Here is a 72,089-nt window from a genome sequence, read left to right as displayed (position 1 = left end):
GAACTTAAGTATTTAAAGAAGCGTAGATATAACAGGATTTCCTGGTTTGAATGAGGGGTGGGGAATTTGATGGTTAGAACTAAAAAAGGGTAAATGCCAGAAACTTATAAAAATTCTGGGACATTGAACCACTTCACAAAATAATGTTATGCTAAGCAGTATGTAAATGAGTCAGAATTTAGCAATCAAAAGGGAAAATGTCCTGAATATATTATGTTTGGGGTCCTACTAAATCCAAAATATTTTTAAATATTTTGGAAAAAATACTTTTGGGATGTGTTTGCTAAATCCAATACATGGCCATAAGGTTCTTATTGCTGAAGTTTATCAGAAAGAGGAAAAAGTGAACTGTTTTTCAGATTGTGGGTGGCCAGCAACAAAAGAACAAAACAGAAACACTAGCATGGGCTAGAAATAACCTCAGTGATCCAAGGAATTGAATGTGTTGTTTGAATCCTACAAAACAAAACAACAGCTCGGCCAGCATGGCCCAGTGGTTGAGTGTCGACCTATGAACCAGGAGGTCAAGGTTCATGACTAGGTTGTAGATTCGATCCCCTGTGTGGGGCATGCTGATTAGTGGTTCTCTCTCATCACTGATGTTTCTATCTCTTTCTCTGTCTCCCTTCCTCTCCGATAAAAAACAAAACAAAACACATAACCATATGTTCACAAAAACACATGTCCCTTTATAACCACAAATGAGCTCTTTAAAGAGAAGTGGCTCACTTGTGTTCCCAGCACCCAGAACCTGCATGGGAAGAATGAAAAAATACCGTATTTTTCCATATATAAGATGCTATTCCACCCCCCACCCCCCCCGAAAACCCTTAGATTGAAAATCCAGCGGCATTTTATACATGGAGTTAGCCAAGGAGGGAGCTCCCCAGCCACCCCAGTGTATAACTGCCATACCTTGTCAAACAGGTATGAAGCCATAGCCAGTGTGGCCTCGGATTCAAAGACTTAGAGAAAGGGCTGATGTGCAAATTAATATACAAGACAAGAAATATAAATTTGGAAATTATGGAGGAAGCCTGTTGTGATCTTGGTACAAGGAGCCAAGTTCCACTGCATCTCCATTCCCATCTGCTTTTATTTACTGGAATACACAATTGCCTTTCAGGAATGCAAACAGACATATCAAAGGTGATTGCTTAATAAACAGTAAGATGATCAGGTTGGGGGAGTTTGCTTTAGGCCTTTGAGTCATCAGCAGCAGGTAACAAAATGCAGATATTCACCATGTTAATATCAAAGAGCCCCATTCAGCCTTCTGACTGGACTTCTTGCATTTATATTAACTACTGTTGATCTTGGTTCCCAGGAAACAGGCTTCCTCCAATCATGAGCCTTATTGTTACTGATGGCAGCTGATGCAGTAATTGTAGTTAGAGGTGTAAAGTACACAGATGCAGCAAGGATTGGAGCTTTCTGAGCCCATAAAGATGTCATAAAATAAAAGATAAATACCATTAAGTAATTGTCTTACCCTGCAAAATTCAAACTGAATGTAATCAGCGATGCAAAAGAGCGTGAAAATAAAACTGCAGAGAGACAATTGGAACCTCCTCCCACTGAGTGTCTGATCAGACAGTGGAGAGAACAGGAAGAACAACTCCTTAAGATGCCAAAAAAGAAGACCTTAAGAGGGAAACCATCAAAATGGGCAAACTTGGAGCAGAGACTGAAGACTTGGATTATGGAGCAGCACCAGAGTGGCTTATGTGTTTCAACCAAACTTATTCAATATCAGGCAAGAATGTTTGCAAGCAAAATGAACATTGTTGATTTGACAGGAAAGGCAATATGGTGCTTCAATTTCATGAGGAGAGAAGGGTTGGTCATGAAAACACGAACAAAATTAGCTCAGAAAATGCCACTAGTTTATGAGGATGATCTCACATATGTAGACAGTGACTCAGAAGATAGAAGTGATACAATAGAAGTTGAAGAAATTGATCTGTCTGGAACTAATAGTGAAGAAGAGAGCAGTGATGCAATAGAGGCTAAATTAAATTATATGATGCCTAATATTATAGTACTGGTACATAAAAATTGATATGCAGTAATTACTAAATAAAACTGTGTTTGTTTTATATTTAGAATATTGATTTCCTAATTTGGGGTTGGAAAATCGGGGATTATCTCATATAAGGAGATGTCTTGTACATGGAAACGTATGATACTGAGTAAATTAGTGAGCATATGAATGAACTAGTGAATGAAGACTGAAAATGGCATTACTCAAAATAATTTAATATAAAGCATGCATTCCATGTCTCAAGTATGCATTATAATGTTTAAGTACTAATATCCCTGGGTATGTGCAGGGTTTTTCTTACATAAAAAAACAAACAAACAAATAATCATCAGAAATTAGGCTTAGATCATGTGCAGTAAAAAAGGCCGCAGCATGCTCAGTGATTAGAACGTCAGCCCACAAACAGAATGGTTGTGGGTTTGACTCCTGGTCAAGGGCATGTACCTGGGTTGCAGGTTTGATCCCCATTGCCTGGCTTGCAAGAGGCAACCAATCAATGTGTTTCTCTCACATTGATATTTCTCTCTCTCACACTCTTCCCTGCCCTTCCCCCATTCCTACTTTCCACTCTCTCTCTAAAAAAAAAAAAAAAAAATCAATGGAAAAAATATCCATGGGTAAGGATTTAACAATAAAAAAATAAAAAAGGCCTCAGACCATGCTCCAAAGAACCTAACTCTATATCTCCATGCTGGATTCCTGGATCCCTTCCTTTGTTATTTAAAGCCAAATTAAATTATCAGCACCTTGATTTCTTTATCAGCATCTTGATTTCTTTATCAGCATTTAATTTCTTTATCAGCACCTTGATTTTTTTTATCAGCATCTTGATTTCCTTATCTATACCACAGAGTTATATGAGATCAACATGCAATGTATAAATTCTTGTATTTTTTATTATCATCATTACTATCACATGAAATAAACTTTAAAGTCCTGATTATGTGATGCTTCTACTCCAACATTTAACCTTTGCACCTGCCAGTCAGCCTCCTTAATCATCTATAAAATTGCCACGTTCCTGAGTAAAGATCCAGAAAGTCCAGTAATATGTACTTTCAGTAAATTCTTTCTTCCACAAGTTTAAAACGTCTCCATGATTTAGAGCTCACTTCCAGTGTTCTGACTCCCACAGCAGTATTAGACTGGGCACATGACTCAGTGTTATAAAATACTCATTGCTCATTATAATTTGTATCAATATTTTATCTGCCATTAAATTATAAGTTTTTCATAGATACAGAGAACATTTTGATGATTGCCAGATGAGAAGGGGGTTAGGGAATGGCTAAAAAGGGGGAAAAGAATTAGGGGATACAAATTTCCAGTTATAAAAACAGTCACAGGCACAGAACATACAGCACAGGGAATGTATAGTAATAAAAGTGTAATATGCTATTTAGACTGGACAGCCAAACGACTTTCAGACATCACTCTGGATATCCTTTTGGATGAAGCTGTGGCATCAGGGGCTGAGGCAGAGGCAGTTAGGGGTAATCAGGCAGGCAGGCAAGCAGTTAGGGGTGATCAGGCAGGCGGGCAGAGGGGTTAGGGGTGATCAAGAAGGTAGGCAAGAGGTTGGGGGTGATGAAGCAGGCAGGCAAGTGGTTGGGGGTGATGAGGCAGGCAGGCAAGTGGTTGGGGGTGATGAGGCAGGCATGCCAGTGGTTAGGAGCAAGTGGTCCCGGATTGCAATAGGGATGTCCGACTGCCAGTTTAGGTTCGATCCTGTCGGGTTAAACTGGCAATCGGACATCCCCCAAGGGGTCCCGGATTGTGAGAGGGTGCAGGCTGGGCTGAATTTTGTGCACCGGCCTCTAGTATAGTCAATAATATTGTAATAACTATGTATGTTGTCAGGTGGGTGTGGCTTATTGGGGTGGTCACTTCATAAGGTATAAATGTCTCATCACTATGTTGTACACTTGAAAGTAATATAATATTTTATGTCCATTGTAATTGAAAAAATACAAAAATTAAATCTAAAAACAAAAAACTATAAGTTTCCCATGGCAGAGTCTTTGCCTCTTACATTTGTCTGCTCATGTTTCTTGCACAATACTCAAGCACACAGCAGGTACCTGATGAATTAACAGGCATGCAGTTGAACCAAGAATTACCAAAATAATATGAAAGGGCTATCAATGGATGACAGATTTCACAAAACTTTGGAAAATTTTTCTAGTGGGAGAATGATAACTGATGCAGCATCTTAGAGGAGAACTTAGCATAGGGTGCCTGTAGGGAGGGTTCAGAATAAAGGGAACAACGTATCCTGTAGAATCCAGACAGAAAGCTGATGTTGGGAGGCCTGATGAGACAGGCTGAAAACTTGGAATTAATTGAAAGTCTGCGTATGGTCATCCCAACCCCATGTCCACACTACCACTTCAGAGGGAATAGGCAAACAGACATAGTCAGAAATCTACTAGTAATTCTTAGACAGGAGAACGAAGGCTTTTTCTCTGGAGAATAGAAAGAACCACAGGGAAAAGATAGCTGCGGTTCTGACACTTTGTGAACCATCCGGGTTTCTGCCTGATCACTAGCAGGCAAAGCTGGCAGTTGAAAATGAAATCCAGCACAGAGGACACAGCCAAGCTTTTTAATGGGCAATTGGTAAAAATCATGGTCGTGTGTGTGTGTGTGTGTGTGTGTAATCATAATGTGAAGGACAAAATACACAATGGGGGGGAAAACAGGAGAAAAAAAGAGAAGTGAGAAGGTTGGAGAATAATAATAATAATATTGTATATCTTCTCATTTGTACAACAATCAGATTTATTTTCATTAATCATGCCACTATGAAAATTAAACAATTTAAGAAGATAAAGAGTTTTTAAGTGCCTAAATAACAAAATCAGCAAAATAATTATAATTATAGTTTTGGTAATTATTGTTCTTATGGCAATGTTTGTTTGTATGAATCCAAAAAAATTCTGATTTCTTCATAACAGGACATAATTCAGTTTCCAGTTGTAGTTTTATTAATCAAACCTTTATTGAAATATCATGTCTGAAAGATAGACATGCCAGGACTCTGGATTTCACCAGAAAGCTCTAAGGATTAAAGATTGACTTTGAAGTCAATAAGTCCCTTGGCTTGGTATCTTGCTTGGTCACATGGTTCATGGCAATTTTTCCAGATAAGGAACGAAGGTTGCTTTCCTGAGAGATGGCATAAAAGAAAGCTCAAGGCACCTGTAGGACCTCACCTTAAGGAAAGCATCCCAATTCTGTAGGTATTGCAGGAAAAACCTGATAGCAACTATGTGGCTTGGCTTCTTTGCCCTGGGGGTAAACTTTCTCATGAAATTCCAGCAAAGCACATTTTTAAAAATAGCTTGTATAATAAACTGTTATGCTTGTTGTGTTCATGCAAACAATCAGACCAAATTATAACTAGATTTAATGCAGTAAGTAAATTAGTCTTTAATAGAAATAAGGGTAATTTTAGGGGGAAAAATAGTTTTAAAGGGTAATTACTAGAAACTGTTCTAACTTTTACCCAATAATACTAAATTTTATAAAACAGTTTGTCTCTACAGAAACTGCACTGGGGTGGGAAAGAGTAAAAACAGGACAATATTTCCCCATTTTAATAGACTTTTTGGGTCTATTTTACTTCTTAACATGTGTGCATATCTCTTAACAAATAGTTAAATTTAAATAAACATATCCAAAGCATGAGATGACAGAGACATGTTGCAGTTATAATCAACTTCAACTTGGTGATCAAGTTCCAAGTAAATGGAGGCCACAATATCGAGTACTGAGAAAGAGTCCATTCCTTAGTCAGTTTTGTATATAACTTTAATTGGACCATGCTATGGTCTGAATATGTGTGTTCTCCCACCCCCTTGACCCCCTGCCAAATTTTCATGGTGAAGTCCTGCCAAGGATGATGGTATGAGGAGGTGGGGTCCTTGGGAAGTGCTTACGTCCTGGAGTGAAGCCCTCATGGATGGGATTAGTGTCTTACAGAAGAGGCCCCAGAGGGACCCCTAGCTCTTTCTTCCATCACGTGAGAACACAGTGAGAATATGCCACCTGAGAGCCAGGAAGAGGGCCTGCTGTCACCAGAACTTGACTATGCTGGCACCTTGACCTTGGACTTTCCACCTCCAGAACTAGAAGAAAATTTATGATGTTTATAAGCCATTCAGTCTGTGTTGTTTTCTTATAGCATCCAAAATGGACTAATACAGAGCAATTTGCTATGGAAGAAGGAAAAGGTACAGAATGTTCTTAATGTTAACTTTGTTAACTTTTTAACCTCAATCTTTTGCCTATAACAGCAATTCAGCACAGAGTGAAAGAAAATTGGTAACTAAAAAATTAGACCATCGTAGAGACACATTGCCTACTTGTTTTTCTGAGTGCTACTAGTGAAGTTTCCTTGAATATGGGGGTCCAGACTTATTCTCCTGGAGGACAGTGACTGTGGCTTATTAATTTCTTCACTCTTGAACTTGGTGACTTCTATGAACTCAGTAAATAAATATAATTAATTGCAATAAATGTGAAGAAATCTCCTTGCAATATTTTATTCTAAAATATAAGGAAAGCAGTATCAAGAGTAGGAGAAACATATCTATCTTATCTTAGTATGTGCCTATTTCCCCTTCATTTAATCTTACTTCCTTAAGCTCTAAACATTCTTAACTTACCAATTGCATATCTATTATAAATTTTAAATGCTTATCCTTCAGAAGCAAGCAGAAACATATTATTGGATTTTGTTTTCAGTTTTAGAAACTTATTTTTCTCTATGGCAACAAATGACAAATTTTTACCCTAAAAACAAAACAAAGAAAAAACACACCTCCGTGTGTTTTCTATTAACTGTGTATGTCCACAATGCAAAATTTAATTTAATGAGGCAAATTTTTAAAATGTCCTTGTGAAACATTGCCTAACATATTGGTCCTTCTTTTTGATGGAGAACTCATTAAAGAGTCTACTTAAAAACCTCTAGAACACTTTCTTATTTATTTTACATATGGTTTAAATTCATTATTAAAAAATTAGAGAAAGCTGAAACTGGTTTGGCTCAGTGGATAGAGCATAGGCCTGCAGACTGAAGGGTCTTAGGTTTGATTCTGGTCAAGGACGTGTACCTTGGTTTCGGGATGTGCAAGAGGCAGCTGATAGATGTTTCTCTCTCATCAATGTTTCTGGCTTTCTATCCCTCTCCCTCTTCCTCTCTGTAAAAAATCAATAAAATATATATATTTTTTAATTAGAAAAAAATAATTTTAAAATAAATACTTTTATTGATTCTTCAGAGAGAGAGAAAGGGAGAGGTTTAGAGAGAGAGAGAAGAATCTCTGAGAGAGGAACATCACCTAAATGCTGCCTCCTACATGCCCTCTGCTGTAGATTCAGCCTGCAACCAGGCATGTGTCCTGGCTGGGAATCCAATCAGTGACCTCTTGGTTCCTGGGTCGACACTGAGCCACACACCAGCCAATTTTTTTTAAAGTTTCACATACTGTTACTATCCTAGACAATACTTTTAGCAATCTTTTTGTTACTAAATATTTCTCTCTGTGTAATAAATATGTGAAAAATGTATATGTACTAGTATGAATAAAATATGCTGTTTACAAAAATGGAATCATGTCCTTCTGTAACCTATTTCCATGTGTCAAGTGTCATTAACACAATTATTTTCATATCAATAAATACAGATCTCCCTCATCATTCCCAGGAGCTAGACAGATTCTATTATGTGTATATACATTATGATTCAACCAATATCTTGATGTTGAAAACATATGTTGTCCCTGATTTGTAACTAATGCAAACATATTAAAATAAGCCCACAGTGGATACACTTTGAAGTACATGTATTTTTATTTCCTTCAGGCACATTGGCTGCAACTGAAATTATTGGTTCAAAGTACCTATGCATTTTGAAGAATTGCCCTTGAGGAAACTGGTCCTATTTTAAATCCCTGCAGTAATTATAATAATGTCAATTGTCTGTTCATGCTTATTGTTAATTTATTATTAGGGTATAAAAAGCTTTTTTAAAAAAAATCGAACTTTTTAATTACAAATAATATTTCAGTTTCTTCCAATCCTGTATTTTAAACTTGGTTTTGGCAAGTTATTATGAACATTCGTATGCAGAAGACTCACTAATGTCTGACATTCACAAGGCTTGCCAATGACAAACTGTTTCTTAGTCTCATGACAAAAGTTTCTTAGTCTTGTAGTAATAGTACAAAACTATGCTGAAATGTTATCATTTGTTTGCCATAGAAACAGAGGCAGGGAGAAAGAGCTACTAAAAATTATGATTTTGAACTAAATTTGTTTCCTTATGATAATGCTCTTTTAAAGGGCTTATACTTTTACAATAGAAATACACCATCTCATTTGCCTTAAAAATCCCCTTCCCCATATTATTCAAACAACTGTATTTTCCCCAAAACATATCCATTTTTCCCCCACTTGTTTTAAACTACTCTCAAATAACAGGGACTAACCTTTGCTAGTATGTTGAAACATCTAGTGGTTTGTATTGGCCACTCTCTAGAAGAAACTTTTATTATTATTATTATTATTATTATTATTGTTATTATTGATTTCAGAGAGAAAGGTAGAAGGAGAGAGAGAAACATCAGTGATGAGAGAGAATCATTGATTGCTGCCTTCTGCAGGACCCCTAACGGGGTTCGAACTCGAAGCCCAGGCACATACCTTGACCTGAATCAAACCATGACCTCCTGGTTCATAGGTGGACACCCAACCACTGAACCATGCCAGCCTGGCTGTAGATAACTTTTTTATCTTCTCTCTTCTCACCCTTCCCTCCCTCTTTCAATACCTTCCTTTCTGTCATTGTATTTCTTCACTAGTTTATCTAAATGACTTTGGTTCACCTATGATCACAAGACTAGCACATTGACTTAAAAATACATCATTTTTGTGGGTTGAATGGTACAACCCCCTACTCCCAATTAAATGTGTCCATGCCTAATCAAATCCTTGGAACCTAGAAATGTGACCTCATTGGGAAAAATCTTTGCAGATGTAATTAAGTTAAGGATCTTGAGATGAGAAAATCATGAGGGATTATCTGGGCTTAAAACCACTGAGAAGTGTCCTTACAGAAGACACACAGAGGAGAGACATACAGACAGAAGAGCATCAGGCAAGGGGACTGTGGAGACAGAGACTGGAGTAAGAGTAACACAACCAAGAAACATCAAGGAATGCTAAGAGCCACCAGACGCTGGAAAAGGCAAAGAACAAAATCTCCTCGAGGGCCTCTGGAGGGAATGTGGTCCTTGAGTTAAGGCTTCTGGCCTCTGAAGCTGTTGTTTCAAGTGACCCAGTTTGTGCTAATTTGTTATGGCAACCACAGAAAACTAATACAAGCACTGACACTTAAAAAAAAATTAAATCTCACCAATTTAAAATGCAATGTGGGAAAATAATTTTATGATTTAGCAGATTCTCCCTGGGCAATGTGTAACAATCAATGTAGAGCAAAAAACAGACATTCTGTAGTCCAACTACTTGAGGCCACGTTCCAACTCCATCTCTTAGCCAGTGTCTCAGGACAACTTTGTTAATTTTTCTCAGACTTAGTTTCTTCATCTACAAAAAGGGTGTAATAACAAAATCTACCTCATAGGAATTGTTATAAAGATTAAATGAGTTAATATATTTAGATTGATTAAATCTTCCTAATAAACTGGCACATGAAAGTGATTAGGCAAATCTTACCTGTTATGAGCATTTTAGTACTTATGAATAATTCCATATAACCTGCATGGTTATGCTAGGGCTGCGGTAGCAAAGTACCACAAGTAGATGGTATAAACCAGGGGTCTTCAAACCACGGCCCGCGGGCCACATGCGGCCCGCAGAGGAGTCTGATCCGGCCCGCCAGGTTTTTTGGGCAGTGAGCGCAGCCGAAGTGTTACAGTAGGAATTAGTAGTTCATATAGTCCGGCCCTCCAGCTCTCTGAGGGACCGTGATCTGGCCCCCACTTTAAAAAGTTTGAGGACCCCTGGAACAATGGAAATTTATGCTCCCAAAGTTTTGAGCCTAAAAATCTAAGATTAAAGATGTCACCAGGGTTGGTTCTCTCTGAGAGTTATGAGGGAATGATCTGTTCTGAGCCTCTCTCCTTGCTTGTACTGTAGATTACTGTTTTTTCCCTGTGTCTCTTCGCGTGTGTCTATTTCTATCTTCAAATTTCCCCTTTTTGTAAGAACCCCAGTCATATTGGATTAGGATCCACCCTAAAGACCTTATTTTAACTTGATTTCCTCTATAAAGACCCTACCTCCAAGTAAGTTCACCTCTGAGGTACTGGAAGTTAGCAAAACACTTTTTTGGGGGTACACAAGCCTAGTCCAGTATGTTTCCCTCTTTTAATTCCATTGCTTTACATCTCCAGCAAAGCTTGCTATTTAAAAATGAGAAAGCTTGAACTAGAAAAAAAAAAAAAAAAAAGGGCATATGTTTTTGTGGGAGGGAGGTGAGCTAATTGTAATAAGGAATGAATAAAACTTAGATCACAGAGTTAAAATAGAGTTAAGCAGATTCGTTATTAATCTTGTTCATTTATATTTGTCTTTTTTTTAATTAAAAAAGGAAGGCTCTTATCATCATTTATTCTTTTAGCATTCCTATAAAAACTATTTTGATTTAATTTTATTTAATGTTATCCACAAGAAGCAAATAGTTTTAGAAATATGTTTTAAGTAAAATCTACTTTTCCTTTACTGAAACCCATAAACAATATGAAGCAAAACAGATATAGGTTCATTTCCATTTAATGTGCAAAAGACTATACTTCAGACTGATACAATGGACATTTCCAATTTGTACGCATGAGCCATGTAAAGAACCATTTCTGGGAAAGACAGATAAGGTAAATTGCTCTTTTGTCAAACCCATTCTGAAAAGTATTCATGTTTATTTCAAGAGAAGTGGGAAAAATTCTGTTATATTATTCAACAAGCAGTTAGCAAAAACAATTCTAAATTATGTAAATAAGACATTCTAATATGTGTTTAACATGTCATTTTTCTCCTTTAACCTCACTCAACACCTTGAGTATATACTAATATAGTGTATAGCTGTTGAAAAAAATAAAGAAATATTCTGATCTCTGTATAGCATTTCCCTCAATTAACAAATGCTTCTATAGTATTTCCAATTGAAACAGCTAAAATTTCACACCTTATGACTGACTCGTAATATTTATCCTTTTGACAAATATTTATGGTTGAATTATGTTTGAGCTCCTACTATTTGCAAAACCCAATGTAATTAAAGAGAGTTTACATTTTCCTCCTTAACAAGTGAATAAAATGGTCACTTCTTGAATGTTTGTTAAAATATCTAGTCTCAATGGGTTTTTTAGTAAATTAACATCTATAATAATAAAAGTGTAATATGCTAATTAGACTGGACGAAGCCAGGGCTGCAAGGAAAGCCCAGTCCCGGGTGCCAGAGGAAAGTCGGTGCTGGCAGCTGGGGAAGGAAGGCCTACTCTTGCATGAATTTTGTACATCAGGCCTCTCTACTAGTACAATCATTGTTATTCTTGGTGAAGGAAAAAAATCAACAGCTGACTCTTTTCTTATAGAAGAGGCCTAACTGGTTAGCAATTTGGACTTTATTTTGGGAAAACAGTTTGGGAAAACTCTTGTAGAAATGATAAAAAAAAAAAAAACTATCTCCAAACATTTAGATAATTCTAATTTTATACATACTCTGTTTCTTTCAGCTCCAGTAAAATTATCCAGAAACAAGCAAGCAAATAAACAAATAAACAATACATTTACTTCTATCTGTTCATTGTCTCTTACAAGGTAAAATGTGTAATCAATGGAAATAACAGAACCTCTACCTGAAAATGTTTCAGAGCACCGATATATGGTCAAGAGGAAATAATATTACAATTTTCACATAGTTACAGAATTTCCAGGGAAATTCTCAATTTTGGGACTATGATCAAGTAAGTGTGGGGTGTATTGGTGCTTTTTAAAAAATATGAAGCAATATGCAATTACTTGTAAAACCTCAAGAGAATCCCTCAGTAAGGAGGAACTATTGTTATTTGATTCTAATCATCAAACAAGATTATGGTTTTTGCTTTGGTGTTGAACAAAAATATATCTATCTCTTTCTATAAGAGTATATTTTCACCCAGAAGCCAGCAACTGAGGAGACTATTGCCTCACAAAATGATAGGGATGTTTCCAGAATAAAGTATATGAGTGACCCACAGGAGACAAAGAGACTCGGTTGGCATATCAACTGCTTGGTGAGGAGACTGGGGACATTCCCATACCATTAGGTACAGATTTCATGGATGGCATAATGCCACAGGATCTCACCCTCTCTGGCTCTCAAATTAATACACAAAAAGGGAGATGACTTCAGAGATTACTGAGCACATGACCAATCTGTAGACAAGTTAATCTTTCCAGTAAATGTGTGTGAACATTTTGTATACATAAGTAGGTGTATATAAATTACTAGAGGCCCAGTGCATGAAATTCATGCATGGGGGTGTCTCCTCAGCCCAGCCTGCACCCTCTCCAATCCAGGACTACTGACTCCTAACTGCTCACCAGCCTGCCTGCCTGCCTGCCTGCCTGCCTGATCACTCCTAACTGGCCCCCCCTACTGATCTAGTCACCTCCAACTGCTTCTCCCCCCAACCCCCGCCACCAGCCTAATCATCCCCAACTGCCCCCTCCTCCCTCACTGGCCTGGTCACCCCTTACTGCCTCCCCTGCCTGCCTGGTCACTCCACACAGCCTGCTGCTCAGTTGTTTGGTCACCCCTCACTGACACCCCTGCCAGCCTAGTGGCCCCACACAGACTGTTTGGTCATCTGGGGAAGGAAGGGAGGGAGGTGACCATCTGTTTGGTTGCAATGGTCACTTAGTCTTTTACATATATAGATTATATACTTATTTTTAAAGCTTGTTTGATCTCTATTGATGATTTTTCTACATGTACAAATATATATGTATTTAAATAAGTAAGATACATACTTTCAAAATATGTTTATACGGTCCCTGGTCAATTGTGCAATTATGCAATTGCATTTTTGCTTCTGATATCTAAGAAAACTTCCAAGGGGTATTAGAAGAAATGGAGGATTTCAGATACCTGTGATGCCTTCACAAACATACAGAAGAGTCAGCTGTGCCTTCAAGAACCAGAGATGAGGCCAAGCCTGCCTTGCTCTGGCACTTCCACCAGGGCCCCCTTGGTTTGACAGGGCTCTGCTAGCAAGCCTCAACTATGCCTGAGGCAGTTTCTGAGATTCTAGTTGGCTGAGTTTAGGCAAAACAGGCAGACAGTCCTCAGATTATTCTGACTCATCTTGGCCTAACAAAGACTTGTTTGAAGTATGTAAGGTTGAGAAATCTCTTCTTTATGTCTTCCTAGGGAAGATTTTTATCTGTATGAGATTGTTCAGGTGTGGTCTTGCCTTAACGTAAAAGGGAAATCTCTCACAACCACCAGTCTTGAGGTTCAGAACACTATCAAGTCAATCTCCTCTTTGAATGATTCTACTTATTTCATTCATACCTTTTGAACTGTGTGAGATAAATTTACCACCCAGTTTCTACAATCTCTTCAAAGACTGTCTCTTTTCTTCACCACTATCCATATTTCCGAATCCAACCTTAAGCTTCTGAACATAAATATAGTTTACATAAACCTGCACTCCCTTCTCATCTGTCCATCACCCCTGTAGGATAAGCCACTGAGTATCCATCACTTTCAAATCATCACTCTAAGCTGGTTTCTTCTGGCTTTAGTGCCTTCTATCAAATTGCTGTGAGTTACCTAAATGAATTTCCTGGTCTGCTACTTACTTAGGAGAGATTATCTTTTTTTTTTTTTTTTTTAATATATTTTTTGATTTTGTACAGAGAGAAAGGGAGAGAGATAGAGAGTTAGAAACATCGATGAGAGAGAGTCATCGATCAGCTGCCTCTTGCACACCCCAACTGGGGATATGCCCGCAACCAAGGTACATGCCCTTGACCGGAATCGAACCTGGGACCTTTCAGTCCCCAAGCCGACGCTCTATCCATTGAGCCAAACCGGTTTCAGCAGGAAAGATTATCTTAAATTCCTAGTCCCTTAGTGTTTTTCATTTTTAATTCAAGAATGGGATGGAGACAGATCATCCTAAGGACTGAATAAGAATATATATATAATTAGAGGCCTGATGTACAAATTTGTGCCCAGGTGGGGTCCCTTGGTCTGGCTGGTGATCGGGGCCATGGGAAGTTGGCTTGGGGAAGGGGCCACAGGAGGTTGGCTGTGGGGGTGCATTGACCACCAGGGGGAAGCTCCTACATTGAGTGTCTGCCCCCTAGTGGTTAGTACACATCATAGCAACCAGTCAACTGGTCCTTTGGTCATCTGGCTGATTAGGCTTTTATATATATAGGTTCTATTATAAAACTATAACTCATAATAGAAAGCTGATATATATTTTACTTAATAAATATAATAGTATTAATAGATATTAATATGCTGAGATATTATGTTTGTGTGTGTGTGTGTGTGTGTGTGTGTGTGTGTGTAGTGGCTGGGAAGAGCCAGCTTCTCATGTGGTTTGAACATTGTATTTTCTCTTCACACTGTTTCCTCTAATTGGAATTTCCTCCCTTCTTAAACCTTTTGATTACCTTCTAATGAGCCTGGGTCCATCAAACCTCTCTTGTTCCAACTTTTAAGACCTGTGTGGCCTTGGACAAGTTGACTTATTGAGAGTCTTCTGGGCAGGATATTAGAGTTTAGAGTGAGAAACTGATTTGTACAAGGTAACGCCATAAATGGCAAGCCAGAATAGAACTCACATCTCTGTCTTAAAGTCCAGCCACAATCCTGCCCTATCCTGTTTCTCTAGGGCTACTTCAAGGAATTCAAAGATTATTGTTAAACTCAACACAGTTTTACTCTGTTTATTAGATTATTATAGAGGGCTGGTGCACAAAATTTGTGCACAGGTAAGGTCTCTAGACCTGGCTGGCAATCAGGCCTATCAGGGCTGTCTTGCCCAGTCCCAATTGGGGCTCGGCCAGCTGGGGCCTGCCGGATGGGGCAAGGGATCGAGGGAGGTTTTCCAGCTGTCAGTGGGAGATTGGCTCTGTGAGCACACTGACCACCAGGGACTGTGGGAGATTGGCTCTGGGGACACACTGTCCACTCCTGTGTTGAGTGTATGCCCCATGGTGGTCAGTGCACATCATAGAGACTATTCGGTTGTAACGGTTGCTTACCCTTCTATATATACAGATGTGTCCATAGTTTCCTCTTGGAATTTTTATGGGGATACCTCATTTTCTTCCACTGATGAAAGCCTCAGATACCAGGCTCCATTAATAAGAAGTATTTTTTTTATATTTGATTAATCTATGTGAAACATTAAAATCTTATTTTAGTTCTATTTATAGTTAAAATTTTTTTAATCTATTTAAAATATGTTTCAGTTTGTAAAATTAATCTTTAGATGAGTTGTTGTATTTTGCACTATTTTCTTATGATCAATATTTTTTACTTGATACCTCCATAAATATGAATACCTGTTCCACTACATTCTTAACAATAGTACCGTATTTTCCGGTGTATAAGACGACCCCCTAATTTTACAGTTAAAACATAGGTTTAGGGCTATATTTGCTGTATAAGACTACCCCCCACTTCTGAGGCAACACCAGTTCTTTTTTTAATAGACCGCCTCTCTGGCCAATCTGAGCAGGCTTTTTACTAGAACACAGTGTACATGTTCTGTACCCGAAGCCACACTGTGTTCTAGTAAAAAGCCTGCTCAGATTGGCCAGAGTCAGAGAAGCAGTCTATTAAAAAAAGAACTGGTGTTGCCTCAGAAGTGGGGGGTAGTCCTATACAGCGAATATAGGCCTAAACCTATGTTTTAACTGTAAAATTGGGGGTCGTCTTATATGCCGGAAAATACGGTAAATGCTATCATTTTGCCTATAATTTAATGTCCATATTCCCTACCTTTATTCTGCATAAAGGACCAATGCTTACTTTTTTGATTAATTATCTAATTTTCTAACTAGACAAAATATTTCATTTGTTTATTACTTTAATTCAAAAACCTTACTCTTTTTTAAAATTTTTTCTTATGTTCAATTTGTCCTGTTTTTTTCCCCTCTCCTTTAAATACTTATCACATTTAGATTGGCTCTTTGTTCATTCTCCCCAAATCTAAATGTCTCAACATTGTGTTTAGCACAGTGTATGGTTAACAGACATGCACTGGAGTCTGACAGATTTGAGTTTTAGTTCTGCTCTGTCACCTACAGGCTGTTCACCTTGGTATATAAGGTGACCTTCCCAGGTCTCAGTTTCTTCCCCTGGGACATGTGATTGATGATTTAAGTAAGCGTTCCATGAACAAAAGCCACAACTGCTCTCTTTCTTTGCTTTCTGTAAGAGTGCGTCAGGTTAGTCCTGTACCTCATTGGTTCTGTTTTCTGCATGTGAATTTGGCTCTTTGCATGCTCCTTTGGTATTTTAATTCTATGATTAAATAAGTGGACTCCTTCACTCATTTCTTATTCTCTCAACCTGCATCCCAACCTGTATTTTTTTTTTCCCAATTAATCTTTTGCTTTCAAAAAGATCATGTTTCCTTGCTATTTCATGGGAGACACAAAGCAGAAATTTCTATAGGTTCTTCTCTTTCCTGTCATAGATCTGAATCAAAAGTGTGCTTTTCATTAGCTCTGTTACGGCACTGCAGCTCTCTTACCTGGCAGAATATTTCCTTGTGCCCTTGTGTCCTTTTTTCTTTCCCCTGGATGAAACGTAGTTAGGTCTCATTATTTTTCTGCTTGCTTTTTAGTAATGGAATAGTGCTACAGTCTCTTTAAATAAAAAGCACAGTCTTAATTTAGAAATTAGGAGTGTCCTGCCAAGAAATTAATCATAACTGGGTTTCTAGGATGCTTTGGGCTAGAAACTTGCAGTAGAAATGGAGTGAAATGGATGGCTTCCTCTCTGCTGCTCTGCACTAAATCCCCACCCTTCCTGGATTACTAACCATTTTAAATCACTTTTGGGTAAAAGAGAGAAAGAAAGAAGTGCTAAAGGATAAAGAATGCGTTTGAACAGATATTCCCATGAGCAGCCTTCAGGCTCCCTGGACTGGCAGATATCTGAAGCTCCTCTTGTGGTGAGGGTGTTGGAGGGTCCTGTGGTGATTTCCATCACTCAGAGCCCCTCTCCTGTGGTTTGGTTCATCCCAGGGCTCACCTGGAAGTTCTCACTGCTGACGCTCTCTCCTCTGCACAGGACCTGTGATGGTTGAGCTCTCTCTCCTGCCTGGCCCACATTTGCTCCACAGCAAAGTCTACACTTTTCCTTGGATTGACAAACTGGCCACAGGATGCTTTAGTTTCCTCACACCAGTCTTCTGTAAACTCCTACGATAAGCTCTAGAAAAAATCTTGTAGCAGATCCCTTTACTATGCTTAAGGGGAAGAAAGCAGGATACCTTAATCCATCCATAGTTTATGTGTTATGGCAAGGAATATATAATTTTGTAATAACAGCTTCTTCTCCAAACAAATACCATCAAAAGCCACTTCCTGACCTGGTTTTAGATCTTTGGCTTGGTTGAAGGGTCCAAGGGTCACAGAACTGGTGAGCAACCATTTCCTTTGTTGCATTAATCATGTATTTTATTTTCACAGTTTGACACTTTTTTACATTTTGGGACACTTTACAGACATGGGGAGAGACTACCTGTTCCAGGGCTAATTCCTAAAGATGGTAAACAACTTACTTGAAAGAATATCTTCCTTACGCAAATTAATCAATCTACAGCCTACATCCCAATCATCTCCTTATCAAACCCTCACTCATCAAGCCAATATTTCTCCTGTTCAAATTCACCCAGGGCCAGGTATCAGATGACTAAAGATCATCCCTATAGTCCAGAACACACTGACATTATACACACTAGCCATTCCTAAGCTACTTACCCTTCCTTTCCTTTCCTACAGAAACCCCAGAGAAGAGTCTGGCCTAGGCTTTCTCCTTGCTCCTACTTCTTCCTCCTGAAACAAGCCTGATGCTTCAATTGTGGCCCTTCATGGCATGCTGTGCCCCCATCTCTTAAGAAATGTAGGTAATTAATGTTACTTTCTGCAGTATTGGCCAATCTTTGTTGGTCCTCAGTCAAAACGTTATAAATTAAATCCCAGGTAAATTTTAATAAGACTATAGTGCTGCATATGGAGATCTGTTTTATATTCACTTTGATGTCTGATGTATATCAATTTCACTTTATAAATTCACTAGAGGCCTGGTGCATGAAACTCGTGCACAGGGGAGGGGAGTGTTCCTCAGCCTGGCCTGCACCCTCTTGCAATCGGGACCCTCAGGTAGGGTCCCTAGGCCTGGCCGGCAATCAGGGCCTATAGGGGCTTTCCTTCCCCTGGCTGCCAGCAGTTGGCCCCATCACTGCCACTGCTTGCCATCTATGTGGTGCTGCCCTCCTTCTCCCGCCACTGGTCACCTCCCTCTGTTAGCAACAGGCATGGGGTATGATCCCTTGGCTGGCCTGGGCTTCCTTGTTTGGGGTGATCATGGAGGCCCCCTCCCCCATCAATAGTCCTGCTGGCTGGTGACCTGTGCCTCCCTCTGCAGGATGATCGTGGGGCCATGGTGCGCGCCCCCCTACTCCCCTCCAACCAGTCTCATTGCACCCACCTTGGCTGGCCTGGCGCCAGTATGTATCATAGCGTGGTTGTCTGGAAGGTTGTCCGGACAGATGGTTGTTCTGCTGTTTGGTTGTTCAGTCGATTTCCCTATCATGCTTTTATTATTATAAATAATTAAGGCCCAGCTGGTGTGGCTCAGTGGCTGAGCATCTCCTTATGAATCAGGAGGCCATGGTTTGATTCCCAATCAGGGCACATGCCTGGATTGCAGGCTCAACCCCCAGTGTGGGGTGTGCAGGAGCCAGCCAATCAATGATTCTTCCTCATCATTAATGTTTCTCTCTCTCTCTTTCCCTCTCCCTTCCTCTCTGAAACCAATGAAAACATATTTATAATTAAGTTTTTGACAGAATACAGTCTAAAGTTCCACATCTGCCCTCAAACTGTCCCTGAAATGTGTTTATTTATTTAGAAGCTTATTCATGTTATGGTTGATAGTATGTCTGCCAGATAGTACACTGGGTGATGGCACATGAAAATCCCTGCCACACAGTAGCGTAATGTTGGCTCATACCAGATATAGCTGATCACATGGAATCAATGCCCTGGAGTATATTATCACTTAGATCTAAGGGCAGGAACTTTCAGCACTATATTTTTCAGTTAATGAGTAAAAGAACACAGTGTTCAATTGATGTCTAATGTCAAAGAAAGCCAAAGTCATAGTTATAGTTTCACAGCTCTGAGGCCTTTGGATGGAGGCATTTATTGAAGGGATAATGGATGAGAGCCAGCATGACAGTCCGAAATGAGGCAGCCATTTCAGAGGGGCCCTGGTAACAAGGGGTAGCCTAGTGACTTTTAAAGAACGCGGAGACAGTGATGGCTAATAACAAAAAGATTTGGAGGAGATGGTAAGGAACAGAGCCAGAAGAAAGTTCTGAGTGGAAAAGCAGATGGACACAGAGCTTCTTATCTGGCTCTTGGAAAGCTGGGCATGTTCCGGGCATGTTAAAAGGGCAGCTAGTGGAATAAGCATTAGCCCAAGAGGTCAGGCATCTACAAAGCAGGCAGCACTTCCAGATGCTACCTCTGCCTTGGCTCTCGCAGTCTTCAGAGTCGAGGACACTCTGTTTTCTTCTTTTGGAAAAGTCCAAGCATATTAATCTGGAATCCTGCAATTGGAACAGATGATGAAGAAATATTCCAAATGTCATACTATAATCTAAAGAAGACGTAGGTCAAAAAGATCCAAAAGAGCCATGAGTCCAGTCCTTAGTACGCATGTACCTGTCAGGGGTCAGAGTCAAATATTTCTCCAAGTAATTGATATTCCAGGTTTTATTGACTTGTTCCACAAAAGTAGCAGAGACGTCTGAATCCAACAGGTTAAGTGAAGCAGTTCTGATTCTAGGAGATGACCATATTTTAACTTCTGGTGTCAGGTCGAACTGCAGACACAGCCCCTGAGTTTGCTTGGATAGTTTCCCATGTGAAGAAGAAACAAACAAACAAAACAGTAGCAGAGGCTCCTGGGATCATCATTATCTTGTTCTGGAGGCAGAAGCCTGCTATCTTTAATTCTAAATAGTGGAGCAAGACATCTCCTTCGGTGCAGAGGGGGACCTCAGGCTCCTCACCTCCTGTTGGTACATTGGGAAGGGACAAAAGTAGGTGCACCATCTCCACAGACCAGAAACTCTGCCTTTCCTGAGAGTTGAACAGATTGGTGATGTTGTCCCATCTCCTTCCTCATAAAAGTGAAATCTAAGGGTTGATATCAGTCCAGATAGCAAGTTTCCTGAATGGTTGGTGCAGATGGAAGGAACGGAGCCCTTTGCCAGAAGGAGTGATGTGTGGAGCCAAGGAAAACTTTTACATTAGAAGCAGAATTTAAGGGAAAACCAGGTCAGAACAAAGGCTTATAATCTGATTCTGTGATCAAATAGATCTGTGTAAGAGGAGAGGAAGCATGCCTAAAAGCCAAATATTTCACAGAACATGAGCAGGTTGAAGCAGATAGACCCAAAAGAATTCCCTGTCCAAGAATAAACAATGAAGGTGGCTCTTTATGTAAAACTCAAAGCCAAGGTCACGGGTTATAATGTGGCCGAAGGGAAGCAGATCCTTCCTTCCTATGACTAAGGCCAAGAGATGAAACTACCCCTTTTCTAATTTTCACCCTACCTTAGGCTGACTTTCCCCAATTTTTCCCTGTTAAGGCTGTATTTGGGATTTTTGATTGTTGTTGTTGATTTTTTTTTTTTAAACCTAGATTTCCATGTATGAAAGTTATTCATGGAAAATGAGACACACCATCTACATAAGCCTAGAGATCACCTTGGATCCTATAATCCACTGAAGACAGACTGCAGACAACCCTTGGAGCAAAAAGAATCCAGTGAAGAAATAGTTCAGGACTGACTGTCACTATTTATAACATCCCAATTCTCATCGCACTGGAGCCGGAGGAGGAATGTACTACCCCTACACTACTGTATGAAAGTTACGTCTCTCCGGTCAAAAGATGGCTGCGTAGCATTCACATTCAGAACAGATTTTGTATCCCAGACACAGACCTGGAGTGGTTTCTAATTTAAAATTAGATGTTGAAGAAAATAAATCTGGATACTATAAAAATTATACCTGTATCAGGCTAAAAAGGATTTTTTTTTAAACAATTGTCAGGCCAACACATCATATTGCCAAACCCATAAACCGCTTCAAGAAACAGATGGAATTTATATCACAGACTCTCAAACCTCATGGAGAGGGATCTTTGAGTCCAATTAACCCCTTGGCAACAGGGTTTAATCTGGAGGGATATGCTCAAAGCATCTGAAACTATTTTGTCTAGACTTACCCACTGCAGAATTTTCTATGGCACATTCCCTGGGCAAGTGACGTGAGTCTGAGGCAGTGGGCAGGGACCAGTGGTATCTTCTCAGAATGCACATTCTTTTCACATATTCTCAAGGCTATTTCCACAACACGTTTATGAGACAGGTATTTCACCTCTGTTGGATCTGCCATTCCGTCTTGCTAGGATTTCTCATGCAAGGGCCAAGCCTCAAATTAAAAGAAAACACAAAAACATGTCAGTATGTGCTGAGCTACTACTGATGTTATCCAAAGATGGCAAAAGCTGGAGAACTAGAGTGTTCCATAGAAAATGTCATCGGTGCAATTTTTGTAGATATATTCAACCAATTTAAAAAGAAGCTGAGAGTTAATAAAAACAATCTACTGTCTTTATAACCTTATTAGTATTTTGAATATTATTGCCTTGAGTGGTTAAGCGAGATCAGTTACACAGCTGGTCATTTACTCAAGCTGGTTCTTGTGGTTGTAGGTTGCATGCTGCAGGACTGTGGGAGCAGCCAGAATCTCCTTCCCTCAGCCCTCAGGTGTCAATCATCTGTGCCTGAACATGCTTGGCTGGGTCCTGTGTGCAGGCAGAGAAGGGGACTGGACAGGCACTTCTAAAAGGTTCACTTAGCCTGCAGTCCCTAACCCAATATCCACCTGCTTGTCTGCAAGCAATAGTGCTTCATATACCAAATGGCACTGAGAAGGGAAGGGAAGGGAAGGGAAGGGAAGGGAAGGGAAGGGAAGGGAAGGGAAGGGAAGGGAAGGGAAGGGAAGGGAAGGGAAGGGAAGGGAAGGGAAGAAAGTAGGTGAGCAAAGTAACAAAGTAAAAATGGAAGAAAAGAAAAGGCAAGTAGCAAATTAAAAATGGGAAGGAAATGAAAGCAGTTGACTTAGCAGTTTGTTGACCTTAGACTAGAAATAAATCAAATGACAAACTTCAACTTGATAGAAAAATATCTGGAAGAACATACATGGAAATTTTATTTTTGCTAGTAATCTTTTTTTTTTCAATGTTTCCACCGCCATTATTAAAGTATCTTCAACAGTTCCCAACAGCCCTTGTCAGTGTGGCTCAGTTAAGAGTGTCCCATGTACCAAGAGGTCACAGATCTGATTCCCTGTCAAAGCACACGCCCAGGTTGTGGGCTCAACCCCCAGTAGGGAGTATGCAGTAGGCAGCCAGCCAATTGATGCTTCTCTTTCATAGATGCTTCTCTCTCTCCTTCTCCTTTCCTCTCTCTCTCTCAAAAAAACAATAAAAATATATTTTAAAAAATAGTTCCCAACAATATTTTATGTTCATTTCTTTGACAATCCTCTCATATGTCCTCCTTTGCCTAAGGAAACATTTCTTCTAGGGCAAAGGTCCTCAACCTTTTTAATGCTATGATCCTTTAATACAGTTCCTCATGTTGTAGTGACCCCCAACCTTAAAATTATTTTTGCTGTTACTTCATAACTGTAATTTTGCTACTATCACGACCCAGTTTGAGAACCACTAGCAGGGTCACCTAAGGACATCAGAAAACACAGATATTTACATTATGATTCATAACAGTAGCAAAATTGTATTTATGAAGTAGCAAAGAAAATAATTTTATGGTTGGGGGTCACCACAACATGAGGAACCATATTAAAAGGGCGTGGCATTAGAAAGGTTGAGAACCACTGCTCTAGGGACTGCCAGTCATGCTTGGACATATGTTATTGCTGGTTTTAAAAGTAACCATTGGCATTTTAAGGCACTGTACACTTTCCTACGTACATTTCACAGGTATATCTTTTAGTTATCATGGTAATCCTGCTCCCCAGGTTATCAATATCATGACCCCTATTTTACAGTTGAGAAAACTGGGACTTAACGAGGATTAACCAAAGGTCATTCACTCAGACTGCCCTGCCCTGATTGGGGTGGCACCCTGCTCTTTTCCTTATGCACTGTTTATGCTTGGTCAGCAAAGCAGAGGTTTCTAAATAGAGGGTACAGGAAGAAGAAGGGCGTCTCAGGAGCTTTACTGAAGTAGAATATCTTTACTACAAAGAAGTTTACCAATGTAGATAGTGTAACACAGCAATTTGCCGCTCCGTTGACTAATGAATTTGATGTAACAGAACAGTTGTTACAAGATTACGTAAATAAAATTAAGGCAAATAATTAAACATGGTCTCTGATTGCAATCTTGTCTTAAAAAATCATTGAAAGCCGCCTGGGAGAAATTTCATGTGTTTGAATAGTGACAAATACGTATTGGTGACACAGCACAGCAATTCAGAGACCTTGGGATCAGACTTCCTGCATTTCAATCCTGCCCAGGTACCTACTAGTCAAGTGATCTCAGCAAGTGAAGTTACTTGTGTCTCAGTTTCCTCATCTCTATAATGGGGACAGTGATAGTCTCTATCTCATAAAAATCATTCTGAGAATTAAAATAATGTAAGTAAATCCTTTCAAACAATGCCTCTTACATAATAACACCATACAAGTGTTAGCTAGTAATGATTCTTTCTAGGTATTATGTATGATTTCAGTTTTCCTCTCTATATGTTTTAAAATTTCCAAACTTTTTTTTGTGTAAATTCAATAATGTGATTTTTAAAATTATGAAAATAATAAAAGTAAATAACAATAGATAAGTTTCCACAGCTACCCTTAACTGAAAGTTCTCTCCCTATTAAGATTCAGAGCTCCTTTATAACATTCTTCATTTTGTAGCTCCTTGGAAAATGCGTCTAACTGATAGATAGGTGCCTTGTTTGCTGAAGGAAAGTGGTGTGAATTATAGCTATCCCAAAGTCTATGAAACCGAAGCAGATGTTTGAGAAAATATTCAAGGTTTCCAAGATTCCATAAAGGAACAAGGTTCATCTTGAAATCATCCATAAAAGAAACAAACACCAATTTCCAGGTAATTTTGTGCAAATTAGATAAGAGGCAAATTAATCAACTTGTCCTGACACTGAGTCTTTCATTTCCACAGCCCTTAGAAACTTGCTTTGGGCTATCCGTCTCACCATATACACCAAAGCAAATGCAGAAGCATTTACCCCAAAAGTTAACAAGACTAGATTCACAAGAAACATGGCACATACCAGACAACTGGGAACAAATACAGAAAGCATCCAACCAGATGCTTCTCAAAATATGTGGCAAATGTTTTAAAGAGTCCTGTAAGAATTTCAAGAACCATTCTTCTAGATGAAGAAAAGCACAGAAGGAACACAGACAAAGAACAGATGGTGTGCAAAAGCTGTCTAAAGTTTTGAAAGAAGAGATACTATAATTTGATAAAGTAGTGACAGTTTATATACATTTTAGGCAGCACCCAGCCCTAAGTGCTGTATTTCTGTAGACTGCCCCCTACACCTCAGAGGCTCCATTACTTAAATATGGTCAATTTTCTGACTATGGTGGGCTGGAAAGAGTGGATATGATCTGTCTGTGTTATAAGATGACTAGAGACCTGGTGCATGACAGTCATGCACTGGGGAGACAGTAGGGGGATGGGGGAGGTCCCTCAGCCTGGCCTGTGCCCTCTCTCAGTCCAGGAGCCCTCTTGGGATGTCTGGCTGACAGCTTGGGCTTGATGCTCCCTGTGGGACATCCTTAGCGCTGCTGTGGAGGTAGAAGAGGCTCTTGCCACTGCTGCTGTGCTCACCAGCCCTGAGTGGCGCTCCCCCTGTAGGAGCACACTGACCACCAGGAGGCAGCTTCTGAGTTAATCATCTGCCTCCTGGTGGTCAGTGACATCATAGCAACTGGTCATTTCACTATTCAGTCAATTTGCATATTAACGTTTTATTAAATAGGAAAACTTAGGATTCCCAAATTATCAATAAGTAACAATTGGGTAATGATGATTTTGTAATTAGTAATGTGTATTGAGCTCTCAAAATGTGTTTATTTCGTCGAGACCGGTTTGGCTCAGTGGATAGAGCGTCGGCTTGGGGACTGAAGGGACCCAGGTTCGATTCCAGTCAAGGGCATGTACCTTGGCTGCGGGCATATCCCCAGTGGTGGGTGTGCAAGAGGCAGCTGATTGATGACTCTCTCTCATCGATGTTTCTAGCTCTCTATCTCGCTCCCTTCCTCTTTGTACAAAATCAATAAAATATATTTTTTTAAAAATGTGTTTATTTGGTTTCTTTATGGAATTTTTAAACTGTTTTAGCACTTTTTAAAATATGACTGCATTTTTTGTTGTTCATATGCAGAACTATGCTTTATGACTATTTACTACCTTTAAAGCACTCTGTTAACTATCGTGGGGCATATAGAAGTTAGTAATGAAATGAAGCTTTACCTATGCCAAAAATCTCAATGTTCTAGAACCACTGACCCCTACCACTATCCCTGGTCCTTAAACACAAGAAGTTCAGTACATAAAGCAATAATAAATCTATCAGTAAGCAAATATTTCCTGAAGGATCTCCTAAAGAGATGAGAATGTTAGAGTGTAATTACAATGAGCTTGCCATTAAATAAAATTTTGATTGGAATAGCATGTACAGGTTTGAGAAAAAAATCCTAGTTCTTGTGTGTTGTTGTTTTTATTTAAATATATATATATATATATATATATATATATATATATATATATATATATTTTATTGATTTCAGAAAGGAAGGGAGAAGGAGAGAAAAAACATCAATGATGAGAGAGAATCATTGATTGGCTGCCCTATATTGGGGATCGAGCCCACAACCCAGACATGTGCCCTGACCAGGAATCAAACTGTGATCTCCAAATTCATAGGTCGATGCTCAACCACTGAGCCACACTGGCGGAGCTCTTGTGTGTCGTTTTGAATTTTCCCCCTGCTGTATCCTTTTTGGTTATTTTGAAAATATAACAAAATATAATCAGAGTGAAAGAGAAAGAAAAATTACTCTTATTCCTTTGCCTTTTCAGCTATGACCACCTATATATTTAAGGAATGCCAATGTGTTATACATAGGCTACTCAGCTCTCGATGAGCCATTTTTACTTGTTCTGCTCTGTGGCTGGAAGTGGAAACAGGCCAACACTGAGCAAATCTAATTATCCAGATTCTCCCAATTTATCATGATTTTTACTTGCTAGATTCTTGCAGATAATTTGAGTCTCTTGCCCTTCCCTCCCAGTTACGGGCTGCACCAGCCTATCTATCCAAGAGATATATTAATCTTCGCCATTTGATTAGAACTTTCCATTCCCAAGGTTAACCTGCTTGATAAATTACAGTGCCGTCCTGCCAAACTGATATTTTCCCAACACAGACGCACTCATAACAAAGTATGTTTCATTTTCTCCCTTGCTTCAAACCTTGCTACCTACCAGAGAACAATTTTCCCTTCTGACAGCAAAAATAAATCTCTCTGTGAAGGGAGATGGGGAAATAAAGCTTCCATATTGGAGGGCGCAATTTTTCTACTTCATATGCAGGAACTGAAACCGAGGGTTCTTCTTGATGTCTGGTTGTCTTCTCAAAGCCAACACTGTTCAGAAAAATTGATTATTTTTTACTGTTTTGTGAAGTATTGTCTTCGTTGAGCTAATACCAATTTCTGTGTCGATGGTCTTATGTACCCAGAGACTAAATGTGAACAGGGCATGCCACATTGTTCTTGGAACAGCCCTCCTACCCACTCTAGCCATCAGCCTACCTCTGCTTCCTTGTTCTGGCTGCCTTCACTTCCTGTCTGCCTATCCCTTTCCATCCCTAGTGTTTGGTTTCCACATTCCCTTTACTTCCACTCCACATACAGTGCTCTTTATATAATCAGCAGCCATTTTCTGGGCAAAAAAAAAAAAAAAAAGTTTTCCTGTCTTTGCTACCCTTGAGCTCCTTGCTGAATTTAGAAATCTCTTCCTCTCTTTCTCTGATGGCTCTCTCTTCTTAGATAACCCCTATTCATCATCTCTGCCCTTTACTGCTTCTCAAGGATCTGTCCTTTGCCCTTTATAGTTTTTTCTCATCCATTGCTCCAACAGCTATCATCTCAAATCCAACTTTCAACCTATCAGAAATGGAGGCCCCCCTTTTCTCCAGATTAGTTCTTCTTCCCCAGGACTCCTCATCTATTCCTGATTTTACCATTAGTTCAGCTTCCAAATTACAAAGTTTAGCATCATTTTTTTAACCACTTCATTGAAACATGATTAACATGTAAAAATCTGTACATATTTGGTATATACCACTCAATGAGTTTGGACAGAAGTATACACCCACGAAACCATCACCAATATCAAGACCACAAATATATCTGTCACCTCCCAAGGTTTTTTTTTTTTTTTCCCCCATCCCCTTTATTATTTTATGTGTGTGTGTGTGTGATAAGCATGTTTAACATAATCTCCTTTTAAAACATTTTTCACTAGGTACTTAGTAGGCCCAGAATATAAACTTCAGCAGAGCACAGACTTTATATTTTGTTCACGGATAAAGACCAACTCCTAGAAGAGTGCCTGGCACAAAATAGGCTCTTAATAAACACTCACTGAATTAGCCCATGGTTAATGTTCAAAGATACACTGTATGCAAAATGCTCAACTGTACTTTGCAGAAGTCCTCAATAAATAGAACCTATAATATATTATCACCATCAACATTTCTATTGTTCTTATTTTCAGTAGTAGTTGCAGCATTAAAAAGATGACTGCAAGCATTTTTGTTGTCTTATATGTAGATTTTTTTTTTCTGATGCTTTATTTTTCTCCTTCATTTCTGGATGACTTTGGTTTGTCTTTGTCTTTTTTATTGCTGGATCCTCAGTATTTAGAACAATGCAAAGGAAAAAATCTAATGAATAGTCTTTCCTGGTTTTGCAGAGTGTAGGGCAAAGACAGAAATCCAAAGTAAAAGATTATTCATTTTATTCATATAATGGTTTTTATAGGTACTATATTTAGGACATGAAATTTTGAGTCTTTTGAACTCTCAGTAAATGACAATTGATCTGAAGAGAATATTAAAATATTTCCAATTTGAATATTCACAAAGTGTATAGAAGGTGATTTCAATAAATTTAAACTGATACAAAATCTGATCTGATACAAATATTTGAAGAATTCAAACTACTAAATTACTTTTGTGTCTGTAAGGTTTCTGTGCTTTAATATGTATTCTTATTCAATATCATCCAAAACATAACAGCTGTTCCACCATGTTAAATGAGTTTTTAGGGTTTAGATTTGGGAATATATATATATATATATATATATATATATATATATATATATATATATATCTGTTCAGATTTTCTTTGATACATTCTGTTATTTTATACTAGAGGCCCAGTGCTCAAAATTTGTGCATAGGAGGAAGGGTTCCTCAGTTCAGCCTGCACTCTCTCCAATCTGGGATCCCTCTCACAATCCAGGACTGCTGGCTCCCAACTGTTCACCTGCCTGCCTGCCTGCCTGCCTGCTCCTAACCACTTCTGCCTGCCAGCCTGATCACCCCCTAACCACTCCCCTACCAGCTTGATCGACGCCCTGCCAGTCTGATTGCCCCTAACTGCCCTCCCTTGATGGTCTGGTCACCTTAACTGTGCACCCTTGCTAGCCTGGTTGCCCCTAACTGCCCTCCCCTGCTGGCCTGGTCACCCCTAACTGCCCTCCCCTGCAGGCCTGGTTCCCCCCAACTGTCCTTCCCTGTAGGCCTGGTCCCCCCCCAACTGTCCTTCCCTGTAGGCCTGATCACCCACAACTTCCCTTCTCTGCCAGCCATCTTGTGTCCACATGGGGACGGTCATCTTGTGTGTTGGAATGATGGTCAATTTTCATATTACCTATTTATTATATAGGATTTTTTTCACTAATATAATTGATCTTCTCACTTGTTTAGAGTATTTTATTTGCTAATTTTTTCTGTATATTTAATTCCACTTTTCCAGAAAATTTGATTTTGGAATGTAATGATAGTACATCTCTGATTGCTAGGGATAATCTTGCTTTCAGTTCTTCAGCTCTCATCAGTTCCCAAATTATACCCCAAAGTGTGGAGTGCAGACTTAAAGAGGGAAAATGCTAGTCTGATTCCAGTTCTGGCCCTCTCTAGCTGTCTGAGGTTGGACTGACTGCTTATAGTATCTACACCCTAGAGTCTAGATGGTTAAGAAAGCTAACTTCAGCCTTTGCTGGTATAGTTCAGCTGGTTGGAATGTCAACCTGTGGACAGAAGGGACACAGGTTTGATTCCCAGTCAGGGCATATATCTAAGTTGTGGGTTTGATCCCTGGTTGGGCAAGAACAGGAGTTAAGTGGTCAATGTTTCACTCTCACATGGATGTTTCTTTCTCCCTGCCTCTCTCTCTAAAATCAATAAACATTTATTTTTAAAAAGTTAAAACTAACTCTAGAGCCCAGCATCTTGAGATTAAGCACCTCCTCAGTATTCTCACATATAAAATGGACATATAGCAACACCCACCGTATGGGTTATAGGTATTAACTGAGTTAGTAAATATAAAGCACTGAGAACACTGCCTTTAATGTAGTAAGTAATGTTTTAAGAATTAAAAATAATTAAAGTTAGATGATTGGTGGTGCTAACAATGATGTAGCAAAAATTGAGAGCTTGCTATATACCAGACCATCCTTTACATATATGAAATGAACTCATTTATTCATTCCAACAACCTCAGGAGGTAGGGATAATAATTGTCCTTATTTACAAAATGATAAAAACGAAATCCAGAGAAGTAAAATAATTTGAACAAAGTCACACAACTAGTAAGGGTTAAAATATTTTTTCAAAAAGTTGAGATATAATAAAGATGGGTATAATAAGTGAGTAGGTCTTGGTTACCCTTGGTCCAAAAGTATGAAATGGAAAATTCCAGAAATAAATGATTCATAAGTTTTAAATTGCACACTGTTCTGATTAGTGTGATGAAATCTCCTATGTCCTGCTCTTTCCCACTAGGACGTGAATCCTCCCTTTGTCCAGCATATCCCCCCTGCATATGCTGCCCATCTGCTAGTCACTTAGCATCTATCTCGGTTATCAAATCGACTGTCTCAGTATCCCAATGCTTGTGTTCAAATAATCCTCGTTTTACTTAATAATGGCCCCCAAGCACAAGAGTGGTGATGCTGGCAATTTGGATATGCCGAAGAGAAGCCATAAAATGCTTCCTTTAAATGAAAAGGTGAGTACAATTCAATAAGGTATTTTGAGGGTGGGGCAGGGACCCCATTCATATAACTTTTATTTCAGTATATTGTTGTAATTGTTCTATTTTTATTGTTAGTTATTGTTCACTTTCTACTGTGCCTAGTTTAGAAATTAAGCTTTAGTATAGGTGTGTATATGTTTTGGTACTATCTGTGGTTTCTGGCATCCACTGGAGGTCTTGGAATGCATATTCCTTGAATCAGGGGGCTATACTTTATACAGTAAATTTCTGAGATCCAACATTTGCGTGAAAACTGTTCTATATTGACATCATGTTTGACATTATCTTGCAAAGTTTTATGCAGGGGGCATTTTCCCCCCCTGTGTCTCACCAGTTCCTTAGAAATGTACTGATGACTCAATAATTCCTTCCAAATGTGAGTCAGCACATGACTAACATATTTGCAGTAAGATAACTTTCTGTCTTCCTTTTTTGCACCTATGTCATTAATGAAATGTAAATCGCATAATAGTTAACAACCTGAGCACTGTCTGGATTTGAACCTGGCTCTGCCAATTTGCAGCAAGTTGCTCAACAATGATCTCAGCCTCGACTTCTTCATTCAGAAAATGGAAGTGAAAACATAGCTGCCCTCATAAATATAAGTATTAATTGAAATAAGTCCTCAGCACAGTAATACAGATAATCTCTAACATCAAGGTGGGGGAGGGAAACTCCTTTCTATAATAGTTTCTAACACATGCTTTTTCTAGGAAGGATCACAGTCCTAAAGCTACTAGTTTAATTCCCAGGACTAATTTCTTGCTGTGGAAACACTGATTTCTGCTATTGGTCTGGAAATAAATATGCATTAACACTGGATAGCTGACAAACTGGCCTCTGAATTTCAATATCATATATTAGCTTTCTATTGTATATTTTACAGCGAGCTCCATGATCCATAAATCTTTCACGAATCTACATAAAATTACTTTTTCCCCCCTCAATATCTTTTCTCAATCAAGTACGGATTCACTCCATTCATGCCTTTTTCATTGCCCATCATACTTGAGAGCTACATCTCTAGCAGCCCCGCATCATTCTCCTTAGAGTCTAAGGCTTAGACAAACAGGAAGGGATCTGACCTAACACTCCAGGGCCATCTCAAGGGACTGACTCACAGGGAGATATTCTTACTGTTTCAGCATCTCATCCTTATTCAATTAATTAATTCAAATTCAGTTTTAGTGAAAGTCTTTCGTAAAATGGTTTTGTCCACAACGATTCTCAATGCCAGAGATATATGAAAGTGGAAAATATGAGCTTTGCCTGGTAGATCAAGGCCGTCAGTTTCACAACAGTAATAAACCGTCCTTCCTCAGAAAGCATCAGCTGTTTCCTCCAAGGGAGACCTGTAAGTCCCCCCCACCTACTCGCCCCCCTCCTCCCCCGTCACCTTGCCTACCCAGTTGGTATTGACTCCATGGCAAAAAGGAGAGGCTGGTGTGCATCCGCCCAACCTCCTTCACACTCACTGACAGCTGAACAAGCCCTACACTTTTCCCTCCAAGTGAGTGGCACTGCCAGCAGAAACTTGGAACGGCAGGCAGACAAAGAAAAACAATTTAATTTCTCTCTGACTGGCCGCCGCTTCCAAATGTGACAGCTTTTCTAACCAAATGGCTCGTATTCTAGTCGTTTAAGACCGAGGTAGAAACAGGGTGAACAGTGACACCACATGGTTAGAAAAAAAGGTGTTTATTAAGGAAAGGTGTTTACATCCCATTTCTCATCAGAAATGTTTGGGTTGGCTTACACAGATAACTATACAAGATAACAAATTAAAAGTGGGTAGTCGATAAGTACATGAAACGCTTTGGGTTCTGAAATGTCTTCAGGATAGTGGGGGGGAAATGAAAGGGAGGGAGGGAGGTAAGTCAATTTGAGCCTCTAATTTGACTTCAGTCTTTCTAGCAGTCCATAGGAAAGAAGGAAACCTGTTTAGTTTCAAAGGAAAAGTACAGTTCTTCCTGAATCTACAATACCGGAAATTTCCAATAAGGGTTCTTAAATATCTATTTCAAAGTAAGGACCATGAAAATGTGTTTCAATTCCTTGCTTTTTTCTTCCCCTTGCATCTTCATTTATATCATATCACCTTCTCCAAATCTAATTTTGTTAAACGTTTACTTGGATTTTTATTTGGTACTACTGGATCATACCTAATTGTTGTCTTTATTCAGTCCCCACTCAATTAATACCAGCCAGTAGACAAAAGTAGACAAGTAGATAACTTGTTTGTAAGTTATTTGTTTTCCTATGTGTGTGTTTTAAGAAAACACATTCCTGGAAACTCTAGTGAACAAGAAGGAAATAAATGCAGGCATTGATGTTTTCAGTATTAACCATTCATGATGATATTTTTAATGTCTTTAACCTAACCAACATATCAAGCTATTTCAAGTTGTTTAATATGTTTATACATTAAATTTGTTTTAATATACATTTACTGAAGACATGTTAGAGAGAACAGAAGTAAGTGATATGGACTGGGAACAACTTAGAAAAATAAAGAGAAATGGTAATTATGGAGCATATGGGAGCGCCAATGAAAGACTAAGAGATGTGAAAGATAAGCATGCACAGGTGGGGAAAGAAAAAGGGACCTAAATCATAGGAAGCGAAAATTTGGCAAAGACTGTCAGGTTATTAGTGACTTAAGCAGAAAGGGCAAAATAAAGAACAAGATGAAATAGATAGGAGGTGGTAAAATAAAATAAAATAAAATAAAACTTCTAGCCAGGAAGAGGGAAGTCTAAGAATGCTTTTAAAATAAGAGTGGAAATTTTAGCATACCCAAAGGTTAAAGTGCCAGAAAGTAAAGAGAATGTGGAAAGAAACAAGCACTTGGCTCATAATGGACTCTTAAGAAACATTTGGTAAATTCTGGTTTCTGTTGAGAAAGAAAAGAGAGAGAAGAGTGGAACCACAGTTAAAATTTATAGAAGAAAGATAAACAGGCTGAAATAAATTTCTTTCATGTCCCATATTATTTCCATGATGTGATAATCAGAAAATTACCAGAACAATTAAATTTTTAGAAAATAAGACCTACTAAAAAAGATAAAATAAAATCTGGTTTTTCCTCCATAAAAGAATAAGTGAATGATGATTAATGATGTATTTGAAAGTTCACAAGCCATGCTGGAAGCCACTCCTGATGCATCCAGTGGAGCTCATTGTTATAACTGCTCACTTCTTGATAGCAAGGAAGCGAGGAGCATGAAATCTCCTTCCTCCTGTGTTTTATTCACATCTCAGTCACTATGGGTATAAACTTTTACTGACTCTCTGGCATGTGTTACTCCCACTGGACTATGAACCCTCCAGGGCCAGGGCTATGTCATATTCACTCTGTTTTTGTGCTTAGCACCCAATATATTTCTCTTGGGTATTTATGCCCTGTCTTTTCCAGAAAATATTTCATGTGTTCCTTGTTTTCTTGTTGGGTGAACTGACTTCACTATTTCAGTTACGAGTGATTATTCATCCAAATTTCAGTCCAAAAAACATAGGCATCATTCTTGATGCTTCCATTCCCAATTCCTCTATTCCATCATCCTATCCTGTCCGCTCTCTTTTAAGCATAAATCCTGTAACATCATTTCTCACCACTTCACCATTATTACCCATCCTGGGTTCCAGGAACAGTTTCCCAATCGATCTCCTCCCTGCATCCTCTTTTGCCCTCTGAAGCATATTCTTTACAGATCAGCCAGAGTAATCTTTCAAACCCAAAATCAGATCACATCATTCCCCAGATTAAAATCTTCACATGTTGTCCCACTGCACTCAGAACATTCCCTACAATCTGGCTTCATTTCTTGCCCTCTCTCTTCTTGCTCATTAGGCTCCATCTACCATAGTTTTCTTCTTGTACTTTGAAGAAGTCAAACTCATTCTTGTCCCTTACTTCCAGACAATTGCATTGCTAACCCTTCCTAATCATTCATTCACTGTTCAAATGTTACTTTATTCAGCGGCTCTCCAAGCACTTTTTCTAAAAGAGCACACACGGACTGCCTCACCCACCTCATTTTCTTCATAGCACTTGTTATGCTATGAAATTATATACTTACTAGAGATCTGGTGCACGAATTTGTGCACGAATTTGTGCACCAGTGGGGTCCCTCAGCCTGGCCTGTGGAATCAGGCCAAAACTGGCTCTGTAATATATCCCAAAGAGTCACAGATTGTAAGAGGTTGTAGGCCAGGCGGAGGGATCCCACCAGTGCATGATCAGAGCCAGGAAGGGATCCCAGGAAGGCTCTAGGGCATGTCCAACCTGTCTCGCTCAGTCCTGATTTTTCAGACCCTAGCAGCAAGCTAACCTACCAGTTAGAACATCTCCCTCTGGTGGTCAGTGCACATCATAGCGATTGGTCGACCACTCGACTGCCTTCTCCTGCTGGTCAGTGTACATCATAGTGAGCAATTGAGCAGCCTTATCATATCATTAGCATATTATGCTTTGATTGGTTGAATGGACTACTGGATACTTAGCATATATTGATTATATAGAATTGATTTTCTATTTTGCACACTCAATATAAACTCCCATAAAAGCATATAATTCGTCTATTCACTCTAGTGCTACACCCAAAGGATCCTGAGAACACAAAAGGTGCTCAAGAAACAAATACCAAATGAACAAACAGGTATGTTGGACAACAGGGTGTCCATGGTTTAGGGATAGACATCTTCCATTCATTATCTAAAATATACACTAGTTGTATGTCTTACTTTCTTAATAAATATCATTACTACTTTTCAAAAAAATAATTCTTTGCTAATAAAGTAAATCAAAAGAGTTTGGAGGTAAAAATAATTTTATGAGGCCATCTAGCCACATCTCATATCTATTTCTTCATTACCTCTACACCTTAACCCTCTTTAACACCTCAGAGCAGGGACACCCATTACCTCATGAGGCAGCCTCTCTTGCTAATGTTGCCATGGTGTGGTGACTATAGTTATTAATACTTTTGCATATTTGAAAGTTGCTAAGAGAGTAAATCTTAAAAGTTATCCTCACAAGAAAAAAAAGTAACTATTAAGGTGATGTTAAGTACATTTACTGTGACGATCACCTCACAATGTATACAAATATCAAATCCATGTTATACACCTGAAACTAATATAATGCTATTTGTCAATTATATCTCAATAAAAAAAATAAAGCTGTCATGCTGCACTAAAATATGCCTCTTTTCTTCAGCACAAACTCAGATGCCTACAGACATGAGTTACATAACAGTTATGTGAAGTTGGCCACGAGTGGTGGGAATTATGGCATACAAGACAGCTAATTCTTTTACACTTGTCTAGCTTTTACAACTGGGCAAAATAATTACCTACTATTGCCCAACTGATGATTGTTGCCATGGGAGAAAGCAATCCTGATGTTGCCTAAGTGTTCTCTATTTTCAACAGACACTTGAAAAGCAGATTTGCATGTGAAATGTCACCATTAAAAAACAAACAAACTATCTATATGCCTAGATCAAAACTTAAAGACTGTTAGTTGAAAAGTGTAAACCATCATGAAAGAAGCCTTCTCCATCTTCCACAAGAGCATTCAAACTTTTTGTTATTGTTGTTAATCCTCACCAGAGAATATTTTTCCATTGATTTTTAGAGAGAGTGACAGGGAAGGGAAGGGAGAGAGAAATATCAATGTGAGAGAGACATATCAATTGGTTGCCATTCGCGTGTGCCCTTGGATGAGCCTGAAACCAAAATACTGCCCTTGACCAAAATTGAACCTGAAACCCTTCAGTCCTCAGGCCAGTGCTCTAACCACTTAACGACCCAGTCAGTTTGTGTATCCAGAATTAAAAAATACTATATCTACCCTAATTTTCTTTTCTCAATTGATATCACCTTGGCTGATTTAAGCATTTTAAAATTATGCTACAATTATTTACATTGCAATAATCAAGTAAGAAGATGACTTTAGGAATCCACTGGATCAAGTCAAACATTTAAAATATAATTGAATTTTTTTAAAAAAACTAAAGTTAATATATATAGGAATGATTACAAGGCAAAGAGCAAGCACTGTGGTAACATCTTTTCTTCTGGTATTTCGTCTTGTGGCATCTTGTCCAGACCACATTTCAATCCTACCATTTTATGTACCACTAAGATTACTAGTTTCAAACTTCACACAGCATATCATGTACTTGAGGGAATGACCATCACTGAACCACATGTTACATGATGAGTTTTTATACAGCAAAATTCAGAGCATTGTTTTAACACAATATTATAGCTCACTCACATCAGAGCAGCAGCCTTATTTGAACCCCAAAGGAAGCTTATGCTGTATTACCTTGGAAGTAATAAAACATTATGCTTCAATCATCATCTTTTTCTTAGTCCATTTTTTAGAACATTCTTTTAGTGTGTGAGCTAATAATGTGGTTTAAGTTGAGAAAGGCAATAATTAGTAGACATGAACTATCCCAAAGCAAAAGAGTTGAAATTACAAAACTTTGAAAAATTTTTATTCAACAATAGACCATCCTATATAATAAAAGGGTAACATGCAAATAGACCAGCGTTTTTCAACCGCTGTTCCGCGGCACACTAGATGTTGCCTGGTGTGCCGTAGGTGCAGACAAGACAAGAATTTTATAATTTTTCACTATTTTGTTTACTTAATATTTTATAATAAAGTAATTATAAAATACTTTCTTTGTGTTTATTTGATTCCTATTCAAGAGAATTGCTTTATATATAGTCAATATAGGCACAGAGTTAAATTTTTTAACATTTTCTAATGGTGGTGTGCCTCGTGATTTTTTTCATGACACAAGTGTGCCTTTGCCCAAAAAAGGTTGAAAAACACTGAAATAGACCAAACAGCAGAACAACCGAATCAATCAAAGCAAAATATGCTAATGAATGCAAAGGCTGCTCAACCACACTTGTAATGACATGCACTGACTACCAGGGGGCAGTCAATTGGTTGACCAGTCGCCATGATGTGCACTGACCACCAGGGGGCAGATGCTCCAACCAGTAGATTAGCCTACTGCTAGGGTCTGGCTGATCGGAACTGAGCAAAATGGGCCAGTCAGGCTCTGGAGCCCTCCCACAATCCTTCCCCTGCCCAGTCATGCACTGGTGGGGTCCCTTAGCCTGGCCTGCACCCTCTCAAAATCCAAGACCCCTCAGGGGATGTCAGAGAGTCAGTTTCAGCCTGGTCCACAGGCCACTCCCCTTGGGAGAACACCAGATGCAGGGTTCATGGCTGGTGAGCACTGCAAACCTCTCCCTATTGGGACTGATTGGGCATGAGCCTGTAGCAAGCACAGTGTGGCCAGGATAAGTGGGAGTGGCAAGTAGGAGCTGCAGGCAGTGTTGGACTGCAATTCCTGCCCAATTCCTGCAGGCCACCCAGAGGGACCCCATGAGTGCACAAATTCATGCACCAGGCCTCTAGTACATTTATAACTTTCTAAACATTATTCACTATTGCTTTTTAAAATACTTACAACACAGTAATAGTACAAAATTATGTGATGATTATATTACACTGAAAGGAGAAAGCAGAGGGATGCAAAGTTCAGCATAGGATATATAGTCAATAATATCGCAACAACTATGTATGGTGCCAGGTGGGTACTGGAACTATTGGGGGGAACACTTTGTAAAATATATGACTCTAACCATTATGCTATACACCTGAAATTAATACAAAATAATATTGAATGTAAAAAAATGTGCATAACACTTTTTAGGAAAAAAAAGACTAGTAGTAGGAAAAATAATATCTATATTTCAAGGTTTAAAAATTAGAAAATAAAAAATAACATCAAAATATATTGTGTATAATCCTTCACCCTTCTTAATTCCCTTCCCTCTGACAGCTGTTAATCTGTTCCATATGTCCATGCCTCTGTTTCTATTTTGTTTGTCAGTTTATTTTGTTCATTAGATTCTACATATAAGTGAGATCATATGGTATTTGTCTTTCTCTGACTGGCTTACTTCACTTAGCATGATAATCTCCAGGTTCATTCATGCTGTCACAAAAGCTAAGATTTCCTTAAAAAAAATATTTAATGTAAACTGTAATCGAAAAATAAAATTTAAAAAATACACAGGTAATCTGGCCTTCATGGCTCAATGGTTAAGCGTCGACCTATGAACCAGGAGGTCATGGTTTGATTTCTAGTCAAGGCACATGCCCAGGTTGTAAGCTCAATCCCCAGTGTGGGGTGTGCAGAAGGCAGCTAATTGATCATTTTCTCTCATCATTGATGTTTCTACCTCTTTCTTCCTCTCCTTTTCTCTCTGAAGTCAACAAAAATATATTTTTGAAAACAAACAGGTAAACTCTAGGATAACCCTGTATCCGATAACCGTAATATAGTATGTAATAATATGTAATAATCGCTTTTTAAAATTGGGCCTGAGACAAATTATAAACTTCTAACCATTCCAATAGTACATTCATACTTGTTGTATCATTATTAACTGAATGAGCACTTCTTCCTTTGCCAAAATGAAAAGGAGTAATCAACTTAAATCCGAATTGCTTATCATCTTGGAAGTTCCCCAACAACTTCTATAACCACATAAAACTTCAGAAAAACAGCCCCTGAAACATTAACCATTTTACAAATTTTGTTTGCTATGTCTTAGTAGAAAGCTACCAAAGATAACCTTCATTTTAAACATCATCTGCAGCCCATCAGAGACTCTGACATGGAACACCCAAGATTTCAGTGGAATGTCTCTGGTTGCCTATGGTAACTAAGATCATATACAAAATATACTTCATTGACAACTAAAAAATGAGTGAAAAGATAATTTTTTGTTGCATTTCCATAAACAAACATTGTAAAAAAAAAAAAAAGAAAAGAAAAGAAAAGAAAGAAAAGAAAAAACAGACATTGAAAAAACTATTACAGGCCTTCAGATTTAAGCAATAAAAAAAATCCTAACCACTGAGCATACAATGAAATAATTACAGCCTCTGACTAATCACCACAGAATAAGCCCACTGGTGCCAGAAAGGGGGAAATCCTTAATTGCTGTAGATATATGTTGTGAGGTTATCAGCACTTTAAGCCACTAAGTTTGATTAAAGTTAGCAATGTTATAGGGATGATTGCTTTGGGAGAGGAAAGAAGCTAGTCCTTCTCTCATTTTGTGGTTGAGGGTAGATTGTGAAACAAAGTTGAAGGAAGCAACAGCATAAGATACAGGGCATGAGAGTAGACTAGCGGTGTCTGGAGTTTCCCGTGGGAAAGTATATCCAAGGCAGCTTCCTGGCATCTGAAATATTTAATTTTTTATCTCATCAATTTTAATTTCTATTTTTGTGGTTTATCTAAGACACATACTAATACATGATATAAATGTGAAGTAAGAAAATATTTATCAATTTGAGATGCATGCTTCAAAATTGTCATCATGCATGCCTTTCAGTAAGAAAACCTGGAGACTGTAAAAGTACCAATAACGGCTAAGTGCCAGGCACTATTCCAAAAGCTTTGCGTGTAATATTTTATTTATTCTTTAAACTAATTTTATCAAATAAGAACTATTATTTATCCCCATTCCATAGATAGAGAAACTGAGTCACAAAGAGATGACTTAAGTAACCTATTCAAGGTACTAAGGCTGATGTGGTAGAATACATTCAAAGCCACAAAGACTGGTCCTAGTGCTTATATATTAGAACTAGTGCATGAAATTCATGCACAGGTGGGGTCCCTAATGGCTGCCAGCTGCTGGCTGTCAGCTACAGGCCAGGGTCTCCCTTTTCCAACTGCCAGCTGCCAGCCAGGGCCTTCCTTCATTCCGTGCCACCCCCAGGTAGTCAGCGCACATCATAGTGAGCAATTGAACTCCCGGTCCCCCAAATTCCCAAGGGGACACTTTGCATATTAGGCAGGTAGATAGATAGATAGATGATAGATAGATAGATAGATAGATAGATAGATAGATAGATAGATAGATAGATATAGATATAGATAGATGATTCCATTATGTAGGCAATGGTGACATTAAATTTACACTTGATCTTAGCCAAAAGGCCGAGAAGCGATGGTGACATTAAATTTAATGCTCTGTTTAATTTAGCTAACTTCAGAGTCAATACAAAGACACATAATGCATGGTACCTGGCCCAACATGGACTCTCCAGTCAAAAGTCTCCCCGCATCATATGGAGTGTGGATTCCTTTTGGAATTAATGCTGTGGGCAATGAACAAACATGAATATATGGATCATCTTAAGGAATTTCCTAAACATTCAACAGGATGAATGTTTTCCGCTCGTCATTGCTCACCCAAGGTGTCCAAAGCCAGAAGCTGTAGATAAGGTACATGGAGGAAAAAGGACACACAGTGGAGGAGGCCAAAGACACTACCATTTGCAATGGCTGCCACATAGAGGAAAAGGGAGGGGATTTCTGGTACTGATTCTGCCACTTACTATCCTTATGATTTTTGAGCAAGTCATTTCCCTTCTCTGGGGCTCTTTTTTCTTTTTTTTTCTTTTTTTACAAAATGAAGGAACTGGGATAAATGATATAAAGATGAATTGATGAGTCCCTTGTATTTCACAAAAGCTGAGAACCAAGAAGAAGTCTTAATAGGATGACAGCAGTTCTGCAGGAGCTGAGTAACACCTGGCTGATGCCACATGGATCAGCACTGCTATGCAGGTAATTTAGGAGCCAGGCTGAAGAGAGTTATCATGTTAATTAGGTTGCCTCTTGCCAAAGCCGGTTTGGCTCAGTGGAAGAGCGTAGGCCTGCGGACCGAAGGGTCCCGGGTTCGATTCTGGTCAAGGGCATGTACATTGGTTGTGGGCACATCCCCAGTGGGGGGTGTGCAGGAGGCAGCTGGTCGATGTTTCTCTCTCATCAACGTTTCTAACTCTCTATCCCTCTCAATTCCTCTCTGTGTAAAATCAATATAATATATTTTTTTTAAAAATTAAGGTTGCCTCTCTAAGAGCCTCTGGCAAGAATTAAATTGTAATTATTTGTAGCTGAATTATCTAATTGTACCTCATATGCTAATATTCTAAGCTGTCAATCAAAAATAATTTGAGCTTGTAAATCTAAAGATTGCAAGCAGGGCTTTTCAGAGGTCTAGAGAGGCTCAGAGCACTTCTATTTTTATATTTAACAATAAGAAATATCAAAACGTGGCTCAGAAATTATGATATATTTCATCTTTATGGTGAAAAAATAACATCTTTAACACAGAAATTGCAAAATGCACCCTTAAGTAGTTGAATCAATTGCTTTGATGGTAGGAATGTATTAGGATAGTCACCACATTTGTAAATATCTGTCATCTTTACTTTTCTACAGCTGATGATGAGTTGCTCTTTCTGAGAACAAGTAGTGTGATATTTGTTTCTTATTGAAAAAAAAATTAAGCCCAGTTGCAAGTATAGAGAACAAACCTTTTGTCCTTGTAGATTTTAGTTGGGCAGCAAGCACTTCATCTATCTAATAAATATACACTTTGGAAGAAAAGAAGGGAGGATAGTCCCATGTCAAACAACTCAGGATTAAAAGTTAACCTATTACAAGACTTTTGCCTAATCTTTTCATAATATAGTTTTGAAGTGATGCTAATTTCTAGATTCTTTCATGAATATAGTGTAATAGCATCTTACACAAGGATAAACAAGAAAATTAGCTTCTAAGGCAACCCTTAGGGAGAAAATTACCCTGGAATAATCTCTTAACTAGAGTCTGATAATCTATAGATTTTTATGGTTTTTGTTTTGTTTTGTGTGTGTGCTTTTAAAATATATTTTTATTGATTTCAGAGAGGAAGAGAGAGGGAGAAAGAGATAAAAACATCAATGATGAGAGAGAATCATTAATCAGCTGCCTCCTGTATGCCCCCTCCACTGGGGATCGAGCCTGCAACCCAGGCAAGTGCCCTTAACAAGAATCGAACACAGAATCCTTCAGTTTGCAGGCTGATGCTCTATCTACCAAGCCAAACCAGCTAGGGGAAGAAGCTATAGCTTTATACGCAATCCTATACAATATTTTTAAGCACATTAAAGTTTAAGATTATGATGCTGAAGTGACAAGAAATACAAGTCCATATTTCAGTGTATGAACCACTTTGCCTTTAAAGAAGAATACTGCTTGCCTCCAGGGTTCACTCCATTATATTTAATACTAGAGACCTGATGCACGAAATTTGTACAAGAGACTCAGCCCTTGCAGCTTTGGCTTCGTCGGGAAGGTCATTCAGCTGTCTGATCTAATTAGCATATTACACTTTTTAAAAAAATATATTTTATTGATTTTTTACAGAGAGAAGGGAGAGGGATAGAGAGAGAGAGATATTAATCAGCTGCCTTCTGCACACCCCCTACAGGGGATGTGCTCGAAATCAATGTACATGCCTTGACTAGGATTGAACCTGGGACCTTTCAGTCCGCAGACACGTTCTAATCACTGAGCCAAACTGATTTTGGCAGCATATTACACTTTTATTATTATAGGTTAAGCCTCTTAAATCCTAATACACATTAATAGATTTGGTTGTTGTGAAAAATCCATAAGCTATCCTTTTTTCTTTTTTTTTTCTTTTGACAAATGAGTTTGGAAGGCCTACTATCTATTGGCACCTGACCCATGATCTGGCACATAGTAGCTTCTTAATAAGTGCCAAATTGTTCATTCAGAAGTTGCAGAGGAGAATTTGGCCCCAGTATCCTGTCTTTACAAGCTGGTATTTCTTCCCATGGCTCTGCTGAACAATTATCATTCTGATGCCCATAGGTATGTGAGATTATGATGAGAGACCAGTGCTCTAAAGCCGGGAGGCAGGCCAGCAAATGTGGGTAGAGCAATGGAATCAAATGATACAGGCAGAGAATGGTGTGAATGGAAAAGGCCACATCTGCCTAAGAGGGGCAAGTATTATGCACTGAGCTCCCACAAAACATTGTCTGCAAAAATGCCAGCCCAGCGCCGCACATCTGCCTCCCACATGCCCCACCTTCACACCAAAGAGCAAAAGGAGATCCTCTGCTGTTTACCTAAAATGTCCCAATGTTTGTCCCTACTAAATAGCAGAACCCATGTCCCCAGCCTGGCTTCCCACAATAATGCTGACCAAGGAGATTGGAATTCAGTGTCCACAACAGAGCATGGAATTAAGACTTGGCTCTGAAGCTGTGAATGTGTGAGCTTGGGAGACTGAGAGAATGATGGTACCAGACTGTAAAACCACAATGACAGCTAACGCGGCAACAGGAAAACATGTTTCTTAGATGTAGATTCCAATGGCATTCATCAGAGCTCCTCGTGGGGATATTTTATTGATGTCTGAGAAGTTTCAAAGCCAACACACATCTACCCAAATGGGAACTGAACTGACAAGAGCAACATCTGCACCTACTCTGGAGGATGAAGTTACAAGAACTGCTAATCCTGCGCTTCTGAACTCTAGCAAACCAGGGTCCAAGACTGACGGAACACTCTCTTTCTCCCCTATTACTTCTCACGGAACAGTTTTATGAAAGTGCATTAGTTACATAAAGACAGACAGAGAGCAGGGCAGGAATTTTCATTTATACCCAAATATCCAGCACCACATCTACTTTTAAAACTGGAATGCTTGACAAAAAAAAAAAAAAAAAAAAAAAAAAAAGGCTTTTTGCTTTGCTATTTGAGATGTTCTTAGAGCCCCAGATAACAAGCTATGCTTCAGGTGTTACATTCATAACTTACTCCTCAGAAGTATACAGTACACTGCTCTGATGGATATAGAGATGACAGGAAACAATAACCTAAAGAAGGACCCATAATACGATCTAGAATGACCTCCCCCCCTTAAGTTGTTAGCTTTACTTGCTCTTCATCCCAATGAGGCTCGTCGGAGCTTGCGAACTCTGCAGACCAGGAATGCTTTTGGAAAGCCTACCTTGGAAGCTTTCCTTGAGTTAGGTGGGGTATGCAGAGTTTGGCCAGCTCTCATCAGAGTACGAACTGCCCAAGCGAACTCCAAGGAATGCCTCGCAGCATGCTGCCTGCACTGGCGTGTGCCCAGGCGAAACACTATCCCGCCTGCTAACCTCCGAGGTGTATGTATCATCTTATTCTCCCTCATGGAGTTTTTCCCCCTTTCCTCCCCCCAACTGAAATGGTTCCTGTAAATTGTATAGAGGACCCTGTTTTAATTATGAAAATCATTTACAATGAGTCAGGCTTTTTCCATCTCTGTCTCGGTTACCTAATCATTTTATCTTTCCAATAGAAAACTTCCATCCACAAAAAAAAATGGAATACCATGTACCAGGCTGGGCAATATCAGCTTACAAAGCTCATGAAGACACAACACTTGGGAGTTTATAAGAAACTAGAAGCCGGATGCACAAAGATTCGTGCAAGAATAGGCCTTCCTTCCTCTGGCTGTCGGCATGCAGTGGGCTCCTTCCAGCAGCCTGTGCAGTGGCGGTAGCGGCAAGCCCTGCACATTCTGGCTTCACTTCCTCCTCGCCCTCCTTCTCCAGAGAGTTCCTCTGTGCAGCGCTGACGCTCCAGGGGAGATGTGGAGGGAGCAAGGTAGGGAGGGAAGAGTAGAGAGGTTGGGTATAATAAGTGTGTTTCACTTTCCCAGTGTTAAGTGGGATGCAACTGGCCCCCTTCCTCCTCTGCCTTCCAGCTACTGCCCGCAGAACCTCCCCTCTTGATTTGGTGAGATAGAGAGGAGGGAGATCTGATAATATGGGTTACAGTGTAGGTGGCTCTTCCATGTATTCAAAACAAAGTTGAACCACCTGCGGCTGCCGCCATGGCCATCACCATCGCCCCTTGGCTGGCTCGGGATTCCCGGGGTGAGCTAACTGTGCACTGAGTGATCTCCCATGTGCATCTGCACCCACAGGGCTGCTACATCGCTAGGGTTTTGTTTACCAGAGCAGCCGGGCAGGGTGGGGTAGAGGGAAATGCCAGACGCCAGGAGCTACAACCTCAGGCACCAGAGAGTTGCCTCTGAGGCCAGGGGCTGGGCCACAGGGAGGCTGCAAGGAAGGTTGACAGGTGTGAAGCATGGCAGGGAAGCCCTGAGGAGGTGTGCTGCCCAGTGGCCTGGAGTGGCTGGGGGCGGGGCTGCTGCTATCTTTGTCGGGTTAGTTTGCATACTTGCTCCTGATTGGCTGTGGATGTCGAAAAGTGATGGTCAATTTACATATTTCTCTTTTATTAGATAAAATTAGTCAGGCAACTTGAAGCTATTGAGTTTAAAACATTTTTAAAATTTTAAGTTATTGCCTTTGTTGCGTTTATCAGAAGAAAAAAAATGAAGTTATTTATAAGCTACCCCCACATTGTTTGGAAGGATAGCTTCTAATTAATATTTAAGAACTCAGTTACATGAGCCTGTCATTAGTAACTCCATGTAAATCATCTTGAGTTGCACTGTCAATGACTTCCTGTGATGATAAAAACGTTCTCTATTTGTGTGTGCACTATGGTAGCCACAAGTCTCAGCTGGCTTTGAGTGCTCAAAATGTGAGTCATAGGACTGATCAATTGTACATTTATTTTTATTTAATTACTTTAAATTAAAACAGCCACATCTAATTTAATGGCTCCTGTTTTAGTGCAGATCTAGAGACTCACTTCAAAAAGCAGCCAATCATCTTCACCTGGGAACCTGTTATAAATGCTATTTTCTGGTCCCATCTCTAGACTACTGATTTCGAATCGGTCTTTCAATCACACCCCAAGATATCTGTGTATCCATTAATATTTGAGAAGCACTAGAAGAGTGATTCTCAACACTGGCTGAACCCTTGAGGGTATTTGCACCCATTTCAAGAGATTAATAAAATTAAGATATTTTCTAAATAAAGCCAGAATCCATTGACTTTTTCAATGTATTAGCCTTTGCACTGATAGTACAAAAGCAATGGAGGGTAAAACTTTTAGGGTTTTAGCATGAATCAAGGCACTGGCACCCAACGGTAGTAGTAATTTCTTTTCTGTTAACACACTTGCAGGAAATTAAAAGGCCAGTTACATTTAATAATGTTCTTGATGATGCAGGAAAATATACTGATTTTGTTAAATCTTGACCATTGAATACACATCTTTTTCATATTCTGTGGGAAGAAATAAATAAGAAGTATGAATAAAGCATTGAGGCTGCAAGCAAAAGTATAAAGCCTGATGCAAGGAAAAGCACCTGTGAGATAGAGTTATTAGCGAAACCAGCCTTTTTTTAGATAGAGCCAATGGCAGTCAAACTATGGATATTCAGAATTGGGTATTTGGAAAATATTTTACTCAAAATGAATGAAATCTGTCACTTCAAGTAAAATAATTAACAGCCTGTGTTTCCAATGATAACCTTTGTGATTTAAAGTGGAAATCGGGTTTTTAGAAAACTAGCATTCAGTACTAGACTCTTGCTGTCTTCCTCTAACTCTTCTAAGGAGATTATAGTGATATTAACAACTGCATTAAAAAGCCCTACATAATTGAGGGGACCAATATTTTTAAATGACCAATGTATGAGAAAAAGATCCATTCAAAAAGCAAAATGGGCCAAAACCGGTTTGGCTCAGTGGATAGAGCGTCAGCCTGTGGACTGAAAGGTCCCAGGTTCGATTCCGGTCAAGGGCATGTACCTTGGTTGCGGGCACATCCCCAGTAGGGGGTGTGCAGGAGGCGGCTGATCAATGACTCTCTCTCATTGATGTTTCTTCCTCTCTGTATCTCTCTCCCTTCCTCTCTGTAAAAAAATCAATAAAATATATTTTAAAAAATAAGAAAAAGAAAAAAAAGCAAGATGAAGCAATTGCTTTTAAGGTAGCCAAGCACACATTTAGTGATATGGTTTCAGACTCCACATTACACTTAACTTTTATGAAACTACCACTTGTCAATTGTTGATGTAGTAACAAAGAAGAATACCTACAATTATATAAAAATTCTATTCAAATACTCTTCTTTTTAAACTACATATTTGATAAACATTCTTTATATTGTTCAACCAAAACATCTTACCAGAATGCAGACTCAGATGTCTGAATCCATCTTAATATCCATCTATTAAGCTGAATACTAAAGAAATGTGAAAAGAGGAAAACCAATGTTGTTCTTCTCAATAATATTTTTGTTTTGGTAATCATAACTTCTTTTCATAAAAATATATTATTTACATAATTTTTAATGTTATGCTGTATGTAAATTTTAATATTATGTCAATATATGCAAATATATTATTTATATTAATTTATTATTAATTTTAATTGAAGTCATTAATACTTTTTTAAATATTTTTATTGGTTTCAGAGAGGAAGGGAGAGGAAGAGAGAGAGAGATAGAAACATCAATGATGAGAAAGAATCATTGATCGGCTGCCTCCTGCATGACCCCCATGGGGGATCAAGCCCAAAACCCTGGCATGTATCCTTGACCAGAATCTAACCTGGGACCCTTTAGTTCACTGGCTGACACTCTACCCACTGAGCCAAACCAGCTAAGGATTTTTTCAGTTTTTAATCATTTTTGATAGTATAAGGGTCCTGAGACCAACAAGTTTGGATGCTATTGTCTCATATAAGATTGAAGAGGGTCAAAGCTGAGAACCACTTATTCCTCTACCTAAAAATTGAGTATTGGCTTCTTCCAATACTCAAATCAGATTCAGAAGAACCTGGCATTCTCAAAAGAGAAAATGTGGTTTCTATACATACACATTGATTCAACCCATATAAAAAGCCTGAAAGCATTTATAAATATGCACACTTATTATAGCATTTTTATAGTGTGATCTGAGAACACTCTGAAGGTCCATCAGAAGTGGACTGGTTGTTTAAATTATAGCACATTATACAACAGAATAGTATGTAGCATTAAAAACACTAGAATAAGTCTTTATGTTTCTAAAACTAAAATACTGTCCATGATGAATCATTAAATGAGAACACAAGTTTCAAAGTAATGTATGAAGTATTACCCCTTTAAAAATAAAGAAATAGTTTCCTATGTATGTATAGCTTTACAGGTATGTGGTCTTGGACAAAGGTATAAAAGCCTTATTTATAGGTATGTGGTCTTGGGTATAATCTGTTGACATTAGTTACCTCAGCAGACTGTAGGAGTAGATGTGAGATGAATTGTATTATTTGCTTTTTCTGTATACTAGGCTATTTTTTAAGCTTTTAATGATTTTGAATTCCCAGATTACCCAGCTGTGTCCCCTTCTACACTCAGTGGTCCTTGATTGTTCTTTGTGGTACCTCACATGGCAGACCCCCATTGAGAAGTGCAAGTGAAGTGATCTTTGTAACACTCTGACTCTGGAGGAAAAGAGTACTCAAGAAAGATCTGTAAGCAGAGAAATAACAACATTCCAATTACAGCATTTGATACAGAGCACAAAAGTGATGACCAGAATGTTCTGTTTTCTCCAAAATTTAATAAAAATTGATTGCAGCATCAATGTTCCAAAAACAATTGGCAGATTTGTGCTGGTGACTAAGATTTTTCTCACTTTGGAGCAATCAGTCTCAGCTTCAAATTACTATAGATCCATGAACCAGGAGAGCACGATTCAATTCAGGGCGCATGCCCAGGTTACAGGCTCCATCTCCAATAGGGGCATGCAGGAGGCAACCTATCGATGATTTTCTCTCATCATTAATGTTTTTATCTCTCTCTCTCTCCCTCTTCCTTCCTCTCTCTGAAGTCAATAAAAATATTTTTAAATGTTTTATGCCCAACACTTTCTACTCTTCCTTCTGCTGGTCAATCTCCTCAGCCTTCTTCAATGCAGTGACTAACTGGTACTCTATTCTCCAACAACTAAACTCCTCTCAGCTCTCAGCGCATGCCCTGCTTGGTTGCAGTTCTGGATTTTCATGTATGTTTGAAACTCTCCTCCTTTGGCCTGGCCATTTGAAACTCTCCTCCTTTGCCCTGATCATTTGAAACTCTCCTCCTTTGCCATGGCCATTTTGCTCAGTGATTAGAGCATCAGCTTAAGGACCAAAGGGTCACAGGTTTAATTCCTGGTCAAGGGCACATACTTCAGTTGCAGGTGTGATCCTCAGCCCTGGTTGGGGTGTGTGCAAGAGGCAACCAATCTGCAGGTCTCTCTCACATCAATGTCTCTCTCTCTCTCTCTCTCTCTCTCTCTCTCTCTCTCTCTCTCTCTCTCTCTCTCTCTCTCTCCTCAATCATCCCTCCTTGCCACTCTGTCTGAAAAAAAATCTTCAAGTGAAGATTTTTTAAAAATAAAGAAAGAAACTCTCCTCTCTCCATATTCTCCATTCGTCATTCAGGTTAGAGAATAGACAGTCACCTCTGCAAGCCCTCCTAATCAGAATATTGAATAGTGTGCCCCAGCTCCATGCTCCTAAAACACCCTACTGTGGTCTTTCTCCAACATACAACTTATCACACATCCTATTATAAATTTTGGTTAGTTGCCCATCTACCCAACTTTAGCTCCTTGAGAGCAAAAATCAAGTTTGTATTGTTCTCTGATGTTTCCCAACATCAGTCTGCAAGGTACATGACAGTAATAATAAGCTATTGAATACATACCTGTATCAGGCTCTGAGCTAAAATCTTCATGTACATTATCTCATTCAACCTGCCAATAAACCTTTAAGCCTACACTACTCTGCCTCCTTGTAGATATTCAATATTGTTGGATACCATCTGCTGCTCTGGTTTCTCTTCTTCCCTCTGAAATGGCCTATGCTCTGACCCCATCAAACCATGGTCTATAACAATGGTTAGGAATCTCAACTTGACCTTAGTTATTAGTTAGCTTAATTTTAACACACAAAGAGAACAATCCTACCTAGTAAAAGAGTAATATACAAATTAACCATCACTCCACTCCACAAGCCTCACCCATAAGCCAATCAGAGCGAGTATGTAAATAAATCCAACCAAGATGGCTATAGCCACAGAGAGCAGGAGGGAGGCATTTTCGCAGCAATGGAGGAAGCCAAGCTTTCTGCCTGCCCTGGCCGGCCTAAGCTTCCACTCCAGGCTACAAAGTTTCAATTATAGAAGTTAAACAAATCCAAACAGAAATGGCTGCTGCCACTGAGTGAGCAGGAGGCTTGGCTCTGCTCCAGGCTACAAAGTTTCAATTGTAGAAGGTAAATAATTTCCAGATAACAGGGCCTTCGCTTGGGTCACTGGAGGGGGGTGTGTGGCCGGCCTGCAAACCACCACAGACCCCTTTCTCAGGCCACCCCATGCCCCAAGGGAACTCCCACCCTGATCTGATCTGGGACACCCTTCAGGGCAAACCAGCTGGCCCAAATCCATGCACCAGGCCTCTATCCTATCTAATAAAAGAGTGATATGCAGATTAACCATCACTCCAACATACAATATGGCCCATGTGGTCAAAGATCCTGTCCCTATGAGGACACAAGATGGCCAGCAGGGGAGGGCAGTTAGGAAGGACCAGGCCTGTAAGGGAGGGCAGTTGTGGGTGATCAGACAAGTAGGGGAGGGCAGTTGGGAGGCACCAGGCCTGCCAGGGAGGGCAGTTGAAGGTGATCAACCTTGCAGGGGAGGGCAGTTAGGGGTGACCAGGCCAGCAGAGGAGGGAAGTTGGGTGCAAATGGGCTGGCAGGGGAGCAGTTAGGCATCAATCAGGCTGTCAGGGGAGTGGTTAGGGTGATCGGGCTGGCAGGCAGAAGTGGTGAAGGGCAATCAGAAAGGCAGGCAGGAGGGAAGCGGGGGTGAGGCGTCTGGGGCGAAGGGAACGGCAACATGTACCAAGCGTCCCGAGGCCAGAGGAGTGGAGCCGTGAGAGATACCAAGATGGCGGCGTAGGTAAACAACTGGTCTGCTGCTAGCACAACAATTTAAAAAATTAAAACTGATACAAAGGACATCTATCATCCAAAACCATGGGAAGGCTGGCTGAAAGAGAGGGGAGCGCAAGCGCTAAAAAGCTGAGGAGCCTAGGTACGAGGCACGCAAATCGAGCTGGTGGCGGGCTACTAGGTGAGCGGCTTTTCAACCCGAAAGGAAACAAGCTTCTGATCACTTTGAAATCAAGTTTCTGGGATCACATGGGGGACCCAGACACCTATAGGAAGAAGCTGGTCTGTTGGCCATCGGGTCCAAAAGTGAGGGCGACTCTTGCAGAGGTGCGCTCAGCAATCATTGTTTACTGCGCTGGATCCAGAGAAGCAGGGACTTGGAAAAGCGGGGACTTGGAAACACGGAAGGGCAGGGACAGCTGATGTCAGCCATCTCTGTTAGCCACGCCCCAACCTAGTGGGGTCCTGAGACCCCATCCCACCCTGAGGCCCCGCCCAGCCCTGAGACCCTGCCCTGAGGTCCCACTCACACATTCTACAGATCTGCCCAGGCACCAAAAAGCTACTTTCACATATGAATGGTCTGTATTGAGGCAGCTTAACCATATATAAACTGCAGCTCCAGCCTTGAAACCACCAAGTCCTAAGAAAACAGGAGAAAACTGTAGTTCTCGCTGTAGCTCCTGCAGGGTGGCTTCAGACAGTAACTGAACTGAATCCTATTGGAGATCCAGAAGCCAGTGTTCCTAGTGGTCAATTTCAACCATTCACACTCATAAATGACACATTCTGGAGACGGACTCAATGAGCACCAAAGCCCCACTGCAACAAACCATGTCTCCAGCGCAGCAGTTCTTCCTTTATAGACAGAACGGGTCCTCACAGACAATTGGCCTGGAGATCAATTCCTCCCAGTGTACCAACAGCAAACAAGGCTTAATTACACCAAGACTTTGCACTCAGCCCACAAAGGGATATACCAAAAGCGACCACCCCAGGTGATTGGGGAAGCTGATAGGTCACATACCACACAAAGCCACTTCATCAACACAAGGAGGAGACAGAAACATGTCACGAATGAGAGAGATGGAAGAAAGTAAACTACTGGATGACACAGAGTTCAGAATCATGTATATAAGATTACTCAAGAATCTTCTTAAAACCTTTGAGAAACTTGATGAGACCTCCAAAAAGCTTGGTGAGACTTTCAAGGACCTTAAAGAGAATACTTAAAAAAAAAAATGGAAAAGGCCGAAACTGGTTTGGCTCAGTGGATAGAGCGTCGGCCTGAGGACTGAAAGGTCCCGGGTTCGATTCCAGTCAAGGGCATGTACATTGGTTGTGGGCACATCCCCGGTGGGGGGTGTGCAGGAGGCAGCTGGTCGATATATCTCTCTCATTGATGTTTCTAGCTCTCTATCATTCTCCCTTCCTCTCTGTGAAAAATCAATAAAATATATATTTTTTTAAAAATCGAAAAGGACCAGTCAGAAATTAAGCATACAAGCTCTGAAATAAAGAATATACAGCCGAGACCGGTTTGGCTCAATGGATAGAGCGTCGGCTTGGGGACTGAAGGGTCCCAGGTTCGATTCCGGTCAAGGGCATGTACCTTGGTTGCGGGCATATCCCCAGTAGGGGGTGTGCAAGAGGCAGCTGATCGATGACTCTCTCTCATCGATGTTTCTAACTCTCTATCTCTCTCCCTTCCTCTCTGTACAAAATCAATAAAATATATTTTAAAAAAAAAAAAAAGAATATACAGAAACTCAACTATAGATCAACGTACCCCAAGAATCAAACCAAAGATCTGGAATATAAGGAATAAAAAATCACCCAACCAGAGAGGCAGAAAGAATCCAAAACTGTGAGGATAGTGTAAGGAGCCTCCGGGACTGCTTAAAATGTACCAACATTCAGATTTTTGGGGTGCCAGAGGAAAGCGAGCAGGATATTGAAGGCCTATTGAAAGAAATAATGATAGAAAACTTTCCCTACCTGATAAAAGAAATAGACTTACAAGTTCAGGAAGCATACAGAATCCCAATCAAGAGGAATACAAAGAGGAATACACCAAGACACATCATAATTAAAATGCCAAGGGCAAAAGACAAAGAGGGAATCTTACAATCAGCAAGAGAAAAACAGCTAGTTACCTACAAGCGAGTACCCATCCAACTGTCAGCTGATTTCTCAACAGAAACTATGTAGGCCAGAAGGGAGTAGCAAGAAATATTCAAAATGATGAACAACAAGAACCTAAAACCAAGATTACTCTACCCAGCAAAACTACCATTCAGAATTGAAGGTCAGATAAAGAGCTTCACAGACAAGAAAAAATTAAAGGAGTTCATCAACACCAAACCAGGATTACATGAAATGCTTACGGGTATTCTTTAAGGAGAGGAAGAAGAAGAAGAAAAGTAAAAGTAAAAATTACGAACAACAAAAAGACATAAAATACATACCTACCAACAAGTGAATCTAAAAATCAAGTGAATAAAAAATCTGAAGAACAAAATGGACTGGTGAACATAATAGAATCAGGGACATAGAAAGGGATTGGACTAACAATTCTCAGGGGGAAGGGAGTCTGAGGGGTGAGGGAAGAGATTGGACAAGAATCTTACACCTATGGATGAAAACGGGGGCGGGGGTAAGGGCATGGGGTGGAGTTGGGAATCAGGTGGAGGGGAACTAGGGAGGAAGAGGGGGAAAGAGGAACACCTGTAATAATCTGAACAATAAAGATTTATTAAAAAAAAAAAAAAAAAAAAAAAAAAAAAAAAAAAAAAGGCAGGCAAGCAGTTGGGAGCCAGCAGTCCTAGATTGTAAAAGGGTTGTCGAACTGCCCTTGAGGGGTCTCAAATTGGAGAGGGTGCAGGCTGGCTGAGGGACAAGCGCCTCCCCCCCAACCCCCCGTCCCTGTGCAGGAATTTTGTGCACCGGGCCTCTAATGTCTTAAATAAAATAGTGGAAATTTGAGCATCCCAGCTGGATAGGATTTTTAGAAAGAAAAATTTTAACACTTGTTTCATAGATCACATCTTTGGGATATGATTTCCTGGTCTTATTTGGAAGGAGAGACCTTGGTTTGGAGAATTTTGTCAGTGTTCAGTCCTGCTCCAGGATTAGGAGATACCACTGAATATCTACATATCTTCTAATCGTTACAAATAAGATAGCAACTGTCTTCCTCCATTCATGCTTTGATTGTCTTTATTTCCAATGAGAAGTTTATCTAAAAAAACAAATATTGAAAAAAGTGTCTTCAGCTGTCCTAATCACACATTAATACAGAGGTTTATGGATTCTGCTATCAAGTATGGAACCACTCACACTCCACTGAGATCAGGTTGAAAGTGAACTGACTTCCTAGGTACTGTGGGTAGAGTGTTTACCTTGACATTTAATCCCTTGGGCTGTCCTTGATGTCAGACCTTCAAAACATGCCAAGAGTCCCTAAATGTGTAAGAAAGTTTTGTGGTACTGGCTCTTAACTTGGCAGGATTGAGAATCAAGCCCTTCAGTTTGGCCAGATGCTTGGCTTCCCTACAGAGAAGTCAAGGCTAGGGAGCCAACAAAACACCTGGGGAGTTGGGGCAGACAATTGCAAACATGTGGCCAAAAATTCTTCCTTAAAAGGAGAAGGCTTTGGAGCTAAGAAAGTAGCATCAAAAGGGTGGATTACTGAAGACAGGAAATAAACAGATGCTGGTGGAAGAGTTTGGGATAGCGAAGGCCAATATGGTTCAATGTAGAATGGACAAACTTGATGCCTGCACTCTGCCATCTTAGCAGTGAGAGGTCCCTAGAGCCTGTTATTGGGCTTGGGCTCTTTGCAGAACTTCTGTTTATTTCACAGAGGACTTCCCCATTATAACTTCATTTACCTCTTAAGGAAAAGCTGTGAGGTAAATTTCTCTCTGTTTTATAGATAAGGAAACTGAGGCCCAGAGAGACTAAATGGCTATAACAGGGCAGAGATGACACATAATGAAATTCAGTGGTGACTGATTCCCCACCCACCCCAAGGAATAGATCCTTCACCTGGAAACTGAAGGTTCTTTCTCCCCTCCCCCATATTCTTCAACACAAAACAATCCTGCCAGCCCTAACCAGTTTGGCTCAGTGACTAGAGCAAAGGCCTATGGACTCAAGGGTCCTAGGTTTGATTCCAGTCAAGAGCTCGTACCTTAATTACAGGCACATACCCAGCAGGGTGTGTGCAGGAGGCAGCTGATCGATGATTCTCTCTCATCGATGTTTCTAATTCTCTATCCCTCTCCCTCCTCTCTGTAAAAAATCACTAAAATATATTTAAAAACAATCAAACAAAAACAATCCTGCCAGTAATTTTAAAAATAATAATAAAACAAAGATAAACAATAACGACCCAAAATCATTAAAATTAACAGGTGAGGGGGGGGGGGGATAGAAAAATGGTGATGACATCACCTGAGTGGCATTATGAAGGCCTAGAGCAGTGTTTCCCAAACTTCTCTCATGATGAGAATCACCTGGTGGAGTTGTTAGACTACAGATTCCTGAATCCCAACTAAGAAGTGCTAAACTAGAATTTTTGGGAGCAGATAGGTAAAATTGTATACTTAATTTAGTGCTCTGTCTTATACAATTTTACCTATCTGCTCCCAAAAATTCTAGTTTAGCACTTCTTAGTTGGGATTCAGGAATCTGTAGTCTAACAACTCCACCAGGTGATTCTCATCATGAGAGAAGTTTGGGAAACTGGCCTAGAGAAAGGAAAACATAGCAGTCAGGAGCTGGGAATAACCTTAAATAACTACTAACTCAACTTTTTCACTTTATAGTTAAAGATAGAAAAGACAAGAAATTCAAGTGGCATTCCCTGGTTCCAAGCTGAGTTATCATGAGAAACAAAGGTCCTATTTCCTCTTCCTTTCTTGATTTGAACTTCTTAACAACAGGAATAAATTATTTTTTACTTAAGTATTTTTGGAGGGAGGGACAAAGGGATAGAAAGGGGAAAGAAGAGAAGGAAGTGAGGGAGAAAGGAACGATAACTAACTTCTCAATTTCTACTCCCAGTCAATTCCTATGAAAATAACACCATCATAATCAGAGGAAGCTGGAAAACCTCTGGAAAAGATGAAACTTTAGCTTTGGCCAAACCCCCTTCTTTTTAATTCTTACACTTTGGTATATGTATAACCATATTTATTACAATGGGAAAGTCTGGAACCAATTATGTTTGCCCAATAGTAAGGAATTGGTTACAGGAGTTATGGTATAACTTCTCAATGAAAAACTATACAGTCACTTAAGTCATACTCTATAGAAATGTTTAGAGAAAGGAAATTGTTAACAATACATCACTAGTGAAAAAATGGAATAAGAAATATACTACATATAGCATGATTCCAATTTTGTATTTATTTAAAGACATGGGAAAATAAGTCAAAATATTAAAAGTTATTACCTTTGAAAAGAGATGTTATAAATGTTTTTTTTAACTTTCTTCTTTGTACTGTTCTGTATTTTCTAGATTTTTTTCTGAAATGTACATTTATAGAATCTATTTATAATTGAACAAAAAATAAATGTAAGGGTAAGCTATTGTATGACAATATCTAGTGTTGTCAAAAAATGATGGGTATTCTTATGTTCTGTTAAGAACACAAGTGTAATATTTTAGGAGTGAAAATTGAACAGTATGAACAAAATTTAATAATCATTCTCTTGGGACATTATCTTAAGAAGACTGGAAACAGTTGTGCTGGAATTTAAAACATTTGGATCTTAGAAAGATACATAGACCACATGTTTCATAACAACCCCCAGCAGAGTCTGGGCAGCAAACCGTAATCCACATTTCAATATTTCTGTAGCAAACATGAAGTGTTGAAATCAAGCTAGATAAATTAAGGTTATAAATAGCCTCTGAATTCTAATCAGATTTTGCCAAAAAAAATTAATTTGCACTAAATATATCGAAATATTTTTGTTTTCATAACTTTTTGTATTTCAGAAGTTTAGACAAGAAAATATGGCCTCTAAATTAAGATATGTTATGTTCATCACAGAATTGCTATTATGTCACGTTAATATGTATATATTAATAAAAGATTAGTTCATAGAAAACTATGTTAATACTTACATCCTGGAATAATATTTATCCACTGAAATGATTATATCAATTAGTATTCATGTTAATAGAAGGATCTTCACAACTTATTACTGAGTGTCAAAATGGGTTTCAAATAAATTTTTCTTTATCCAGATTTATTATGGAATTTTTGCTCCTGGAATGATGGAGTATACATGGTTTTCCTTATTCCTACTACTAAGTACAACTAAAAACCCTGCACATTATAAATAAAACTGTAAGAACAATTTGAAAGGTGGAGAGAAGGCAGCAGGTGATCATATCAGGTCCCAAGAAATAACAGAGTGGTGAGCTCTCTGGATTTTCTTTTTGCATCACCTCATATTTGGAGCAGAAGCTAGCTATCCAACAATATCAACTGCTGCAACAAATACCTCTTCTGTGTAGCCAAAAACCTAGGATAGAGTCAGCCAAACAAGAGCAAAACTTTTAGACAATAACTACTATCCTCCAGCCAGACACCACAGAAAACCTCTGATCCCAATCCCACTCATGCCAGAAAAGGCTGAATGAAAATTCTAGACTTCTACTTCATCAGGATGTAATGAAGCACTACAACACACCTCCAAGTATAAGAGAAAGCCAAGTAAAGAGCTGGTACTTTCATCCTTGCTGGCTGGTAATGAAGGCCATTCTCTGTGATGACAGTAGCTACCATGTGGAAAGCCTATCTCTAATTTAACATAGGTGTCTGTAGAGAGCATGGTAGAGCCAGAAGTCCCAACTTGCTGAGCAGTAAGAAAAAATACCTCTACTGTTGTATATCAACAGAGGCCAAGTGGGGAATCTGAGCTTCTCTCTCCACCTGGCATGAAGTTGTAATGAGATGAAGCCACCCTTCCCTTGGAATAATATCCCAAACAATGAGTTAAAATAAGATATAGTATACAAACCATAATAAAAAATGACCAGGTTTCAATAAAAAATTATTCCTCATACCAAGAACATAGAATTAAGCAACATATTAAAGAACTAGAGGCTCGGTGCACAAATTTTGTGCATGGGAGCAGTCCCCTCAGCCCGGTCTGTCCCCTCTCACAGTCTGGGACTCCTCAGGGGATGTCCGCCTGCTGGCTTAGGCCCGTTCCCCATGGACATCCCTCTCCCAGTTGGACATCCCTCTCCCAGTCTGGGACCCACTAGCTCTTTACCGCCCACCTGCTCGCTGCTCCTTAGCCCTGAGCTCGCTGCTCCTTAGCACTGCCACGGAGGTGGGAGAGGCTCCTGACAGCACCGCTGCACTCACCAGCCATTAGCCCAGCTTCCGGCTGAGCGGCGCTCCCCTTGGAGCGCCCTGACCACCAGGGGGAAGCTCCTGCATTGAGCATCTGCCTCTTTATGGTCAGTGTGTGTCATAGTGACTGGTTGCTCCAACACTGGGGCAGCAGCTTAAAAAGATCCAGAAACAGAAAAGAACCAAGATGGTGCCATTGGTAAACGTGATACTTGCCTCCCACAACCACATTAAAATTATAACTAAAATACAGAACAGGCAGTAGGGCTGGTGCCATTGAGGCCAGAAGCAGTGCAGGCCATGGAAGGCAGGAGGCTTTACCATGTCTCAGTATTATGAAGACAAGTCAGAGGGCAACACGTGTGGGGGTGTGAAGGAGTATCGGGGCACCTGTCTGCTGCAGTCCCATTGTGTGCTCCAGGAAAGAAAATCCCCTCTGCAATATCTGAAGGAAGGAAACTGAAGCTTTGAAATATTCATTTTTTAATGTAAAAGACCAATGTTGGATGCCAGATCAAGATTCAAAGGAAGAAAAGGACATTGATGAGTATTCTGTTGAAACCAAGATGAATACAACAAAGGATTTCCTCTGGTCATTAAAAAAAAAAAAACAGAAACCAAAGTAGGAAACAGCTGTTTTTTCTAACCATGTTTGGTCAGATCATGGAACCTTGGAGAGAATGCATGAGGTCCTTTTCTGAATATTTATAAATAATTTTCTTGTTCTAAGTTATTTTTAGAATAAAAATTTAATTGACCAGTTATGAGCAGGGAGCATAATAAATGCATTTTAAGAATTGTTTTGAAGGCCCTAACCAGTTTTGCTCAGCGGTTAGAGTGTCTGCTCACAGACCAAAGGGCTGTGGGTTAGATTTCTGGGCAAGGGCATGTACTTGGTTTGTGGGTTTTCTCCCCGTCCCTGGAAGGGTTGTGGGTGGTAGACAACCGGTTGATATGTGTATGTCTCTCTCTTTCTCTCTCTCCCCTTTCCTTCTCCCCCTCCTTTCCGCTATCTGAAAAGCATTGGAAAAAATATCCTCAGGTGTTTTGTGAGGATTGTGGCTGAGGGACACAGAGGCTTCTGGAGACCCAGGAACTTCCTCTTAGAGGGCTGGCCCACGGACTTACTCAGACTCGGTCCCTCTGAGCTCCAGTGCTGGGGCAGGGGCCTGGAAGGATCCAGGGCCATGTGGGGAGGAACTGGGTTGTCTGGTATTAGAGCAAGAACTCAAGGGCAACTTTCTCCCAGACATGGATGCATGAATGGGTCATTGTTCCTATTCTGAGGCCTCCCCTATCTCAGAGCTGATGAGATATAAGTCTCCAACCTGGTTCACACTGTTCACTCCAAGCTGGTGAATCCTAAGACCCCACCTCACCCATTTTCAGCCTCACCCAAGTTGTTTGCAGTGGCTTTTCCATATGAATGGCCTGTCCTTACTCAGGCTTCATGTGTTCCTAAAATCTCTGACACAAGCAGTAGCTGGCATCAGGGTGCCCCATATCACTCAATAAGAGGCCTCAGACCCAACACTAGCATCAGTTTTCTCTCAGACAGAAGTGCTGGCAGATATTGTTCCATTACTGAGCATTCCCCCTCCACTGTCCCTGTAGGCACAAGCAGGCCTCAAGCCTGAATGTCCATTAACCTGGAAAAAACCTCATCCTGGTGATTCACTGATCCTGCCCCACCAACTTGCACACCCACCCAAACTACTTCCAGGGACTTTTCCATATAAATGGTCTGTCTGGGTTAATGCTGCAGACTTTCCGAAAATCTCTCACAGGTTCACAAACCACAAACAAGAAGCATCTGGCCTCAGAATCCCCTATGCTTCTTGCTAAGTGGCCCCAAGTCTGCCACTAGTGGCAGCTGGCCTCAATTCCCAGCTGAGCCTCTTCCAGGTGCTTCCAAGCACAGCACAAGTGACAACCTCCTGCAGATCCCACTTTGTAGCCCGAGGCCAACAACAGGCAGCATTTGACCTTCACCTGCCCCACAGCCCCTACCAAGAGGCCCCACAATCAACACACCCAGTGGCCAGCTTCAGACTATGCCAGACACCACCCAACCACCTCTACAAAGATACAACCAGAAGGGAAACTCAGTAGGCACCAGAGACCTTCTAGGTGAATCCTGCTCTGTGAGATTAGCCCCTGTGTAATAGCTCCTCCCCTGTAGTCACAGCCATTCCTCATAGTCAGTCAGCGAGAGAATCAATTCCTTCCACTGGCCTGCCAATTGCTCTTGGGGTTCAACTATAACAGGAGGATGCACACAGCCCACACAAAGGACACATCTGAAGCACTCGACTCAGGTGACTAAAACCTTCCTAACCTGGTGGAAGAAAAAGACATATAAGTCTAGGAAGCACAGAGAGTCCCAAACAAGATGAATTCAAAGAGTTTCATACCGAGACATATCATAATTAAAATGCTAGATGTTAAAGACAAAAATAAAAATCTTAAATACAGCAAGAAAAAATCAGTTACCTAAAAGAGAACCTCTATAAAGCTGTCAACTGAATTCTCTAGAGAAACTTTGCAGGCCATAAGCATTTGGCATTTAATATTCTAGTGATAAAAATCAAGGACCTAAAACCAAGATTACTCTACCCAGCAGTGAGGCTATCATTTAGAAATAAGGGAAATATAAAGAGCTTCAAGACATGAACAAGTTTAATACCACTAAACCAGTATTACAAGAAATTTTAAAGGTACAATTTTAAGAAGAAAAAAATAACAAAAATATGAATACTAAAATGGCAATAACTACATATCTATCAATAATTACTTTAAATGTGAATGGATTAAATGCTTTAATCAAGAGACATAGGGTGGCCCAACAGGTGTGGCCCAGTGGTTGAGGGTCAACTCATGAACCAAGAGGTTAATGGTTCTATTTCTGGTTGGGCACATGCTCGGGTTGTGAGCTTGACCCCCAGTAGGGGGCATAGAGGAGGCAGCCAATTGATATTTATTTCACAGATGTTTTTATGCCTTTCCTTCCCTCTCTCTCTAAAAAGTCAATTAAAAATATTTTAAAAAAATAAAGTGCTCACTTCTGCAGCACATATACTAAAATTGGAATGATACAGAGAAGATTAGCATGGCCCCTGCACAAGGATGACACACAACTTTGTGAATTATTCCATATTTTTAGTCCCAATCAAGATGAACCCAAAAAGACCCACACCTAGACACATCATAATTAAAATGGCAAACATTGAAGACAAGGAAAGAATCTTAAAGGCTGCAAGAAATAGAAAGTTGCCTACAAGGGAGTTTCCATTCACACCTTAGGAATGGATCTCCGACGTAACCCGAGGACCTACTGTATACAAAGTAATGAAAAGCAAGGCTCTGAAATAAAGAGCTTTGCGGACAATAAAAGGCAAAGAGAGTTTATTACCACCAAACCCGCACTGCAAACATTTGAAATGACTTGATTTTTTTTAAAACCAGGGCATAGTTATCCATAATTATTCTAATTGTCTATATGAGTTTAGATTATTTTCCAATTTTTACAATTTCAACAATACAATGTACACATTCTTAAAAACATTTCTGCAGTTATAAAAATACTTCTAGAGAATCAATTCTTAAAGATAAAATTGCTAGGCCAAAATCTGAAAATCTGAAACTACCAAATTGCTCTCTAAAAAACACTAAAGAAAATAAATCTCTTTCCAACAGCATATGAGAATATCTGTTTCAAAATATACTAACACAATATTAATCCAACCTTTTAATTTAATTTTTAAAATGTTAATCAATAAAATGCAAAAATAAACTACCTTAAGATTTTTTTCATGCCCAGCAACACACATACACACACACACACACACACACACACACACACACACACACTTGCTTTTACTTTCTTTCTAACCTACCATACCAGCTCTGCCAGCATTGACATTAGAATCATCTGTGGTTTAAATTTCAGATTGTCATTTTTTTAACATATGCACCAATTATTTAGACTTTATTAGTTTCACTGGTACCTTTGCTCTCCAGTGTTACTGGTGTAACATTCCTTGTTTTCCTCTTTCTTTTATTTCCTTTTGTTTTTACTAGAATATGGCCTCAAGCAATTCTTCCAAATGGGATCTGTGGCTGGAAAAAGTTCTAGCCTTGGCATGTTCAAAAATATCATTAGTTTTCACTCATGAATGCTACTTCACTGGGGATAGAATTGTACATTTAAAATGATTTTGTCTAAAAATGTTAAAGCCCCTATTTTGTTGTTTACTGTACCCAGTGAATGCTTAATAAAAGCCCAATGACAATCTGATTTTCACTCATTTGATTTTAAGCTGAAGGCTTTTAGACATTTTTCTTCATCCTTGGAGATCTGACATTTCACTAGTGTCCAGTGTTAAGACTCTTTATGCACTCTGCATGGTCCCTTCAACTAAAAACATACCGCTTTCTTCAGGTCTAGAAAAATTTATCCTCTCATTTAGCTGATCATTTTCTCTCATCTGTTCTCTCCTTACTTTCCTGGAACATGGCTCTTACATGGATATGGGGATTCAAGGTTTATATTTCAGTCCTTTTAACGTTTTTCTCTTATTTTCTGTAGTATGCAGAATAAAGCACCTCCCCACAAAGAGGCCCGCACAGTACTACCCAAAAAGTGAAAATATATGGCCTTACATGGAAAGGGGGTCTTAACAGGTACTATTAAGTTAGGGGTCCTGAGATGGAAGATGATCCTGGATTATCTGGGTGGGCCTAATGTAATCATAAGGGTTCTTAAAAGAAGGAGGCAGGAGTATCAGAGTCAAAGAAGTGACAAAAGAAGGAGAGGTCAGAGACAAAGGGAGAGAAAGATTTGTAGATGCTCTGATGTTGGCTTTGCAGAGATAAGAAGGGGCCGAAAGCTAAGGAATGCAGGTGTCCTCTGGAAGCTGGGAAAGTATCTATTTAGAGTCCCCAGGAGGAATGCAGCCCTGGTGACACCTTGATTTTGGGATTCTGACCTCCAGGACGGTATGATAATAAATATGGGTTGTTTTAAGCTATGAAATTTGGGGTATTTGTTATTGCAGCAATAGAAAGTGAATGCACTTTGAAATAAACCTTTTTTTTTTTTTTTTTGTATTGCTGTCTGTGTGACCTACACACTTCATTTTACAATACAGTATAATGAGTTGGCTTTCAGCTCTGCAATGTCCCTTATTTAACTTATTAACTGAAATGTTTTGTATGGGTTATGACTTTTTATTTGCAAGAGCTCTATCAGGTTTTCCCTCCCTTTAGGCGACTATTTGTCTTTTATGGATGCAATATCCATACAAATCTGAAAATATTAATTATGCCTGTTATAAATTTTTCTTTATTTCTCTATGTAATCTATATTTACTCAGTGTTAGAGTTTCCATTTGTTGAGTTTGGCAGTGCTTGTTGTACTGTTTCCATTAAATATATGAGGATCCTCAAATGTTTCCTCTTCATTATATTTGAGAATTTTATCCATCTGGATCATAGCTCTGGTTACTCTAGCCTGTCCCAGGAGACTGGAAGGAGAGAAACAATAAAGACTCTTTGGCAGAATGAATCTTGCTTACCATTTGAGTCTTGAGAGTCCTTTCCACAGACAAACTGATATGCAAAATAAAGACAGTACAGTGAGTACTGACCCTCAGAGCAGATGCCTGGAGTATACTGTATTTGCTGGTGTCTCTCAATGAAACCAGCTTTCCCCCTTTCTCTCTGAGAAGTCATAAGTTGTCTGGAGTCCTCCCTTTTCAGAAAGCTAAACTTATATGTGTCTATCTTGGGGAAAATGCAAGAGTAAAATTTTCCCTTTTTATTATTTTGTAAGTTGTGGTGTGTGTGTGTGTGTGTGTGTGTGTGTGTGTGTCTTTGAGTTTTCCTCTCCTTTCACCTGGAGTTATTTCAGCATTTGCTTCTATTTAGCCTACTATTTCCAAACTGACAGGTTTAAGTAAGGACTTCTGCCTGAATTCATACTAATGAAATGTGCTTCATTCTGCCCAAATTATATAAGCAAATCTCTATTTTATTTTATTTTTTAAAATCTCATATAGAATGGAAGTTTGCACTAAAGATTTACTACTGCTTCTGATTTCAAAAGGGAATCCCTTGCAGCTCAAGAGGCACTTTTCTGCCCTACAGATTCATGGAGAAATGGAAGAGTGGAAGAGGCTCTTGGCAGGAGGTGTGAGGGGAGTATATTCAGGTGCATCCTAGAGTCACTTTAAAAATATTCTGTTGTCACCTTTAAAAACAAATGTGTCAGCAATTAAGTTCTAAAATAAATTTAAAAATACAGAAGTCTATTGTACTAGAATAATACAGAAAGTATCATTAGTAAGTATCATTTCAGTACAGTGTTCTAATTTGATACAAATCTCAAAAGCCCAAAATCACAGACCTGGAAGGAAGTTAAAGTCAACTAATTTGAGACTCTTGTTTTACAAATAAAGAAACTACATCCCTTAGAGTTTAAATAATTTTTGTTGTTGTTCAATCTCACCCAAGGGCATTTTTTCCCCACTGATTTTTAGAGAATAGAAGGGAAGGAAAGGGAGAGGGGGACAAAGAGAAAGAAACATCAGTGTGAGAGAGACACTTTGATTGGTTGCCTCCCACACAGGGGATCGAACTTCCAACCCAGGCACTTAACTTTGACTGTAAAGTGAATCTGAGACCTTTCCTTGCTGATGCTCTAACTAGTGAACTCATAGGCCAGGGCTAAATGATTTTTAAAAGAAACAAAGTCTTTGTCTGGAGAACCAGATGGCTATTCCTAAGCCAGTATGTTTCTATGATAAATTGATTCAAGTTTTCTAAGCAAGGAAACAAACAAAAGATTTTATACCAAGATGTAGAAACTTTATTCAGATTCATGCTACCATCACTCTCCAACCTTCAAAGCTCAATGGAATGTCCCCAAATAATCACTCTCACATCAACATGGGCTTGGCTGGCTTCAGAACCTTATGGTCCACAGCCAATTTATGTTGACCATTTAGTCAACATAATTTATGTTGAGGAGACACATCATTTCAACTGGTATTTTTCCAGAGATTACAATTTTCAAGGAATTGCTGCACACATCACTCAGAGTGTTACCAGATTTTCCTGAATTGCTAAATGGAAATGAGTCCAATTTACTACTTAAGCACCATTTTAACTCTACACAAAAATACTTTTTAATTTTTATATTATGAACTAGTTGTACTTTCACAGAATATTAGAAATATTTTTCTTCCTTTAACCCTAGTAATTTAACCCTATTCCATTTGACAGACATTTCTCCCTACATATGAAATTTGAATGACTGGTGCCACTTTCAAGTACACAGCCCATACATAACTATTACTATACATAGGGTGCGATTGTAAGTGTCAAACAGTCCATATAAAACTATTGCTATCGCCTGGGTTGCTATAACCAGCATCCTCCTCTTCCTTTCAACTGAGGAAAAAACACTGAGTAATATCAGTGAGATAAAGCTTCTGTCAAGGTCTGTGGGACAGAATTATACATTGCTAGAGGCCCAGTGCACAAAATTTGTGCACTTGGGGTGGAGGGGGTGGTCCCTCAGCCTAACCTGTGCCCTCTCATTCCTTACCACTCACCTGCTCGCTGCTCCTTAGTGCTGCAGTGAAGGCAGGAGAGGATCCTACCACCGCTGCTGCACTCACCAGCTGTAAGCCTGGCTTCTGGCTAAGTGTTGCTCCTTCTGCATTGAGCATCTGCCCCCTGGTGGTCATTGCACATCATAGTGACTGGTTGTTCTAATTGTTCTGCCACAATGATTGCTTAGGCTTTTATTATATAGATATGCAAATTAAGCATGCATTACAATTTTGTGAAATAATTCTTAGAAAACTCTTAGTTAAGTCCATTTTTACTAAGCCCATGTAGAAACTTAAGGATGTGATAGCAGTTATTTTGAAGAACTATTTATTGGTAAGTTTCTAGTAACAGGCTTTCTAAAAATAATATTCAACTTTTAATAAGTAATACATACTATGGCTAATCTTTATTATATCTTATATATTTACTAATGTCCTGATACACAGATTCATGCAGATTGAAAGGAATTAGAAGAAATATTTTAATATTGCTATTTGCCCTTTCTCTATAATAGAAATGTCAACCAAATTCATGATTGATGACAGATCAAAACACATATACGATTGGCACCAATGAGAGCTTTATATGCATTGCACATGCATGAGTCAATTTAGCCTTTTATATATATATATATATATATATATATTAAACTTGCTTAATTAGACCTGCTTTCTAATTTAGCTAAACTTTTTTCAGTCCAGTGAAAACCCCAACGTCTCTTTCAGGTAATTGTCAGCAATGCAGCAGTAAATATCAACACAAAGCAGGTTATTATTATAGATCATTCAGGGAGAACAAAGGGTAAAATATTTAATTGTAGCAGTATTTGCCTATACTCTGCACAGTGAGAAAACCTGAAGTCATTTGCAAGTTCCACCATTTCTTAGTTTTTTTCAGTTGGGCTAAGTTTATAAACTTTCTAAATCTCTGTTGTCTGGCTAATGAAAAGAAAATAGGATTCTACTGAGTCTTCTATCTACCTACTCCAGGATTTCTGTGAGTGTCAAATGAGATGAGGCATGGAAAAATGCTTCACAGACATTTTATTAAAGTATAAATGTTTGCACCTGGGTATAAAGCAAGTCATGTTCCTGGCTGAAAAAACTCCAAGAAGGCTAGTTGCTACAGAGAGGAAGCCAGGTGTTGCTATGTGATGTCATTACTTGGTACCCACAGTGACCATTTCCGGGCTGGGCTGGATTGTGGGCTGCATTTTGTGCTATGGGGTCTTGGCAGCCTTGGTGGGATGTTGTTCTAGGGTGGTGGCAGGGCCTGTGTCCCAGTTGGGGGAAGCAGAGTGTCGGTTTATTGGTGCCAGATCTATGGTGCCATTTATTTTTTTTAATATATTTTATTGATTTTTTACAGAGAGGAAAGGAGAGGGTTAGAGAGTTAGAAACATCAATGATAGAGAAACATCGATTAGCTTCCTCCTGCACACTGCCCATTGGGGATGTGCCCGCAACCAAGGTACATGCCCTTGACTGGAATTGAACCTGGGACCCTTGAGTCCGCAGGTCGATGCTCTCTCCACTGAGCCAAACCAGTCAGGGTGCCATTTATTTTTAAATGGTCAGTGTGTGTTAAGGCAGCTCTGCCCCGGTGGTCAGTACCCATCATAGATACCAGTCAGATGGACACTTAGCCTTTTATATATATAGATAAGCTATCTATAATAAGAAAAGCACAATATGCTAATGACTAAAGGACTTGAATGCAAGATGGGAAACCATAAATATCCTATAAGATTCCATAGGCAGCAAAATTGCAGACATATGTTGTAGCAATATCTTTACAGACACAGATCCTAGGGCAAGAGAGACTAAGGAGAAAATAAACAAATGGGACCATATCAAAATAAAGTTTCTGCATAGCAAAAGAAACTATCAACAAAACAACAAGAAAGCCCACTGTATGGGAGAACATATTTGCCAATGTTATCTCCGATAAAGGTTTAATATCCAACATTTACAGAGAACTCATACAACTTAACAAAAGGAAGATAAACAATCTAATAAAAATAAATGGGCAAAGGACATAAATAGACATACAGAAAGCCAAGAGACATATGAAAACATGCTTAAATTCACTAATCATCTGAGAGATGCAAATCAAAACAACAATGAGGTACCACCTCAAACCTGTCAGAATGGCTACCATCAACAAATCAACAAATGACAAGTGCTGGAGAGGAGGCGGAGAAAAGAAACCCTCCTTCACGGCTGGTGGGAATGCAGACTGATGCAGCCATTATGGAAAACAGTATGGCGTTTCATCAAAAATTTAAAAATGAAATTGCCATTTGACCCAGTAATATCTCTTCTAGAAATATATCACAAGAAACAAACACACCAATCAGAAATGATATATGTACCCTTATGTTCATAACAACACAATTTATAATAGCTAAGATTTGGAAAAAGCCTAAATGCCCATCAGCAGATGAGTGGATTAGAAAACTATGGTACATCTACACAACGGAGTACTATGCTGCAGTAAAAAAGAGGGAATTCTTACCATTTGCAGCAGCATGGATGAAACTGAAGAGCATTGTGCTAAGTGAAATAAACCAGTCGGTGAAAGAAAAAATACCACATGATCTCACTCATTTATGGAAAATAAAGAACATTATAACCTGATGAACAAAAAGATAAATAGATTCAAAGGCAGAGAAGCATCATGTCAAATTACATTGGGAAGGCTGGGGAGGGTTGGGGGGAGGTAAGAGAACAACCAAAGGACTTGTATGCATGTATATAAGCATAACCAATGGACACAAGACACTGGGGGGGGGAGGGGTGAAGGCATGTGCTGGGGGGTAGGGGAGGCTGGTGGAAGCTCAATGCAGGGGGGTGGGGAGGGAGAGAAGGAAGGAGAAATATATACTACTATTTGTAATACTTTAAACAATATAAAAAACTATCCTAAATTGAGGCAAGACGGTGGTTCCACAAATTACATAACTTAAAACAACAGAGAAGGAAAGTAACTTAAAAAACCAAATGACTAAAAAAAATTTAATTAAAAAAATTTAAAGTCATAATTACTTATACCATAATTAATGGCTACCTCAAATTCTTCAAATATGAATGAACTCATCACCAAAACTACCTACATATTTTCTTCCCCTACTAAACTTGATGTCATCATAAAGTAAAATGACTGTTACAGAAATAGCAAAGACTGCAAAATAAGGTAAAAGGGGCGCTTGCACACACCACGGCCGTCTTATGAGGGTCGTACTCAGCATTGGGGAATGCTTTCACGCAGTCAGTGAAATCCCTTTCAGCAGCACTTGTACAGTCCTTTGTAAACCCGTTTGAAAACAGGAAAAGTATGGTTGCCTCAACTTTTAGAAATAAGAAAAGTGAGTCATCAAGGCTGCTACTGCCTGGTGTATAGAGGAAAGCAGTGGGCACCTAAGGGCTTGAATTGCCAACTTCTGGGCCCTTCATACAGTCAGTTAACAAATGTTTACTGAATATATCCTATGTGCCAGACTCAGTGCTAAGCATTAGGGATACAAAGGTGAAGAATATCCTTTTCTATCCTCAAGGAACTTACAACTTAGTGAAAAGAAACAAACTCTTAAAGTAAAAACTACCATGGTAATTATCATAAAAATATGTACTTATTTGAAGAGGAACCCCAAAGTGAAATTTGTCTATTTTTAGTGAGGTACAGTAGAAAAGAGCCTCATCGAGTGAAACAAAAAATGATTGAGAAATTGATCGGGGCCAAAGGTCAGGGAATGAATTTCAGGCAGTGGGAGGATCGTTATTCAGCATGGAGGTTTGAAACTGCGTGATTTACTCATGGGGCTGCAAGCAAAGTGGTTCCGAATACCTGGACCTTTAACCACAGTGAACCCGGGTCTCCCATTTAGCCCTATTTGCATTGGTAATTCAGGGCTCCCACCTGTCCTGCTATTAGCCCTCTACTCTATGTGCTTTCAAATCAGGGGGCTGTGCCTCAGGTAAGGCGCACAGCTGTAGATTTCCATGGCAGCAACCAGCCCACACCTGCTCCTTCCAACATGAGGGCATCCCTTGCCTGTTTTCTTAGACCCTGGGTCCAAAAAGGAATGTCATTGAGGGAATTTTAGACAGAACTCCTTGGAAAGTAGAGCCTACGGCTGCCAAGGGAGATAGTGGGATTCTGAGGGGTGATGGATGACAGAGATTATCTGAGACAGTAATTTTACCAACATCACAAGGAGCCAAGATTTGCCTCTCAAAGAGCAAGGATGGCCAAGATAGTTATCAAAACAATTACCAAAAAAAACCCAACTGTTGCTACCCATGTATTGTCATTGCTATTGTGCCTGGTGCTTTAAAAATTTTACCTCTAATCCTCACAACAGCCCTCCAAAGTGTTTATTTCCTGAGTTATAAAACTGAAGTTCAGGAAAGTAAAATTGCTCCCAAAAAGTCAATCAGTGGGAGAATGAGAATTGAACTCATACCTATCTATCTAATACCAAAACTCAGCCTCTTTCTAGGGCAGTGCTCCTATAAAACAGTGTAATATAAGGACGCAGAATTTCACACACGACATATAGAAATTAATTTCTTTATACACAATGCTCTTTACACACACTTTTAACATTTCAATTCTATTCAACAAATAAATACTTTGAAGCAACTACGGTGAGGCAGGCCTAAGTATTTAGGGAATCAAAACCAAATTAAAATAAATCCCGCCCTCCAGGAACTTCCTTAAAATCTGCTGGAAAGGATAAGGCTCTAATACAGGTGAAAATACTACTTAGTACTACTACAGAGGCATAAATAGAGGTTTCTGATGTTAAAAGGAGCAAGTTCCACAGATCAGAATGGAATTAAAATGTTGGCTGAGCACTTACTATGCTGTAGTTCCTGTTTTCAGCACAGTTGACCCTTGGGTTTGAACTGACTGGGTCCACTTTTAAGAGAGGTTCTTGTTGTTTTCCAACACAGAGGCCATAGCCTTAGTTTTCGCATCCGCAGGTTCAACAAACTGAAGAATGGAAAACATTCCCAACTGCAGTTTCCCAACCACAGATGAAAAGTGTTGGTTTTAATCCAGCTGGTGGCATCCATAAATGCAGGGGCTGACTCTAATTACGTTTTTGAGGACTCAAAAGTTATACGTGGGTTTTCAACTGTCCGAGGATTAGCACCCCTGACCCCCCCCCCCCCGCCCCGTGCTGTTCAAGGGTCAATTTACATTATAATTTTTAGCTCACTTACTTCTACCATGGCTGCAGTATTATTCTTACAATCCTCCTTTTAAAGAGGAATATAAAAATGTGGAGTACTAAAACCGTAGTCTGCAAACTGCAGCTCGTGAGCCACATGATGTGGCTGCTGCTCTTTGGCCCCTTGAGTGTGGCTCTTCCACAAAATACCACAGACTGGGCGAGGCTACTTTGAAGAAGTGGCGTTAGAAGTTTAAGTTTAGAAAAATTTGACTCTCAAAAGAAATTTCAATGGTTGTGCTGTTGATACT

At 39.5% G+C, this 72,089-nt stretch overlaps 1 long non-coding RNA gene across 1 annotated transcript; it reads right to left on the bottom strand.

Moving 5' to 3' along the window:
- Positions 1 to 19,480: 19,480 nt before the first annotated feature.
- Positions 19,481 to 71,501, bottom strand: LOC311610554. The gene is made up of 3 exons (XR_014792970.1): positions 71,464 to 71,501; positions 21,615 to 21,820; positions 19,481 to 19,926 (listed from the first exon to the last, which is right to left on the bottom strand). It is a non-coding gene; the product is annotated as an uncharacterized lncRNA (long non-coding RNA).
- Between the last annotated feature and the right edge of the window lie 588 nt (positions 71,502 to 72,089).

Source organism: Pipistrellus hanaki, assembly GCF_964339955.1.
Source record: "Pipistrellus hanaki genome assembly, chromosome: 1".
NCBI classification, from domain to species: Eukaryota; Metazoa; Chordata; class Mammalia; order Chiroptera; family Vespertilionidae; genus Pipistrellus; species Pipistrellus hanaki.
This window is presented reverse-complemented; position numbering and strand designations above follow the sequence as displayed.